Here is a 72,089-nt window from a genome sequence, read left to right as displayed (position 1 = left end):
GAGATCCCTCTAAAGTGTGTTCTCTCCATAGACAAGTCTTTGTCTTGGTGTTTATCCTTATAGTAGGGTCTCACACAATATCTGTCCTTTTGGAACGGACCTTACTGGCATTGTGCTCTCCAGTTCCACCCAGGCCATGAGGCACCTCGTGGTCCCATCGCTGTTTTTCAGTGAGGCGGAGTAGTCCGTTGTGTTTATGTACCCAAGTGTTATTGAGTGTTCGTTCCTCTGCTCATGGGACTTTGGACTGTTTCCAACTCTGCCTCTGTGAACAGCGCTGTGATGAATACAGAAGTACCTACGTCTATTCATGTTAGGGCTCTTCTTTTGCATTGTGATTATTCATTATTATTATTATTATTATTAATTAGGATTGAATACATTTAGCATATCATTCCATATGTCAGGTAGATTGTACAATTGCTGCCACAATCTGTTTCCAGACATTCTTCTTCTAGATGGACTCCTTGACATCGTCTCCCTTTTACACACCCCCACCACCAGCATTGTACCCCCCCCCCAAACTCTTATTCTACTTGCTGTCCCTATAGGATCATCAATTCTGGGTTGCATATATGGAAAAATGGAAAAGCGTATAACGCAACTTCAAGAGGGTGACTTCCAATGACATAACACCTCTGAAATACACCATAATAGGAGCAGAGAAAGACAATACAAACACAAAATAGCGAAAATGTTGGAAACCAGATGAAGTGCAGCTTGTATCATAGGCGGAACCTACTGAGAAACTTTCACTGTTCGGGTCAGATTCATGCCTTGGTTCTTCCATACTCAGCTCTTCCAAGCACTCTGTTTAGCGACCCCCTTCCTCCACACCTCAATTTTAGATAGGAGGTGTTCTTCAGTAGCTTGTTTCCTATGAAGCTTCACCAGTGAACCTTGGGCTCCCGCTGTCCTCCGTCGCCTTCTGCATATCGGATTCTCACAATTTAAGCTCTAATATTAATCCCTCCTTTGACTTGGAACTCGGGGCTCTTCCTACTTTAGGACATAAACCGGCATGTATGGAATTTTGATTCTCAGTTGGTTGAGGCAGCGCCATCTTGACACGTCTACTAGAGGGTGGGAGTGTTCCAGTCACTCCTGCGCGCTCCAGAATTTGTTGCTTCCTTTTGTTCTCAATTGGGTTGGCATTGCTGGCGTAAGGCGATAGCTCATCGTTGTTTTAATTTGTATCTCCCACATGGCTAAAGATCATGAGCACTTTTTCCATATGTTCGCTCGTCATTTGGATGTCACTTTTGGTGAACTGTCTGTTCTTGCCCTTTGTCCACTTTTTAATTGGATTATTCATTTTTTATTATTGAGTTATTGCCATTTTCTGTAGATTTTTTAGATCAGTCCCGTGTCTGTTATGTTGAAGCTACAGAAGACTTGCACAAAGAAAGCTACAGAATACTCCTACAGGGAGCCCAAAGAGACCTACATGCATGGACGAATATTCCATGTTCCTAAATAAGAAGCCTTAACATTGTGAAAATATCAACACCAACCAAAGCAATCTATAAATATACCACAATTCTAATCCAGATTGCAACTCCATTCTTTTAAGAAATGGAAACACTAATTACTCCCTTTATATGGAGAGGGAAGAAACCCAGGATAAGCAAACAACTTCTTAAAAAGAAAATCAAAATAGGAGGCCTTTCATTACCTATTACACAGCCACACTAGTCCAAACAACTTGGTACTTGGTACATAGACCAATGGAAGGGAATAGAAATTCCATAAATAAATCCATCCACCTAAAGACAACTGATCTTCCATAAAGTGTCAAAAAATTAAATGGGGGAATAGATAGTCTCTTCAGCAAGTGATGCTGGCAAATTGAATTTCCCTCTGCAGAGGCGTGAATAAGACCCACACCTCACCACATATACAAAAATGAACTCAAAGTGGACCAAAGACTTAACTGTAAATCCCAGAACTATAAAGATCGTCCATGAGAAAATTGGGACATGCTTAAAGTACCTATTTCAGTGCACAGACGTGCTATCAAACATATCAAAGGAAGCACACAGAGTGGAGGACAAAAATAGATGACTGGGACCTACTCAAAAATACTAAGACACGACGATAAACAGAAGACTTCATCTAAAGAGTAAAGGGAGAACCCATGGACTGGATATCCCCTTTGTGGACTAAGAAATACGCAAGATGCTTTACATATATTTTCTGGAATTCTTGCAGAGGAGGGATCAACAATGCTATTTCACAGTTGAATACACTAGGGAATTAAGCCAGTTTCCCAAGGTCATACGATTATTATAAATCCAGGTCTGTCTGGACTCACAGCTTGCAATTCTTCAGTGTAAAGAATCACATCATTTCTAAAGGTGCCTCCCAAAAAAACTACAGGCATGTGCCGAGTCTGAGAGAGATGGTGGCTGACTGTTTGGGATCTGACATTTTATTAAAAATCAACAGTGGGAACTGTTTTCATCTTCCTCCTTCATCTGAAGGAATCACAGAAGCCCATGTGAGTTGGGGGTGGTTTTGTTTTGCACACTGAAGCAGTTACTCATTGGTGGGGGGAGCATTTATTGCAAGCTGGATTTGGATCCACTGGGCTTTGTAAAACACAGGTGCTTATGTGCTGACTCAAGTTTGGGTTGGCAGAGTGAATGTTCAATATGGAGGATTACATCTTTAAAACACATGAAGAGTAAACTGAGAAGTACAATTCCCTGCAGAACAGAGAAGAAATAGTCTTTCTATTGGCGAGAAACGTCCCCAAATCGAGCCATTCATCTCCACTCCTAGGGTTACTGACTTAGACCACATTTGATCTCATTTCATAATCAATCACTCTCTTCTCATGACTCCCAGCTATCTACTTTGCCACCAGTCCCGCATCTAATCTAGTCCATCTACCACAGTTTCTAGAGTTCTGTCTTTAAACATAGCTTCATTGTGCCACTTGTCTGTTTACTTACCTCGGGGAATTCACATTGTCCAGAAGATCTAATGAACATTCTGTGAATTTTCTGTGAAAAATCTAATGAAAATCATAGTCAGAAAAAAAAATCATGGTCAGACCCTGGACCATGATTCCTACACTTGTTGCCCAAGAGTATCGCCTCATTAATTACCGTGTTTGTTTGTTTGTTGTAATATGAATATCCCCAGGTAAACAAGTGGCTATCTAGCCCAGAAGCAACAAAGCCCACATGGAAGAAGCACACCAGCCTGTGCGATCACGGGTGTCGAAGGGATCAGGTACCAGGTATCATCAGGACAAAAAAATCCATATCAATCATTGTGAATAAGGGGGAGAGCGGGGTGGAAACCCAAAGCCCATCTGTAGGCAATTGGACATCCCCTTATGGAAGGGTCATGGGGAGGAGATGAGCCAGTCAGGGTGCAGTATAGCAATGAAGAAACATACAACTTTCCTCTAGTTCCTAAATGCTTCCTCCCCCACCCCACTATCATGATCCCAATTCTACCTTACAAATCTGGCTAGACCAAAGGATGTACACTGGTACAGATAGGAACTGGAAACACAGGGAATCCAGGACGAATGATCCCTTCAGGACCAGTGGTGAGAGTGGTGATACCGGGAGGGCGGAGGGAGGGTGGGGTGGAAAGAGGGAACCGATTACAAGGATCTACATATAACCTCCTCCCTGGGGGACGGACAACGAAAAAGTGGGTAAAGGGAAACGTCAGACAGTGTAAGATATGGTAAAATAATAATTTATAAATTATCAAGGGTTCATGAGGTAGGGGAGAACAGGGAGGGAGGAGAAAATGAGGAGCTGATGCCACGGGCTTAAGTGGAGAGGAAATGTTTTGAGAATGATGAGGGCAATGAATGTACAAATGTGCTTTACACAATTGATGGATGTATGGCTTGTGGTAAGAGTTGTATGAGCCCCTAATAAAATGATTCTAAAAAATGGATATCCAAGTTTCATCCCTGGAGATCTTGATTCAGAAAATCTGAAGTAGGCCACAGGAATTTCCCTGTGTTACAGCTCCACATCTGACTGTAACATGAACCTAAGGGAAGAACCAGGCCCTGGACCATGATGGCCTGGGTTTCTGTCCACCCCTTTCCCAACAGCAGGTAACAGCAAGGGTTTGAAGAGTCGCCGTACTTAATGAATTAAGTTCTTACCGTGTCTTGGGTAATTTTCACAAATTATCTCATTCCACCCACACAGAACGTTCATGAGTTCCAACGCCCAGTTTCTTCATCTATAAATTGGCAATAAAAAATGGCCTGGCCTATGAGAACGCGTGGCCTTGTGGTGATGGCACAGGGCTGCGATCTGCAGTTAGCACTGTGGAATTACCAGCTGCTGCTCAGGAGAAAGACAAGGCTTTCTACTCCCAGAGAGAGTGACAGTCTCAGAAACTCACAGAGGCGGTTCTGCCCTGTCCTGTAGGGTCACTGTGAGTCGGCATCGACTCAATGGCAGTGAGTGAATATATTTTAGACAGTGATATGATAATAGCAATATCATCACGGCTCTAGAGCTAGGTGTTATGAGAAGCATTATGAAGGAGCGCGGGGAATGTGGTCGTGGATTCTAGCTGACGTTTTCCATGTGTCGGTGTCTGCGTGGAGTCTGCAAGCAGTTGTGTGATGCTACCACAACTTTAAATCATGCTGTCTTGATGATATAACCTCTTGCTTTAGAAAAAGGCGGGAAAAAAACCCTTTCCAGACCCCTTTCCTGCTCTGTGTTGCCCCCACCGGGTCCCTGGGGTTCTGGGAAGAGTTGCTGCCACTGGAGCGCCTAACAGTTTCTCTCCTGGCTGTAACCGTGGCACCAGCTCTGGAGGTCAGACTTGAATGGACACTCTCCAAACCTGGCCAAAGGCAGCTGTACCTCCGAGGTCCCCGCCCCACCGCCCGAGGATGCGGAAACCCAGCCAGGGTCCACGTCCAGCCAGGGAATCCAAAACCAAGCCAAAGTGCTCCCAGCATCAGACAGCGAGAGAAAAGTCAGACGGAATCACTAAGTTGTGTCCTTTTGGGAAATCTCAAGACCCTGAAAAGGATGAGGGGTTGGAGGGGAAAAGGATGGTCAGGAAGCCTGGTGGGGACAGAGCAGCAATGCACTTCGATGAAAGTCTACCTGGGTCTGCTTTGAGGCTCGGAATGGTAGCATGATAAGGTGGTCTGGAAAAGGTCACCGTACTGATTCCATCAGCCTTCTCTGAGGTGGGTCCCACTGGCCTGTATATGCGGATCCATACGCAGGCAAGGTCTTCTTTAGCCTGTGTGAGAGCTAGGGCTTCTCCCTGTACTCCTAGACCCGGTGTGCCTGGTCCAGGGCATACCCACACGCTGAAGGAATCAGAATGGCCAAAAGTCTGAAGTGTGTGGAATACACCTGTCTTTCCACAGAGCTTCCTTCTTCCGAAGACCGGGTCTGGCCTAGAGCAGTCCAGCAGAGTGCCTTGGGCTCACCCGGCCTCAGGCCTCACTCCTAAAGGACATTAGGGGTCTTGGCAACAGAGAGAGAGCTAGGAAGGGGAGCAGCTGGGGAGCCCAGCTCCAGCTCCAGTTCCTAAAGCATGTAGCCCAGACCCAGGGAGAAGCCCTGTCTGCAGAGAGCAGCTGTCATCATGGCCTGCCTCATGGCCTGCCCTCCCGCGGAGCCCCACCAGGGGCTCTCAGAAGCTGTCTCCAGTAGATGCTTGAGTCCCTCCTTTGTCCTCACAGGAGCCCCAGGAAGCCCAGACAGACATACGAATTAGAGCAGATGAAGGAGGAAGATGAGGAGCTAATGTTGAGCTGCAGGAAGATCTACTTTGGCAAACAAGTAAAAAAATAGAAAGCTGCCAGAGCTGCTCCCAGTCAGTTGAGATGAACATATTAGATAGGGCTGTTGGTGACCCAGGAGGGCGGTAAAAAGATTTAATAAGACGTAGATAACGTTGAGTGTGTTTTAACAACAAAAGGATGTATTTGGACTGCCTCCCCCGCGCCCCCGCTCTCTGGACCTAGCTTCCTCCACAGTGAACCCCCAAAGAAAATGAACGTGTGAGAGGTGGGTGCATCGAGGACAGCCCAGAAGCAAAATTAGAAGCAAATCCTGGGAGGCAGCAAGATCCCAGCTTTTTTTTTTTTTTTTTTTTAAACAAAATCTGCTCTCCAAATCTGGCTTCAAAAACACTGCTCTTTTTCTAAACTGGCAACAATTGCCACTGAAAACTGCGACAGTGTATCTCACACTTGTCCATCTGGGTTCCTCCTCAAGGAGGCAACCTGCTTGGAAACTGGTATTTCCATCCCTCCTTCCTCCCCACAGCTAAACCTTCCCCCGCAGACATCTTCGGCTTCTACTTACCGCTCTCCAGTGGTCCATCATGTTGCTGAGGAGGTCACAGGGCAATGAAAGGAAACTCAGGCAAGGGCAGCATTGCTTTCATGGTACAAGCGAAGGGCAGCATCCCTGCGAAAGACAAGAGCTAAGTACCGGGATGGACATTTTGTAGGCAATCGCCCTGGGCTGGCAGGGACAGATTAGTTGAGCGCTAGTGTGCTCCAATCTCATTTCTGTGATCAATGACTCTCTTCATCTGGTTTGCTGATACGGGAATCTCATCTCTCAAGCAAGGTGTCGCGTGTCAAATCATTTTTCTTGTTCTTCTACTGATGGGATGCTTGGCAGTCAGCATCCTTTTGCTGAAGGTGAGCTAAGGTGGAATGGAGAGCTTCCTTAATCTCTTCCCCTGCCCTTTCAGCGGCGCTTCAACCCTGGCAGGGCTGGGTGTGGATGGAGTTGTGTAGTTCAGCTACTCAGTGCCAACAGTGAGGGATCCAGTCAGCCTGACACATGGCGACCCCGGGCGGGGCGGAGTAGAAGTGCACTTCCCACAGGTTTGCAAGTCTGTGGCTTCTCGAGCCCATTCATTGCCCAGCCTTTCTTCCGAGTGCCTTTGGGAGTTTTGGAACCAGCAGTCGGAGACAGTGCTGCAGAAGTGAACTCAGACCTGGATAAAGTTCTGAGTCATGGACAAACTATTGAAAGTGCCAGAGAGTGCTGAAAGGACAAACAAGCCTGTCTTGGAAGAAGAATGGTGAGCGTGCTCTTTAGCTGCAAGGACCGCACAACTTTGTCTTAGATACTTTGGACATACTGTCAGGAGCAACCAGTACCTAGAGGGGTGCGGGCAAAAGGAAGGCCTTCAAGGAGCTGGATGGACACAGTGGCCACAACAACGGGCTCAGGCATCGGGACAATTGTGAGGGTGGCCCAGGACCGGGCAGTGTTTCCTTCTGGTGTGCAGAGGCTGGCAATGGGGCAGAGCCGACACAAGGGCAGCCAACCCCAACAATAGGCAAAATGCTGTTTGAGTGCTTGGTCCCTTCCTTCAGTTGAATTAAATCAACCCGGGACCACAGCTCTGGCTGCCCAATGGCCAGGACCGCCACTCCAGTTAGAAGTGACAGGGAGCACCCATTTATTTTACTTCCGGCCAGACTAGAGCGACACTTCTAGAACGTGTCAGATTAAATATATAAAGGGAAGGAGGGATGACTTTAAAAGTTTGTGGAAAAAATAGAGTTGGAAAGTAATGAGATTTTTCCATGAACAAATAGAGCTGGAAAGTGATGGGATTTTTCCATGAACAAATAGAGCTGGAAAGTGATGGGATTTTTCCATGCACTTTTTGAAGCCTCCTCCTGCAACAGGCACTGTGCTGGGTACTCTGTGTTTACTTCATGCAGTCGTCCTTGCAACCATCAGATGAGCTGCGTCTCATCATTCTTTTGAGGGGAAAATTTGAAGACACCGAGTGAATTTTGAACCCAGGTACCCAACCTGCAGAGTCCTCAAATGCTCACGATCCCAAAGATCCTCCAGACCTCTGACCACATACCCACCACCCAGGTTTCAGACCCTGGAAGCTTGAGAGTTAGAGGACAGTCTCACAAAATAACTGTCAACAACCCAACAGCAACCACATCTGCATTTACTAAAAGAAGCATCCCACCCACCCACTGGCATTAAGATGATTCTGACTCATAGAAATCCTACAGGACAGAGTTAGACTGCCCCCTATGAGTTTCCGAGGCTGTAAATCTTTACGGGAACCGAAAAGTTCATCTTTCTCCCTTTGATCAACTGGTAGATTCGAACTGCTGATGCTGATGCTAGCAGGCCAGTAGATAAACCACTAAGCCACCAGGGCTCTTATGGAGAAATAGACTCACATCTTACTCCAACATATTCAGCAAAGTGAGATGAAATTCTATATTTTGTTTTAAGCAAAATATCCATTCAGTGAATTTAAAGAGCATGTTATGGAAAATAGCAATGAAGACAGTAGAGAAAATGTTAAAAAAAATCTTTCAGTATTTTTTAAACTATGAAATAAGACAATTTTAAAATAGGCTAATTAAATCAGAATTGTAAAAAGTACAATATATAACTGGAGGTGATGGTATTGTTAAACTGACGGCCTCATCCAGTTGCATGTCTGTGAATGAATTAATAGAGCTACAATTTGAATAAGGGCTTAGGGACATTATATAAGTTAGCCATGAAGAATATGCTGGCACAAATGTCGACAGCTCATCCACCTATATTCTATAGCAATTTAGATTAAAAAAACAAATGCATGAAGTATCTTGCCAGGTGATTGCTAGGGTAGAAATGTCAAGTTCACATGTCACATGCAGAAAAACAAGTGTGGTTCTCAGGCAGACTTCGTAGCACATCGGATTACATATGGGAATGTTAACAGAAGAGTCACCAGTGGTGCCCCAGGAACAGATTTGAGAGAGCGAGCAGGTATGTGGTGGCACCATGGCTGAGCACTCTACTTCAAACTGGCAGTGTAAACCCACCCAGAAGCTCCATTGGAGATGGCCACTGGCTTCCATAAAGACGGTTGTCGCCGTTGTCGTGGCCAGGTGCCATCGGGTACCATGCAACTTACAGCCACCCTACGTCCCACAGAAGAGGTCAGAAGAGACTCTGAAATTGACTGTTGCACAAAGAGCAACTAAAGTGAGTGGAAGAAATTGTGACGTAGAGAAGCCGACTAGGAGAAGCGCAGCTCTGGAAGACAAAGTAAAGTATTAGAATAAAATCTGTGAAGGTTTGGAATTAGAAACACAAAGGAGAAAAGCATGCTTTGCATTTCTCAAGCTGAAAGAACCAAAGGAAACCATTCAAATCGCAAGTTGCGATATTGAAGGATTCCGTAGTCGAGTTAGCATCAGGACATTAACTGCAAAGTCAGTAGTTCAAATCCACAAACCATTCTAAAGGAGAAAGATGAGGCTATCTGCTCCTATAAAGATTTACAGAACCTCAAAAACCCAGTATTGGGTTTCTATAAATCAGAATTGACCGGATGGTAGTGGTTTGGGTTTGGTTCAGTTTTATTGGAAAATATTGAATGATGCAAGATGCATCAAAAGAAGATGGAAGGAATCCATAGTCACTGAAAATAATTGTCTGTCTTCAGCCAATCCAGGTAGTATATACCCAGGAAACAATAGTACTGTTGGCAGAAGTCCAAGCTGCACTGAAGGCATTCGTGGAAAAAAAAACAAGGAGCAAGGAAATTATGGAATGCTACTTGAGGTGTTTCAACAAGTGGGTGCAATGCTCGAAGTGCTCACTTGACTATGCCAAGACATTGACTGGAGAAGCTCCCCAGGTGTGACATTTTCAAAGAAAGGCGAACCAACAGGATATGGGAATTACCAAAGAACATCATTAGTAATATCACTGCAGATAACATTTGGGTGAGTATAATTCAAAAAGTGGTTTCCGCTATACATTGACAGGGAACTTCCAGAAAATCAGGCTGGATTCAAAAGGACATGTGGAATGAGGGATATTATTGCTAATGGCAGGTAGATCTTGGCTGAAAGCAGAGGACGCCAGAGAAATGTTGGCATATGTTTTATTGACTATGCCAAAATTCAGAACAAAATATTGATAACATTGCCAAGCATAGAAATTTAAGAATACTTATTTGTGCTCATGCATAATAAGAATTCCAAAACACTAAATTGTGTTTATGTGGAACTTGACCATGGACCAACAGGGAGTTATAGAATGAAGAGAAAAGGTGAATGTTAGGGTTGTATCCCTTCATTGTTCTTATTTAACCTGAGCAAATTATCGGAGAAACTGTACTGTATATCAGAAGGTCAGAGGAAGACTCGAACCTCCACTTATGACATGCAGATGCCAAACTCTGCTTGCTAAGAGTGAAGGGTACTGGAAGCACTTACTGATGGAAAGTAAAGACTGCAGACTTCAGTGTCCATAACTAGCACTTCAGGATAAAGAAAACAAACATATTCACAACTGGACCCATGAGCAGTATCATGACCAAAGGAGGAAAAGATTGAAATTGTCAAGGATTTCATTGTACTTGGATCCACAATCAGTGCTCATGGAAGCAGCAGTCAGGAAATCAAACAGTACATTGTATTGGGCAATCTGCTCCACCACAGACCTCAGTAAGGTGTTAAAAAGCAAAGATGGTGCTTTGCTTTTTAATACCTTACTGTGTGTTAAAAACTTTACTGGGTGTGTCTGTCCAAGTTATGATCGTTTCAGTCGCCTCCTATGCATGTGAAAGCTGGACCATGAACAGAAAAGAATGAAGAAGAATGATGTTGGTGAAGAAAACTGCATATACCACGAGCTGCTAGAAGAACCCGGTGGCTCAGTAGGTTACATGTTGGGCTGCTTACCCACAGGTCAGCCATTCAAATCCACCAACTGCTCTGGAGATGAGGAAGGAGGCTTTCTGCTCCCATAAAGATGGACAGTCTCAGAAATCCACAAGGGCAGTTCTACTCTGTCCTATAGGGTCACTATGAGTTGGAATCGACTCGATGGCAGTGAGTTTGCGTTTCAGTCAGAACAACTGCATCTGTCTTGGAAGCAGGACGGCAGAATGTTCCTTAGACGTGAGGACGGTGAAGCTTTAGCTCATGTGCTTTGAACATGTTTTCAAGAAGTGTCTGGACAAGGATGTCATGCTTGGTAAAGCAAAGGGTGAGCAAAAAAAGGAAAGCCTCAGTAAGACAGACTGACACAATGGACTCACACACAGGAAAAACCGTGAGGATAGGGCAGGCCTCAGAAGTACTTTGTTCTGTTATACACAGGGTCGCTCTGAGCCGGAACCAACTCAGCAGCACCTAGCAACAATAACAAATCACTTATTCTCACGATCTCTTTTCTATTGATTTGTTATGCTAAATACTTGGCAGACGTGCAATGGATGTAGAAATCTGTCCTGATGTTGCTAGCCAGAATTATTTCTAGCAATTACTTCTCTAAATCAGGCAGTACTCTCCAATAGCCTGTTTTTGGAGACAGAGGCAACATTCAAGAAAACAAATCAGATAAATATAGCAATTTCACGTGGTAAGGCCTATTTATTGTGAATGTTTAATCCCTTCAGTATCTTTGAAACGTCATGCAGAAATTTGATGGGGATAAACTTTAAAAGCACTACCAGCAAGGAGGATAATTAGAGTTTAATTGAAGTTCCCATTCGTGTAGTTCAACGCATTTGTAGCAGCAACAACAACAAATCACAGAGGTTAGACCACAGGAAGGAAAGAACTCACTATTTGGTCCTGTTATTTCATTAGCCAGATAGCGAAGGATAGGCTCAAAGAAGAGCACCCTAACTCCAGCCAAACACAGCTTCTTTAGCCTGCTCTCATCCTAATCTAAAGCCTGTCATTAGCTCGAGATGAGGTCCCCTATAAGGGCCAAGGTGATTTAACGTCCGCTGGTGGGTGGCGCAGCTGAAGGCAAAATTGACCACATAATGCGCGTTTGTGTTACTCCTCTCTGGCTGATGAGGTACAGAGACCCGTGAAGTTACAGGACCATACATCATTGTCCTTCGTGCTTTGTCTATGCCATCTCGTTCCCTAAGCGAGAGTGGCAGCGGATGTCTGAGCCACTGTCCAAAAACCCCGAACATTACATCCTCCGTGGGTTATTCACCAGGGACAATATTACAAATCAATTAGATCTATTCCATCACTGAAATTCAGTTACCTGGTTTCCAATACGTCTTCTGTCCTCAAAGAACGATGTATTTGCTATCATCTGGTTATTTGGCGGAAATTGGGTTGACCATGCCTGGAGGCTGTGTTTTCTGATTCTGAAGAATTCATCTGTTTTAGCAACTGAAACTTGCATTGCGGCCTCGGAGCCGAAGGGTCCTCTCTGTCTCTGCCCTGTGTGACACAGAGGGCCATGGCTTTTACTGCCTGCAGGAAAGCCCAGTCCTGCGACCCTAAGGTGCAGCTAAATTCGTAAAGAACTTACTAAAGCTTCTATGGGGCTTTGGGGAAGGTGGGCGGGATAACGTTGTAGAGGGAATGATGAACCTAACATGGATCAATCTGTCTTCATGCTATCTCCACACTGAAATTTACCACCTGACATTGGTTACTTTCTTATTCTAAGGGTTCTTTTTGGGTGCAAAAGACATATTAACCTTATATTTTATTCTCTGTGTCAGAGATTTCATAGACCTGGGACACGAGGCAAAATATAAATATGCTAAACTAGGAGGAACTGACGTATATGGCTGCAGACTCTAACCAAGTCTACACTGGTTCATTAGACGCTCAATTAATACCTAGGAAGACCTACTATGTATTAGAAGGAGTTCGAGGGGAGCAATGGTCAAGCTCTTTCAAGGCTAGCCGCTCTGCGGGAGACAAGGCCTGGGCATCTGCTGGTTAGGAAACCCAATGGGCCAGTCCTAGTCTGTCCGATAAGAGTCTGTACTGAGGCAATGGCACACAACAACAACACTCTGCACAAAGCACTTTACCGCTCACTGGGAATGAGAATTAGCAAAGAAACGTGTGCCCTGCCCCTAAGATTTTACAAACCTCAATGGAGTTGCCTAAACATGTCGTTTGATTGAGCCAAGAAGTCATTTACCAGGCGAGTGAAGAAATGTACCTCATTTCATGGTGTTGCCATCAGTGTTCTGTTGTCATGCTCTTGATCATAGGAAAATGAAACCAAGACCTCAATGAAATGTGTTCATACATATAATTAAGTTCAGTCTTAATTATACCTGGATCCGGTCAAATCTGACCAGAAAGGAGTATTCCAGGATTTTAAACATCATCATCTTCTCCTGACTCAGACACACAGCCTTCTAAAGAGGTAGGAGCTGTTAGCTTATTAGTTTCTCAATATCTGGGGTACATAATGTAGCTGGACCATTTATGAAGCTCTGAAGTACCCAGATGCACTTAAAATACTCTCATATTACATATTTTAATGTGGTCATCTGTAATATTCTGTCTCTCTCTCTCTCTCTCTGTCTCTCTCTCTCTCTCTCTCTCTCTCTCTCTCTCTCTCTCTCGGCACCTTTTATTCCATGTTTCATACTGAGGTGGACCTAGAGCCTTGTGCTTCAGAAGCAGGAATAATTCAATTTTAGTCCATTTGTTTAAAAATCAACCTTACAGTGGGGCGTCAGGAGTACTTAGCAATGCACGGGTTCCCATAGCAACCAGTGTTTTTTTGAGTCAAAGGGACACATACCCATTAACAGCATGTAGAACCGCATCACGCTCACTTGCTGCACTTTGTATATGAAGGTGTTCGGGGATTGGATAGTTCCTTCTGGATTCTGCCATTGTGTTCTACTGAGTGTAGGAAAGCAACGTGCCCTATGCCCGTATCTGAAGTCTGTAGTCCTGCTGGGGTCTGCCCTGGAAGGACAGCCCCTCTACATGGTGACAGAAAAAGATACTGATCACATCCAGGTGTGTCCACACGGGGGTGTGTCTCAGTGGGACTCCAGGCAGCTTCATGTTTATGAGGAGAGGCGAACACATGGTTTCAGGTGTGTGGCCCTTGGAAGACAGGAGCCAGGCAACAGTTGGGAACACAGGTGGCAAAGCCAGTCTACCAAACTCCCAAGCTGGAGATGGGAATAATCTAGTTTTATAAAAGGAAATGAAGCCAAATTCAAAACATAAGAACTGCATGAATAGGGTAAAGGGCAGAGAACAACAACCTGGTAGGTACCTGATATTAGCCCATATTAGCTCCACAGAGCTGATTTGGCTGAGAGGATATGCCCCAATGAGGCTGTGGAAGACAAGGGGTGAGATATCTCCCCAGTAGGGGGCATCAGTGGAGTCGCCCAGAGGGCCACAGGAACAGCTCTGCCTAGATTTCTCACTGCTCCAGGACACCACAGCCGGATTAAAGGGCCCAAAGGAGAGAAGCTCTAGGTAGAAAATCTCACTTTATGGGTTAAGAGTAAGTTGATACACCAGGAAGCTGAAAAAAAGTTTATATCAGTAAAAAATGCTGAGAGGAAAAGGGAAGGAAACCATAGATGTAGGTAGAGAAACCAGTAATGCAAAAAGAAAAAAGAAAGAAAGAAATCTAGCAGGTGCTATAGCCCCAGGCAGGTGTGATGGTAGGACCAGGGAGGTCAGCTAAAGCAAGAACCTCTGTTGGCTTTCAGATATAGTGCTTAACATTTTAAGACCACAGTTACTCCATCTATAAAATGAGTGTGTTAGGGCAAATAATCTCTTAAAAGTCGGTTTAGTTCAAGAAATGCTTTCTAAATAGCAAGCAACGAGTCTTGGGAACATTGAGATAGTTTTAGCATTCTGATTCCAAACCTGCTCGACTCTGCTTCGTTGTGTTCGCAAGCCTGTTCAATGTGGGTGCTCTTGAGCCACGTGTTAACTAAAGCCAGCAGTGAGTGAGAGGCCTGCCTCTTTGAGGCGGAACAGAGAGAGCTTGCATTGCACGGGAGTCATTTGACATTGGAAACATGAAAGAATACACCTCAACCTCTCCCGCCCTCCCTCCGACGCATTTACGTTGTATAGAGTAGGGGAGTGTGAGCCAGCAAATAGAAACGGAACACCTCCTATGGAGAAGGCATTTTCCTAAATACTTTCACATAAACAAACCCATTTCAGCCGCATTTTCTTTGTGTAATAGGTAGAAAATTGAGTTAGAGAGAAGCGAAGGGATTTTTCCAAGGGATTTTGATTTTAACTCCAGATAGGTTAAATCCAAGGCAAGGTTCACGTCTGCTACTCAACAGCGGCTAGCTCTGTAACATACTGGAGAAGCATGCTCAAGCAGTAACTAATTCACGACCCAAAAGCATTTGGCAGAAAGGTGCCAGTTGAGGTTGCCATCCTACAGGTGGATTTCTAAGGTTAAATGACATCTGATGGAATGGAAATCGGGAGAATAGGTTATTTACCATACACACTCGTGTATAAGCTGAGTTTTCCACGCATTTTAAAAATAGTTTCTGTGGCAAAAGTAGGTGCCTCGACTGATATTTGGGTCAGCTTATACTCGAGTATATATGGTATATCTATTAAATTCATTGCCATTGAGTTGATTCTGACTCACAGCAACTAGATAGATGATAGATAGATAGATAGATAGATAGATAGATAGATAGATAGATAGATAGATAGATAGATAGATAGATAGATAGATGATAGATAGATGTTATTGTTGTTAGTCACTGTTGAGTTGGTTATGATTCATAATGACCTTAAGCAAAACTAAATATTGCCACGTCCTGTGCCATCTTGGTGAGCATCGGTATGCCTGAGTCCATGTTTACAGCTACTGTGTCAGTTTGCCACCTTGAGGGTGTGGCTTGGGGGCCCTAGCCCTCGAGTTTATCAAAGAGGATGCTTTTTTCTAGAGATCGGTCTTTCCTCGTGACGTGTCCGAAGTAAGCCCGTTCAAGGGTCACCATCTGCGCTCCTGTGGAATATTCTGGTTGTATTTCTGCGTGTGACTGATATGAATTCATTTAAATGATTTACAAACGATGGATTTCAGTTAGAATTGGCTGAGCTTTGCTAGCTGAGCATGACAACCTTCATAGCTCATTCAAGAGGCATTCCAGGACTCTGGCAGGCTGCGAGGGATAAGGAGGAAAGCTGAGAGTGGTGAGATTTGAGGTTGGAAAAGTATATTTCGTGTTAGTGTCCAAGGAGTATGGCCAGTATCCCAAAGCATACAGTCCTATGGGGTCGGGGGATGGCATTTGGGTTTGCTCATGAAGCGTAAGTAAGTGGGAAATACAAGCCCACAGCATGTTAAATACATGAAGCTTGGGAGGTGCTAAGACGGCCATTTGGACTACAGCTTCTGGCAGGGTCTAGCCTTTTCGGAGACTAGGAAAAGGGAAGTGGAATCTGAAAGAAGTAACTTGAGGTTCAGATTAGAGTTCAAATCTCAGTGGGAAAAGTGGGAAGAGCATTAACAGGCTAACCCAGAAGTTAGGTTAAAATATGGCGGGGCTTCAGAACACGACTGAATCTCTAAAGGCAACAGGGAGCTTATCCAAGTGGGGTAGTTACACAATCTCCTGTCAACTTGGGGGCTTTAAGAGTGAAGGGGTGAGGTTTAGCCTGTCAATCAGGTCAGAGCTTGATGCCCTTATTTGGAGGTGCTACAGAGATAAATAGCTCACTGGAGGTTGGACAAACTCTCTCCGCCTTTGCCTTACTGTTGACAAGCCACGTCGATCCAAGCTGATGGCAGCCAGAGCCCTGGAGATGTGGCCACCGCCAAAGGCTCCACAGTAGAACCCGGTACTGGACCGCATCAGTACTCGACTGAATCGGAGTTCAACACGAAATGTCGAGAAAATTTTGCATCGGAGCTCAAACAAAACATCCAAATCTGCCCCGACGCATTTGGTTTTTGTAAACAAAAGCAGTTCATGTTTCGGTCACTCAGCCTTCATTGGCATTGTTAGTACAGCTTGTTCAAACCTTTTGTGGTTGTGTTCCAAGTGTTTTGCTATAATTTTCTTAGTTCTGTGGCTTTTTGTACTGTTTTTAGATTAAAAAAAACATGGGTCCTAAGAAAGAGTTGTTTGAAAAGAATGATCATGATAAGGAACTGGTTAACCGTGTTATCAACATTGTTGATGATAATTTAGTAAACCCTTTCAGAAATCAGTTAAGGAAACATCAAAAGCAAACCACATAAGACAGATTTTTCTCTTTTTTTTAGAGAAAGCCAGCCAGGTCCTAGTGAGAAAAGGCAAAGAAGGGGAAATCCTTCTGAAAAGCAGTTGTCAGTTGATTTTTATGGAAGGGGATTCCCCTTCCAAACAATGACACTCTCTCTCTATCCCTCGTGTCCACAGATCCAGATCCTCATCAGTCTCAAGGTATGGGCTATACTGTAGTTGTTTAAAACCTGTTTAATGTTGTGTTTCTTATTTAAATTATATTATCTAATTTTGTACTTATTTACTTTGAAATTTTGTGTAATGTATAAAAAGGCAAGGTTGGGGTAAAAACTTGGTGGTCAAGAATGGATTAATCCATTTTTAGTTATTTCTTATGGGGAAAAATTGATTCAGAACTTGACTGCATTGCATCTCAACGCTCCTTCTAGAAGGGATTCACGTCGAAGTCCGGGGTTCCACTGTCAAAGACTTGGCACCCACTGGTCTTTGTTCTGCATACTGCATTGTTGTGTGTGGCTGTGTGAGTCTGGAGAGAGATTGGTGGAGTCTGGAGAGAGATTGGTGGAGAGAGATTGGTAAGCAGACTTACGGCTAGTATCAGACTTGTGGACTTGATCTGGACTGGCCTGGGATGCTTTCTCAATATACAATTGCTCTTTGATATAAGCTCTCTCTTACATATATATGAGTGTCTCTGGAATTGTTTCTCTAGTCAACCCAGACTAATACACCAAGGCAGAGTGGGCTTAGGGTAGCAAGAGAAATTCCAGCCTCGCCCCCTAGGGATAAAGGTAATGATGAGGATTTCTAACATTTTCCACAACATTTGCTTAAATTTGGCTCAATAACTGAGCTGTCCTGAGCCTAGAAATAAACATTTTCAATATTAGCAGGCAGGCAAGAATTGGCCCATGACAGCGTGGCTTAATTTTTATTTGCTTTAATTTCATAATCACTTGATTAATTTCATAAACACATATGCATCTGTTTCGATGTATCTCAGGTGTGATGAAGTCTCCAAATAATTGTTCTCATGTTCTTTTGTCATTGTATACTCAATATTAATTGGATCATTATGAGGTCTTTATACATTTCATAAAATTATTACCATTGTAATGCACACTTAATAAAATTATAATGCTATTGTACAGACATGTTCTTGAATTGCTTTGCTAACATCATTGCCAAATGTAATGATGAAATAATAATAGTTATGTCTTTAGATTATGAAAATATGCTTGGTTTTCCCCGGAATGGCAATACAGAAATGTTCAACCAAAATATACCCTGGCATCCGATAGTGTTTCAATTGATTCTAAAGCTTTATAATACCATGTCAATGTATGCTCCATAGTGCATATTAACATCAACTCAATCCTGTGACTAAAACAATCCCCTTTTGTCCTTAAATTTAATTTTTTATGGCTTCCCCATAGCCTTACAATCAACTTCTGCATGGGGAAAAAAACAAACACTCTGAACAAGGAATTTTCTAGATATTTTAAAACATTCTTGGCCAAGTCCACTCTGTAGAAAATTGTGGATAAAATAGGTGAAAATATTACTTGCAATGTGCATTTTCTAAAATAAATAAATGTGTGTTAGTTTCCTGAAGCTGTTTGACTCTTTCCCTAAACGTTGAAAAGATTCACATCTGCAAACCAATAATTGGTACCTACCAGGGGGTTTTACTGCTTATCTCATCATTAATTGCACATCTCCTCTGTGATTAGAGGTGTGACTGTGCCTTCTTTTTCAATAAACTAACCAGAACCACAAAAGGCCAAGCAGGTGCTTCAGCATCTGATTACCCTCTGTACACAGACAAAGAGGTTCAAGAAGAAAGTGTTGGGTTTGTTTTAAGTGCATGGCCTAGAGCAATACATTTGACTCTTTGGTTGGCAGACTTGCTGACAGAAGTTCAGTTTCCTATAAATAGGACTTTCCTTCATCATCCTGCTCTGTGAGCTCATGCTGATCACTTCTGGGCTATTCTGATGAACACAACAACATCAGTCATCATAACCCCCTCATCAGTATCTGCCTCTGCATCTGCTTCTGGAGGAACTTCCTCTCTGCACCTAGCATCCTTTCTACCTCTTCAAAATGTCCATCATAGAGGGAGGGGAAGAAACTGGTTACTACCCTGTTTCCCCGAAAGTAAGACATCCCCGAAAACAAGACCTACTTACAGTTTTTGCCTCTCGCTGAAATATAAGGCATCCCCCCCTGAAAAATAAGACCTCCCCAAAAATAAGACCCCCGAAGCTAGTGTAACTCTGGACTCTGGACCATAGTGGCGAGTGCCGCCAGGCAGCTCACTGTAGGCCAAAGCGCAGCCGGAGCATGCAGGAAGTGAGAGGTCTCTTTTAATAAAACAATAAAAGTGTACCATGCTCTTCTTCATGGAAAAATAAGACATCCCCTGAAAATAAGACCTAGCGCATCTTTGAGAGGAAAAATTAATATAAGACATTGTGTTATTTTCAGGGAAACAGGTTAAAAAGAGTACATTGGAGTGATGACTATGGAAGATCAGATGATAAGCCTGACTGGAATGGTTAAAACCTTGTCAGTTGATTCCCCTCTGGTGCACGTTGGGCCTGATCTGGCTTTCAACATTTTCTGAAATTTTTTTGTTTGTTCATAGTAGGGTTTCTCTGAAATGTATTTGTCACTGGGGTGGCCCCCTTGCATTTTTGTGAGATGTTTTTCTGTTTTTCAGTATATGAAGCCCGTCACTGATGAACCTATAAGGACAGTAATTAGAATAAGGGCCTCTCGGGGACACTTGAGGGGGGGGGGTGTCGAGCAGAAAAGGAGCTGCTGCAAGGAGTTCAAGAAGGAAAAAATGTCTGAGACTGATTGTGGGGTTAGCAATTGTGCCATACTGCTTGATGTGATTGAGCTATGGACTAATATGATTTCTGTATTAGCTCCCAATAAAGTGGTTTTGGAGGGGGAAAGTGGCATAAATTCCGAAAAGCTCAACTGATACACTCCTGTGTTGAGGAATCTGACAGATATCCTCATCACAACCTACCTACCATATAAAGTGTTTTCAGTGGATACGTTGCAACACTTCATAAGCCCTTTTCTCCTATGATAGTGCTGGACGGCATTTATGGTACGTCAGCGCCATATTGGAGATGGGAAATAGAAAGCTAGACTGCGACAAGGTGTCTAGCTCCCATAGAAGCGGCATGGGGTGAGCAGAGAAGTTGGATGAATCCAGGTTCATCTTGAACAAGTGATTTTGCAACCCTGCATCGAGTTTCTCCATCTGAAAAAAAAAAAAAAGGACAGGAGTGATAGTGTCTGCCTTGCAGGGTAGTTGGAGGGTATTGCATATGTATACTATGCTTCTCGAAGTGTGTGGCTTTGCATAAAGTAGTCACTGTTCACTGTGTTATCTATTAGTACACTGGAGTTTACTTTGTCATAGGGAAGCAGAGTGCATCCTACAGAGCTAAACAGAGTACAGTAAAACTATTTTGTATCAGTCTGGGCAGACTAGGGAAACAAATCCGCAGAAACTTCTATATGTATGAGAGAGTTTCATATAAAGGGTAAGTGCACATTAAGAAAGCATCCCGACCCAGTGCTGCCCAAGCCCACAAGTCCAACATTAACCCATATGTTCGACACCGATCTATAAAGTCCTCCTCCATCTCACAAAACACATGCAATGATGCTGACTGCAGGAGGAAAGCCGAATCAGTGAGCATGTAAGCATCTCAGTGCTGGCAGGGGTCTCCACACGGCTGCTCCAGCACGCAGGGCTGCATCGGGGTAGGTCCATGTGGCTTATCCTCAGGGATGTCTCACAGGAAGTGAGCCTTGCCAGCTGAAGCAGGGAACTGACTAAGGCAGCTGCACCCTGGTCCGACCATCATAAAGCAAGAGACCCAAGAACTAAAAAGGCGAGGCTCACCACGCCATTTATCTCTCCACCCTTCAATTGATCTCACGTGTGTTCATTGGCCAAGTTGGCATAATATCTCATATATGAAGGGCTGAATAAAATTCTTTAGGTCCTCTGATGAGAAAGAGCATCATAACTTCATTTATAAATACCTCTGAGTCTTACTTAAGGTGGTGATCATGCCTGCCATGGAGGAGGGGATCTTACAAGAGGCAACTTCTGAGCTGGTCAGAGCTGGGAGGAAAGTGGGAGGTGAGTTCTGTAAAGTAGAGCATGAGCAGTCAGCATGAGCCAAGGCACCCGTGCGTATGGATGGCGTTTCTAAGATGAGTCAGTGAGGTGGAGAGAGCACAGGCCATGCTGCCAGCACTGAACACAACAGGATCAAACCTATGTTCTACAAAAATAACTCGGCGACTTCCTGGATGAAATACATCAAAGAGAAACTTGAAGCAGGGCGCTGGTTATGAAACTGCAATGGTGGCCTGGACTGGGACAGTGGTGATGCAATGGGGCTGCAAGGACAGCGTGAAGAGAGAGCGCTGAGATGGAGAATAGAAAGCACTTAGTGAACAGCTGGGTTGGGGAGAGGGGATTCAGGAATGATCCTGAAGTTTCCAGTGTGAAATAAGAAGGAAAGCATGGAAGAAGCAAATGTGAGAAAAACAAGAGAATGAATGCAGAGATACAAATCTCATTTGTGGTACCTGCAAGAACGCCCAAGTGAACAGCAGGAAGAGAAACTCCAAAGTTCAGGATTAAACACATCCAGCGTGGTGGGGGAAGGGAGTCGAGAGCGAAATAAGGGGGAATAACTCCTAGTAAAACCCTCCTTGCCTGTTTCGCCCAGCTGGTTCTGGGAAACAGAATCAGAAGTGGGCAGGTGTCTTTCCTGTATAGCCCCTTCTTTACCAGCAATCCTTTCAAAGAACCACTGTCTTGCCTTGCTAGCTCTTTCTATTGTTTTTCTATAAAATACTCAACCACTGAAAGGAAGATTGGCAACTTGAACCCGCCAGCAGCTCTGCAGGGGAAAGACGTGGTGGTAAGCGGGGTTCTATAAAAGTGAGCCCCTTGAAAGCTGGGTCACTAAGAACAGACTCGATGGCAGTGGGTTTGGTTGGGCACACAGACAAAGCTGTTCTCCCACTGCTGTTCATCTGCCTGTGCTTTCACTGTGTCCCTTTTCTGTCCTCCATTCAACATATATGTACGGATTAAACATGTACAGTAAGTCCTCTACTGTTCTGCAGTGAGGGAATTAGAAAACAAACAAGCCCATTCCAACTCATTGTAAGCCTATAGGCCGCCCCTGTGGCTTTCTGCGGCTGTAAATCTACAGGAATAGACAGCATCGTTTTCTCCTGCAGAGCAGCTGGTGGTTTCAAACCGCTGATCTTGTGGTTAGCGGCCCAACGCGGAATCCACCAAGTCACCGAGACTCCAGCAACAGAGAAATGAAAGGGACAAAACCCTGCCATCTTGGAGCTTATGTTATGTTTTAGTACAGGGATAGCCAATAAATAGAATTAGTAAAAATAAATATAATTTCAAGTAAATAAGTGCAAGGAAGAAAAAGAATGTCGGAAAGGGGCTAGAGCACTATGAAGGGAGGAGGGGAAGGAACTGTTTGAAATCAGGAGACTGTGATGAAAGACGGCATCTCTGAAGAGGTGATGTCTTGAATGGAGACTTAAAGTGATAAATGGAACCAAGTGAAGCCATGGAGGAAGAGTGTCGCAGGCAGAGGGAAGAGCTGGCATGAAGACCTTGAAGTGAGAACCAGTTTGGCATGATTGACAGAAAACAAGGCAACAAGCTTAACTAGAAGAGACCCAGTAGTCACAGGGGACAGTAGTCTCCAGGGACTGACATAATAAATTACCACAAAGTTGGATGACTTAACAGACACTTACTATCTCACAGTTCTGGAGGCTGAAAGTCTGAAATCCAGGACTTTTCAGCATCTCTGAAACCCCTAGGGAAAGATCCTTTCTTATTGCCTCTGGCTTCTTGTAAATGCCTTCTCCCACCCCACCCGCTTGTCTCTCTCTCTCTCTCTCTCTCTCTCACACACACACACACACACACACACACACACACACACACACACACTTCCTTGGTTGTGGCAGCATAACTCCATTCTCTGCCTCCACGTTCCGATGGTCATCTTCCCTCTGTGTCTGTTTCTCTGAGTCTCTTCCTAAAGGACACCGCTCCTCTAAGATTAGGGCCCACCCATCTGAACTTGACTGCATCTGCAAAGACTCCATTTCTAACATGGGTGCATTCACTAGGTCAGCATACCTTTTGGGAAGACACAGTTCAACCTACAATCCAGACTGTTTTGTGACATTTCTGGTACTACTGTCTTATATTGGGAATTAGTACTTTGTAAAGAGAAAGAAAAGAAATCGTGGATTTATATCTCCGCTTCTCAATTCTGTTGAGAACAAATCCATGCTCAAACTTCACTCCTCCATAACACCTAGAAGTGTCTTGCTAGAATGTAGTCGGTGCTTTTTCTCCATCCGCGTCTTCATACTTGCACATTATTGGTGATCTCCATGCCTGCCATGTCCCATTCTCAAACACATCTGGGTTATGCTTGAATGCAGCTTACCACCTGGCAAGGAACAGAGGAACTATTTCTAGTGTTGCTGTGGTCACTAGGAAACCCAACTAGCCCATTAAAAAGTCCCCCAGAAGCCCAAACCCCAAGGCTTCCCTCTGTGGCTTGTAAATATGAAGGTTTCTAATTTGCTCTAGAGTGAAAGACTGAAATAAGGGGAAATTCTGCATGTGGTTGGAGAAACTGTTGGCTTTGCCACAATTCTACAGTTAAATATTATAATAATATTATTATTATCCCACAGGGGCGTCGTGGGGATGACTGAGACATTTTCGAATCCCTTTGAGCTACTCAGTTGGGGGGTACTAAATAAACGGTATGTGTTTCTTCTGAAGTGCCTGTTTTGACATTGATTTGTTTTGATGGGTTCTGACGCCCAACAGTGCCAGAATGTGCCCACCAACTCATTGCCCGTAGACAATAGCGGAGCCATCAGAAGGTAGTGTTTTTCAGTGGAAATAAGTATGAATTGGAGAGAATTAGTCAGCAATCAAAAGCAAATAGGCTGCTGTTAGAAGTCTAGTGTTTATTAAGCACTCACGGTGATCAACAGAAGAGTTTCACAGTGCGATACAGTCACGCTCCCACTGGGTTTGGAAGTGGTCCAAGGTCTTAAGCACTGCTCTACCACTCGCTGTCTCTGTGTGTGTTTGGAGGAATCGCTAAACTTCTCTGGGCCTCCAACATGAAGGAAGGCCTTTTCGAAGAAGCTCGTCAATGGAGTCTTCCAGACAAGGTAAATTCATGAACCAAAAAGAAATTGTCCTTCTGGAAGGACCGAGACTTCACAGAAGGGAGAAGCGTGTGACCATCCATCATAGGCTAGTCCTCTGCTCTGGCCCTCCTGGCTGTTGATTAATATTAATTTCAGTCCTAATTCCCGCAAAGGGAGGAAAATCTATCACTTTCCAAGTAAGATATAGAGGTGCATGAAGTATTTGGTCTATAAAAATAGGGTTTTTGCCTTTCTGTTCACCATCTTGACAGCAGGCAGTTTGTCTGATTCTTAGATTTAAATCTATATGTATCTATGTAATGGTGTGGCTGCCACATGAAAACCCATTCTGGAGTTTTGAATCTCTATGGCTTGATTTAAAAAAATCAGTAGATTTAATGGCCTGCAGTGTTTTTCGGTTTATTTTTTACCATCTTTCAATATAGAAAACTACCTGTACGGTTTGTCACTGAGTTGAAGGTGAAGTGGAAGGTGGTGAACAGGTAAAACACATAGGTGCTTTTGTTCCCAAAGAGGCAGAGTGGAAGTCCTGTGGAATAAGTGAGTAATATATATATTGTGTACTCAATTTCCCCTTTTTCCCCTTCCCAGGAATCTCTAAGGTCCGAGACTCAGAAAGAAGAAATGCTTACACTCCAGGACAGATATAAATACAAAGAACCACTTGTTGGGGGATTCAATTAAACAAACGTATGACCTACTATTTATCAGGTGAGCTTTGGTAGTTCAAAGTCAGCAGTTTGAACCCACCAGTAGCTCGGCGGGAGAAAGATGAGGTTTTCTAATCCTGTAAAGATTTACAGTCTTAGAAAGCCAACGGGCAGTTTTACTCTGTCTCGAGGGGTCACTATGAATTGAAATCAGCTTGCTGGCAGTGAGTTTGGGCCCTTCCTGTTCTTAGTTGCTATGGAGTTGATCCTGGCTCACGGCGGACCCATGCAGTCTTGAAGGCTGTGACTCCAGGGAGGCAGAACACTAAGCTAGTCTTTTGAGGTGTCTCCGGGTGGGTTTGAACCACCAACCTTTCGGATAGTGTTTGAGCACCCAAGGTGGTACCAGTCATTGCAAGGAATCGAAATTGGGTGAGACCTAATCTCTGCCCTAGAAAGTCTATTGGTTGAGAATAACAATGGGCAGAAATGACCACTAATAAATCTTTGAGTCAAATGGTTGACTAAGGGAGCTGTCTAGACCAAAGTTCCTCTTTTGTGGATGATTTGAATGAGACAATAGGAAACACATTTTTAAGCCAAAGTTCTCAAAATCGGAATTGCTAAAATGTCTCAAAACAGCAATTGTGTTCAAAGAGACCACAATTTGGAGAAACGGTTACATTCTAAGTTCAAGTTATTCTCTCCAGGCCCAAACCAAGTAACAGAGGTACAAGTTGGAGGACTGATGTTCCTCCAGGTTAAGGAGCGTGGCAAATCCCTGCCGGAGAGCATCACTGGAGCCTGAGGTAGAGAATCTAGTACAGGTCCAGCTCCCCACCCCACCTCATGGCAGATTTACTCCGTTACAGTTGCACTTTCTAACCACCCAGCTGATGGTCAGCTGGCACTGTAGAGTGGATGTTTGACCCATAGCAACCCCATTTGACAAAATAGACCTGCCCCCCAAGGGTTTTATAAGTCGCCATCATTATGGGAGGAGTCCTAGTGGCTACGTGGCACACCACTGGTCTGTTAACTGATAGGTGGCGGTTTATCTGCCTCTCCATGGGAGAAATATTTGGTACTCTGCTTCCCTAAAGACGACAGCCTTCAACCCCCTACAGAGCAGTTCTACTCTGGCCTATGGTGCTCCCTATGAGTTGAAATTGACTGGATGGTAATAGGTTTGGGTTTTGTTGTTTAATCTGGGTTTTTTTTTGTTGTTTTGTTTTAGTTACTCTTTAAAGGAGCAGATCACCAGATCTTTCTCCGGAGTGGTTACCTGCCCACCCTTCCATGAACCAGCTTCCAGAGCTTCACGCAGCCTCGGTGCTAAAGCGGGTTGCACGTTGGGCTAATAACCGCAAGGCAGAAGTCTGGAAACCACCAGCTGCACCACTGGAAAAAGACAAGGCTTTCAACACCTGTCAAGAACCACAGGGACTGGGGCAGCTCTACCCTGTCCTAGAGGGGCACTAGGAATCGGAATTGACTGGATGGCAGTGAGGTTTCTTTAAGAGAGGTTAGCCGGCTCCTTCCACAGAGATTCAAGATGGGAGGATTTCCCTTTCCCCTTCCTCCTCCTTTCCCACGGATTGGACATCTCGCTGTACTTCCCAAGGCCAGGATACGATCTGCAATCCCAGTTAGAGACTTGGTCTTTCATTCTTCCTAATAACTAAAACCTCCGCTGGACAGAAGTTCTTGTGAACTCTTCACACCAGAAACAAGGTCCCTCGACGTCTTTCATGACCGATTTTCTACAGACTCCAAGGGCGGAAACCCATCCACATCCATTCCTCAATTTGGCTTCTGGTCCCAGCGGGAGGTAAATTGTTGAGCGACCTCAGGAGGCTGGCTCGGGCTCGCCTCTGCCTCCCGGGGCGCCCACCTGGCGGCTGGGCTTCATCCCGCTCCCTCCCACCCTCCGTCCGGGCCTGGCTCGGCCTCGGCGCCCGGCTGCCCGCGTGGGGGTCCCCGCGACGGGGACGCGGCCGGGTTCCCCGAGGGCCGGCTGGGCCGCGCGGGTTGGGGCCCTGGGACCGCGGGGGCGCTGAGGCGGGCAGGCCTCGGGCGAGGGGGCGCGCGCGCGCGCGGGGCAGGGCCGGCGGGTGGGGCGCGGGGCGCGCGCCCGCGCGGTGGGCGGGAATCCGGAGGGGACGCCGTGGGGCGGGCGGGCGCGCGCCCGCGGGAGGGGGCGGGGGAGTGAGGAGGAGCGCTGAGGCGGCGTCTCGCGGCGGGCAGTCGGCGGCGGGCCGCGCCAGACGCAGACAGAGCCTCGCGGCGGCGGCGGCGGCGGCGGCGGCGGCAGCAACAGGCGGCGGGCTGGGCTCCGGGGCGGGGAGCGCGAGGGGGAGCGACGCGGGCCCGCAGCGGCCGCTTCCCCGCCGCATGGACGAGCACCTCGACCTGCTGCGCTCGCCGCCGCCGCCGCCCTCCGCCCGCCCGCGCGCCCACCCTCCGCAGCAGCCCGCGAGCGGCGGCGGCGGCGCCCCCCCGGTGCCGAGCCCCGGCCCCCCGGAGCCCGCCGCCGGCCCCGAGCTGCCGCCAGACATGACCGTGGTGCCCGGGGACCACCTGCTGGAGCCGGAGGCGGCCGACGGCGGCGCGGGCCCGCCTCAGGGCGGCGGGGGCTGCGAGCGCTACGAGCCGCTGCCGGCCGCCGGCGAGCCGGACTGCTGCGGGGAGCGCGTGGTCATCAACATCTCGGGGCTGCGCTTCGAGACGCAGCTCAAGACCCTGTGCCAGTTCCCGGAGACGCTGCTCGGCGACCCCAAGCGGCGCATGCGGTACTTCGACCCGCTCCGCAACGAGTACTTCTTCGACCGCAACCGGCCCAGCTTCGACGCCATCCTCTACTACTACCAGTCCGGGGGCCGCATCCGCCGCCCGGTCAACGTGCCCATCGACATCTTCTCCGAGGAGATCCGCTTCTACCAGCTGGGCGAGGAGGCCATGGAGAAGTTCCGCGAGGACGAGGGCTTCCTGCGCGAGGAGGAGCGGCCCCTGCCCCGCCGCGACTTCCAGCGCCAGGTGTGGCTGCTCTTCGAGTACCCGGAGAGCTCGGGCCCCGCGCGGGGCATCGCCATCGTGTCCGTGCTCGTCATCCTCATCTCCATCGTCATCTTCTGCCTGGAGACGCTGCCCGAGTTCCGCGACGAGAAGGACTACCCCGCGTCGCCGCCGTCGTCGCCGGACCTGGCCGAGGCGCCCCGCAACGGCACGGCGGCGGGCGCGCCCGCGGGCGCCTCCAGCTTCTCGGACCCCTTCTTCGTGGTGGAGACCCTGTGCATCATCTGGTTCTCCTTCGAGCTGCTGGTGCGCTTCTTCGCCTGCCCCAGCAAAGCCACGTTCTCCCGAAACATCATGAACCTGATCGACATCGTGGCCATCATCCCTTACTTCATCACTCTGGGCACGGAGCTGGCCGAGCGGCAAGGCAACGGACAGCAGGCCATGTCCCTGGCCATCCTGCGGGTCATCCGCCTGGTGAGGGTCTTCCGCATCTTCAAGCTCTCGCGCCACTCCAAGGGGCTGCAGATCCTGGGGCAGACGCTGAAGGCCTCCATGCGGGAGCTGGGGCTGCTCATCTTCTTCCTCTTCATCGGGGTCATCCTCTTCTCCAGCGCCGTCTACTTCGCCGAGGCCGACGACCCCACTTCGGGGTTTAGCAGCATCCCGGACGCCTTCTGGTGGGCAGTGGTCACCATGACGACCGTCGGCTACGGGGACATGCACCCAGTGACCATAGGGGGCAAGATTGTGGGGTCCCTCTGTGCCATCGCCGGCGTCCTGACCATTGCTTTGCCAGTCCCCGTGATCGTCTCCAACTTCAACTACTTCTACCACCGCGAGACCGAGGGGGAAGAGCAAGCCCAGTACATGCACGTGGGCAGTTGCCAGCACCTCTCCTCTTCGGCCGAGGAGCTCCGCAAGGCCCGGAGTAACTCCACTCTGAGCAAGTCGGAGTATATGGTGATCGAGGAGGGGGGCATGAACCATAGCGCCTTCCCCCAGACCCCCTTCAAGACGGGCAACTCCACGGCCCCCGCCACCACGAACAATAACCCCAACTCCTGTGTCAACATCAAGAAGATATTCACGGATGTGTAACATGTGAGCCAAGGGACATGCTGTGGCCGGTAGTGTGTGGAATGTGCCCCCTCGGTCGTGTTTTCTGCATCTCCAGACCATTCATCACGGACAGAGCACTGGGAAGTGGAGCGCGCATGCCATTCTCCTTCTGACCGCTTCAGACTGAAACGGGTGTCTGTTTGCAAGTGGCCTGCGTCCTCTCTGCACTCCTCGCCCTCCCCCACGCCCCCTCTTAATAGTGAGAACGACAAACTTGTCGCTTTAAACTTGGCTTCTTGTACACTCCCTTTTTAAGAACAACAACAACAAACAAAAAAGCACATCCTGGGGGGGAACTGAAACTAGAGAGCAGTTAGAGTGAGTAACGGTTTAACCTCAAAGGTGGTTTCCCCTTACTGAGTAACGCAGGCAGATTCTGCACGATGCTTCAGCGGGGTGGACCCTCCCAGATCCTGTGTTGAATGTTTAGCTCAAGGACCTCCCGGGTGGCTATGTGGATGGAAAGTGGAATTAGACCAATTGACTTGTAAACCCCACCACAAGTTTATTTGATCTAGTTGAACCTTCCTCCTTCCGGAATATGAAGCGTTTCTGCAACTTTGAGCAAAGGGGAATGCCCCAGGTGTCTGATCTGACTAATTAGTTTCACTCTTTTTTTGACTTGTTAATAAGCCTTTCAAAAGTATTAGATTAACAGCTAATTCTCATGCAGAAGTTCCGTGCATGTTACCCAGCCAACACTTATCAAAAGTCTAGAAGCAGATGTTTTCAGTGCTGCTGAGAGAGAAAACATTTCTAATGCTTCTGAGGGATAAGCTTCTGCAGTATCACACGAAGATTAAAAGTGGCAGACACCCCTTCCAGCGGAAGTTACTAATTCGGACCTGACTGATGCAGTTCCCATAGCAACCCACGTTTCCTGGGAAACCCGAAAAAGGTTGTCATGGCATCTCCTGCTCTCTAGCCCTACCCCCAGTCCCTGCCGTTTCCACAGTAACCTTTCCAGAGGGTTCTTACAAGGTTTCATAAGGAAAGTCACTGTTTGAGTAAACCGCACAAATAAAGTTAAGCCTGAAAATCCGAGGAGGTGAAATGAGTCACGAATTGAATTTTTTTTTTTTACTGCCAAAAAATCATTGATGTCATCCCATGAGGACTGAATCAAGAAGGAAGAGGATCGTGGAATGCTAGCTATCACCCACAAAAAGGCATGGTTTGAATGAAATGCCAGTTATTAGGCAATAATTTTAAAAGAAGCTTCTCTACAGTTTGCTTTCACTTTCTCCCGGGCGTTTCAAGCCAACAAAGGAAGGTAAAAGGCGAACGTTCAAGTGGTTTGTATGTTAGCAAATGAGAGATTCAATCAGGGCACCTGAAGCCTGACCTCCAGGGACCTTCAGACTTCCTCTTAAAAAAAATACTCAAGAGCCCACAACTTTGCAAGCATCATATCACTGATAAGACTTGAAATCTACAAAGGATGCAAGTTTTTAACTGAGGGAATCGCAGACAATCAATAAAAAGGAGGGACGGGAAGTCATCAAACCTGGGGGAATTCCGGCAAGTTTCAGCCATATGCCAGGGGTTGCCAGAAGACAGACAGCATCAGGTGAGCACTGTGATCCAGTCTGCTGTGAGCACTGCCTTTGTACAGGGAGTCAGAGAAATGTCATCCAGTCTAAGCTGAGGGTCCTTGCGAAACCAGTAGTTTTATGCTAATCACGTGCTTGGCACCTTATTAAAAGATCAATCACATCTTTTCTATTCGGATTTTCATGTTACTAACTGCTCTTTGATCCCTTTGTAATTACTTATTACAAACTGGGGGTGATGGGAAGCATTGCTCTTCAGAATAACCTTCACCTGTGCTGAGCTTGAATGTAATTCCATTTCTTTTGCTAACCCACTTGGCTTCTGAACAACCTGTTTCCACTCAAGAAAAGTAAAAGCCAGGACCTACTGCTATGAGACGACTGGTCCAATTTTAATGTGCATCCTTGTTTGGTAGTACAGGGTGGTACAGTTCTTTGAAACAAAAAAGTGAAAAGGGCAATAAGGACTTTTTAAAAATCACTTTTAGATCCATTATCTATGATTGCTCTTTAGTTTTATATTACTTACTGCCAGTTTTCTATTTTTATAGCTCATAAAATATTTTCAGGAAGTCAGAAGCAAAACTATTTTGCTCTTGATGCATTTAGAAAGTGAAAATTGCAGATGGAGACGATCAGAGGAAAAGACTGAGAGAACACACAGGAAACCTAGATCTCCTGTCACAGCCTCGCTGTTCTTACCTGTGGGCATCTAAATACCACTCCAGCTGCCTTCCTTTGCTTTTTTTTTTTTTTTTTTGCAGTTACCTTTCACTTTGATCTACATTTGAGTCAAACTTAAGATATTCTTAGTGATCAGAAATTATTTTTAAAGCCCATTTTGGTAATATGTTAGACACACTATAGAAATCACAGGAAAAATATGCTTTCAACCTGTTTCTAAAAGATGCTGGCTTAAAGAACTAATTTCAATAAGAATTGTATTCATAGTTATTGAGTTGATGTAGAAACCCTGATAAGTTCTATAAGTAAATTATGGTTTTGCCATAGTTTTTAGCATTGTGTGCTGCTTATGAAATAAGTCGTACAAAAGGACATTACTATAATAATACAGAAAAATTATGACTGTTGAGTCACAGCGTGGAGGCAGTATAATTGCTTATAGGTTATAGATGCTGACTTTTGATAAAATCCTCATGCCTAACACAGAATGTAACACACTGTGTGTGTTCAGTATTGTTCTCGCAATAATACTTTTTACAGGTTCGGTAATGAAGTGTGGTCCAAAGGGAAGCTCTGCAGCCATATTGCCGCCATGGTGCGACTCTCTGCTGTATGACCCTGAGGAAATTGCCTCACCTCTCTGAGCCTCTGGTTCCTTATTTGTAAAATGAGGATAATAAATCGGGTTGTTGTGAGTATGAAATGTTAATACAAGAGGACCTTTCAGGAGAAATAATTATGTGACAGGCATCAGTGATGAGTTTGCTAAAAGATGACATGATCTTGAGCTCATTGTACAGGAACATTGCGTAATTCATGCAGACTTTTGGGAATGATATCTGACACATGAATAATCAGTATACCTGTTCTCTTTCTATCCAAACAATCATAAATACCACTTACTGAGGGCCAGTCAGGTTTTGGACCCTTCTCTATTCTGCAGAGTAGGTGGTGTTTGCCTCTTTGTAGGAGAGTTAAAAAAAAATGATGCTTAAAGTTAAGTGATATCACTGACCCCACAGCTAGCAAGAGGCCCAGATCATTCTGGTTCCAGAATTCATGCTCCTTTTATTGGGCCATTGAAAGAGGCCGAGAAAATCCTTTAAAGATGTTTCTGTGCTTGGCTTCAGCCCATCTTATTGATGAATTGGGGTAAAAAATTACTCCCCTTAAGCTTATTCCATTCGAGTTGCTCTTTAATAATCAGATATTATTAACAAGAAGGAACAAATAGAAGATTTTAATCAGGCACAGAAATTGAATTTCCTAGTATTGAAAGGTTTTCCTATAGGATTGATTCATCTGGGTTTAATCTTATATTCATAAAATACAATCAGGCACAGTATTAAGCCCTGCCAGCCCAACAGATAGGTTTTTCAGTTTTAAGATTAATTTCCCATTTTCATGTATTTTAATCTCCAATAGATAATACGATGACACAAATTACTACTGTTTTTTTATCTTCTTATACTTTGCTTAGGTTACTGAAGAGTCATGCCAGAAAACAGTGTAAACATTGTGACTCCGTCTTACTTTAGAAGGGAGGAATTACTTAGAACAAAAGGATTGAGAGCAGGAGGAGATTTCTAGTTCATTTAAATTTGTGACATTATCGTTGTACCCAGCCACTCTATGAATCTAAGAATCCCTGCTCTAAAGCACATTAGAATATAATTTTGCCCCACATAATAGCTGTCGGTACTCGTTTAGGAAATGAAAATGGATAGTGATTTGGGTTTAGAGCAAAAGGCTGATGACTCTACAGTTTACACAGGCTAGTTAGCTCTGCCTGGCCACCGACTTCACAATTGAATTGCATGTCTTGAGTATTGGCAAGGTGCACAGATGTCAGTGCACAGCAAGACAGTCAGGTGAGGAGGTGTGACTAGGTCCACGCATATCCATCAGTACCTCTGAGGAAAATGCACATATTCTACAGTTACTGAATCTAGAGATAACTATGAAAGCTAACCTTGCTATTATTTTATTTTGTTCATGGCATTTAAAACTAATTGTAAACTGTTGTTGTTGTACCAGATTTAAATACCTAGCATCTACAGAAACAACTACAAATGCCTATACATAAAAGAAACCATGTAAGTCATGTCTAACGTTTTAAGGTTAAAATTTCAAGGTTGAAGTTTTATATGCACCGTATAAAGCAATTTCGAGTGCTGGCTTACATAATATTTGCTATGTACCTCTAGCATAGAACATACCCAAGTAATTGTTTTGCTGGTAATATATAAATTTAGCTTACATAAAATATACCCAAACTTTATTCCTTTGACAACAATAACTCTTCATTTTTTGGCTTTTATATGTTTTAAAATGTCAACATTCTCTACAACAGTTCTTAGTCCTTCCACCCCTCAGCTGTGACTAGAAGTGATAACCCCTCCCACCAAGAAATGCAAAGCAGCCCACGTGTCCTTCAGTCTGAACACTTAATAGAAACACTGCGAGATAGAGCTGAGAAAATGAAGAAGTAGGAAAAGGAAATTTAGGATTGCATGTCAGGGTGTGTGTGGGGGATCTTTTCTGTTTCATCTTTGGCCTTTCCAGCGAAGGAGGAAGGAACTCTTGGTTTGATACTTCTGATGCCCCACATTTTGAGGTGGTGTTTTTATATGTTAGTGAAATCACTTGTTTATACAACCTTTGAGAGAGGGCAAGTCAGGTGAGGCAGGAAGAAGAGGAAGAATGCCATGCAGAGAGCCCCAACCTTCCTCTAATGTGGCTCTGCTCCTGCGTTCCGGGCAGACAATGGCCATTGCTGTGGAGCACAGGAAAATAGGCTACTCATGCTCAGCTTGCAATGGTAATTCAGATGAGTCAGACTGGTTATAAAGTGTACAGATGTTTGCTTTCATTTTTAATGATGCTGTGAACGGATTTTCTCTTTGAAATTGTTACAAAAAATGTTTACCCCCCCCCAAAAAAGGATTTTTTCCCCTGCTTTTTGGTACTAGACTTTTTTCTGTACATTTAAAATGCCATCAGTCATCAAGATACATTAAAGGAGAGGAGACCTGGGGAGGAGGGTCTGCTTCTGCTCATCATGTTCTTGGGAGCCATTTTGTCATTCTTGGCACCTGAGTAGGACAGAACAGGAACTCTGCTCTGAGAAAAGAGATCTTGAGACTGTGGTTGATAAGTATGTAAATGAATGAAACAGTGAGGTTTCATCATATCTGAAACCAGTGTTACCAAGAAATCTGTACGCTCAGGGTTCTGCCTGCAGATACAGGGATCGCTAGCTCACCCCTCCATGTGGGGGAGGTCAGGGGGAGCAGAAGCCCTTCCCTTTCTGTGACCCACCCTCACCTCCATAACAGTAGCACAAGGACTCTTGGGAATCTTTGTTGAGATCTCTACTACGTTTTTAGAATGAAATTTAGGACTGTACCTATGTGTTACATAGCAGTCAATACTGTTATGTCATTTTTTTCAGCTGCCTTAATGGGAATTCCCTCTAAATCCTGAGGCTCTATTTTTACATACTTAAACATATTTATTAAATTTAAACATGTGATTTAATTTGGGAGTGAAGTCATTGGTGAAGCAATTTATATGTGTATACATATGTATATGAATAAAGGAACCTGGGTGTTGTAGTGGTTATGCATTGCCCACTTACTACAAGGTCAGCAGTTTGAAACCACCAGCAGCTCTGTGGGAGGGAGAGGAGGCTTTCTTATCCAGTGAAGTTTACGGTCTTGGAAATTCACAGGGGTAGTTCTACCTTGTTCTATAGGGTTGCCATGAGTCAGAATCAACTGGGTGGCAGTAAGTTTTGGAGTTGGATGTATATGTATGTTGTTGTGATTATTGTTAGCTGTCATCAAGTAGGTTTCAAGTCACTGGGACCCTTTTGTCAGCCTGCACCATCCTCACACTTGTTAGGTTTGAGAGCATTGTTGTAACCAATGTCTATACGTGTGCGTGCTCATATACTATAAATATTATATGTATATGTACACACATAGCCCTATGTATGTATGCACACATACGTATTCACAAATTTTCTGAATTTGTAATGTATTTTCTATAGATCTAAATGATCTAATTATTTTTCTGAAACAGTGAATTTCCAATTTTATATGTACAGTATAAACATGTGCATATTACCGTATATACTTGTGTATAAGTCGAGTTTTCAGCACATTTTTAGTGCAGGTTTTGTGGTAAAATTAGGTGCCTCTTCTCATATTCGAGTTGGCTTATACTCGAGTATATACGGTTTTTTTTTTAACAATCTTGCTTAAGAGACAAATAATTGCCTCGTGTTTTCAGTGTATTTAGTGATTAAATACTAGACACATAGGTATAATAAATAAGTTTGGGCCTCTAACCTCCTAGATATTTCTAACACAGTTCACTTCCCCTCATCCCTGCCACCATCACTCTTAACACATGCTCTGTCTTCCGTGCCCTGGATAAATGCAAGGCTCTTTCCCTTCACCTCCTCACCCTTCCTGGGGCCACTCCGACCCATTTCCCACCTGGTAGCCAGAATGATCTTTTTGAAACTCAGCCCTGATTATATCGCCTACCCCTACTTAAAATGCTCTTAGACTTTCTCTTGTTTTATGAGAGAGATCCAAAGGCTTAGCACCGCCTTCCTGGCCCAGGTGGTCTGGTTCAACCCTCATACACAGAATTCACCTGTACCTTTGCTCTCCTTGCATTCTGTTGTATTCCTGCCCGTTTGGGTCTTCTTGCAGTTACAGGCTAAGCTGCTTTTCCACTGTAAATAATGAGGATCTTGGTCAATGATAACATTGTCTGTCCTCTCCTCCTCTCTTCACCCAGTTAATTTCTATCTTTACTCAACACTTCCTCCAAGATTCTCTCATGACTACTCTGGTTGGTCAGTATCCCTATCAGAGTACACAGTTCATTCAAATGTAAGATGGTTTTGTGTTTACAAACTACCCTGGTAGCACTATGGGTTAGACATCGGCTGCTAAATTCAAGGTCAGTGGATTAAGCCATCACAGCTCCTCAGGAGAATGATGAGGCTGTCTGCTTCCATAAAAATTTATAGCCTCAAAAAATCCTTTAAAGGATTGCTATGAGTTGACCTCAATTATATGTACCACTTAAAAAAGAAAAACTTAAAACATGTAAGTGTAAGATACCAGGGACTTAAAGGTACATTCCTATTTCATAGATGCTCAAATCTAAAACACACATGTATGTAGGTATGTATCTACCTTAAAATTAATGAAATATGATGATCCCCAGGGAATGAACAAAATCTGTTCCTGTGTCTGAGAATTTGTAAGTTGGACCAGGTACATAAGGTCCTTGTTTAGCCTTATTTTCATTCTAGAGAACCATGGCGATGCAGTGGTTAAGACACGTGGCTGCCAACCCAAAATGCAGTGGTCCAAATCTATCAGCTGCTCTGCGGGAGAAAGATGGAGCTGGCAGTCTGTTTCCATAAAGAGTTACAGCATGGAGAGGGAAGTTCTTGGTCCCACAGGGCCTCGGTGAATTGGAATCCACCGACAACAGTGGGTTGGATTTTGGCCCTATACAAGAAACTGTTGAAGCTGTTTCAGTGGTTTAAGAGCTGTGTGTGCAGCAAATGAAGGGGATGGTGATTGTGTTGTGAGCAGGGTTTGGTTGAATTACTTCAAAGTGAGGGGAAATGTTTAAAAACAAAACAGTAAGGGTCAGGTAGGAGTTGTCCAGAAGTGTGTATTCATAACTGCCTGTATAGTAATTAATCTTGACAGCTGTAATGTTGAAAAACTTCATTGTGAATTAGGTGGTTTACATTTTGCACAATCAATTTTGTATTTAAAAACTTGAACTACTTATCAAGCCTCCAAGTAGCTTTCTCTGCCTCATCTTTGATTTTTCTTTTCCCTCTTGTAGAACACTGTCTTCCCTTTCACCCAAGTTAGCACCTGTCTACCCTCTAGCCTACTGCTTCCCTGCCCCCATAACCATCAGAGTTTGCTTTTGGTTGAAAAGCTTTATATTGATCTTTCCTTTATAACAGTGGTCTCATACAATATTTGACCTTTTGTAATTGACTAACTTCACTGTAGCAATAAGTTTTAATTCATTTGTGTAATATAATTAATGTCCATCCTTTCCATAGAGTACGGACTGTGGGTCTCATTTTATTCACCATTGAACTCCTGCCCATTCTCTCCTGAATCTGCCATAAACAGGCTTTCATGCTTACCCCTGCATCATAACTGCCTCTGTCAAGGTCACCAGTGACCTTGTGCAGTAACACTCCATGGTTATTTCTCACTTCTTTTTTCCTGTGACCTATTAGTAGCCTTGCTCGCTGTTGAATTATTTCCCTCTCCTGGCCAGACTTTCTTCATTTGGTTTCCAGGATACCACCCTCTTCTGAGTTTCTTCCTACCTCTCTGGCCTCTTCTTCTCAATCTCCATTACCTTCTTATATCCCTGGGTCTTAATGGCAGTAAGCCCCAGGAACCGTGACTCAGTCTTTTTTTAATATCCAAATTCAGTCCTTTGGTGATCTCATTCATTTTCACAGCTTTAGGTGCTTATATGGAAATTTATACTCTTGTCTGGAATTACCTTCTGAATTCAAGAATCCAATTTCTGTCTATTTAATATCTCAACTTACATATCTCATGGACATCTCAGGCTTCATATATCCAAAACTCAGCCACACGCACACATACCCATCAAACCTGCCCATTTCCCGTGGTCATGTACTGGCAACTTCAGGTTTCCGGTTATTCAAGGTAAGATCCTTACCTTGAATTGTCCTTGATTACTTTCTTCCTCTCCTCTCCTACTTCCTATCCAGTCAAATTACTGACAAGTCCGTGGATTCTACTTTGAAAATATGTCCTGCATCTGACCACTTTTTACCAGTTCTGCCTCTGCTGCTTAGTTCGGCACAATCAGTGCCCGCATCGGGAGTTTCGTAACTGTGTCGTTGACTTATGATGGAATTCCGTTCTGACGACTCTGTGGTAAGTCAGTTCTGATGTAAGCTGAATTCCTCCTTTATTTGTTTATTTGTTTATTTGGTTTTCACTAGTACTACTTTTTTATTAATGGTATCTTTGTAAATCTGATCTTTGAACATCTGTAACTAAAACTCTGAGGGATGATGGGATTGGCATATTTCATAATGCAACATTGTACGTAGTGTATATGTCAGTAATCATAAGACATATAAAACCAACCGAAACAGACTGTCATTAAGAGCAGTCCGTCGTCATTAGAATATGTCATAAGTTGGGGCTAACTGAACTCTTGTGACTTGTCCCCACGCGTCCAGCCTTTCCTGTGCTTGAGTCTATTCTCCATATAACAGTCAGCGGGTTCCTTTTAAAACCCTTGTTGCTTCTTTGTGCGAAACACTCCGTTGGCTTCTCCGTGGCACGTGGAGGGCACAGTTACCTGGGAGTCTCCCTAACCTGCCGCTGCTGCTAGGTGCCTTCCAGATGATTTTCCACTCGTGGCAACCCCGTCAAGTTGGCTGAATCGCAGTCTTTACAGAAGCACATTACATTGCTAGGTCTTTTCCCACTGAGCTGCTGTGTGGCTTTGAACTGCTGACCTTTTGTTTTAGTATCCAGGTGATTAATCATTGTGCCATCGAGATTCCCCTTTTTTCCTTTTTTTAACTCTTTTTTTCCCACTTTTTTTTAATTGATCATTGTATTGGGGAGGGTGCTTACAAACCTTATGACAATCCATCATTTAATTGTATTAGGCACACTTGTGCATATGTTGCCATCAACATTTCTAAAACATTTTCTTTCTACTTGAGCCCTTGGTATCAGCTCCTCTTCCCCTGCCCCCTCACCCTCGTGAATCCTTGATCAATTATATATTATTGTTGTTATTTCGTGTTTCACCCTGTCTTTTGTCTCCCTTTACCCACATTTCTGTTATTTGTCCCCTGGGCGGTGGGCTATATATCCAGCCTTGAGATGAGTTCCCCCAGTTTTCCCCTTCGCTCCCACCCTGGCCATCCCCCTACCATGACATGGCTACTCCCCTACTGTTCCTGAGGGTTACCTGTTCTGAATTCCATGTGTCGAGAGACTCCTTTTCTACTTCATCTCGCCGACTCCCCCTTGGCCCCCTTCTGCCCCTTCCAGGCGTCCTTGGTCTTCTTCAGGCACATCAGGATGCTCTCATCTCAGTCTTTACTCCTGCTGCTGCCCTGTCTGGAATGCTCTCGCATCAGATGTCTACATGGTTTACTCCATCCCCTCCTTCAGGGGGTCACCTTCGCAGTGTGCCTTCCCTACGGACTCTCTCAAAACTGCTCACAGCCCTCCCGGTGCCCTCTCTCGGCAGTATTTCCCCTCTGTCACATATGAGAAGACTTCAAACCGTTCGTGGAAAAGTGGAACTAAAGTACAATTTTCCCACCAAAGTCCCTTGCATTAGATTATTTATCTTGATTATTGTCTGTCTCCCCTTCCATAACAAGGTTTTTTATTTGATTGGTTCATTGTGATGTGCTTTCCCAAGTCCTGGAAAGGGAAGAGAGAAAAGGAATGGCCTTCCAGTTTGATCTGTTTATAAGCAAAACATTTATGTTGTGCCTCTGGCGCTCATTTTCTTCACTCTGAGGCGTATACTCTTCACTATATGCTTTTGGATAAAATTCTTTGTCATCAGTTCCCTGGAGAAGGTTTCTCTTTCAAAGACAAGCCACAGCAGCTTTCCTACAAGACTGCTGGTGTTTTCGAACTCTTCACCATGTGGATCACAGCCCAGAGCTTAACCACTACACCACCAGGCCTCTCAACTTTCTCCACACCCCTCATGAATTTCCTCTCTCGCTGGATTTCTGGCACATCAGGCCGCGGATGACTTGGCTGCTGCCAATGCGCATCACAGTGACAGTCTTTTTACCACAGTCCCCGTGCCAATGTGGGTGCCTAAGATGACCGATGGCAATCAGACGACTTTACTAGCTTTCTCCTTTCATGAATTAGTGTCTTCCAATAAGTAAGTCCATAGAAGACAGAGATCATGTCTCTCTTCAGAGGAATTGATGTTTGGGCTTTTTAAAGAAAGAACATAAAATAGAGAATTTAAATAAGTGAATTTTTTTCTTTTGTTTTTTTCATGATTTTCTGGCTTGGGGCTGGAATTATGACATTGTCTATTTTTAAAGACTGGCTTTTTTAAGTTGTTCTATTATAATCTATGACAGTCAAGATACAAGGCATTTAAGAGGATGTTCCAGGGGCCCTTCCATTTTCTATTTGCCCCATGTGTTGTTATCTGCCTCTTAAAGCTTAAAACAAAAGCCACACCCACTGTCATGAAATCCCTTCCAACGCAGTCACCCTGTGTAAGGTTTCTGAGGTGCTGTAATTCTTCACAGGACCTGATGGCCCCTTTCCTTCATCTCCACAGCCAGCAGTGGCAGGTCAAGTCCTTTCTCTGACCCTTCAACCACACAAAGGTACAGCTCTCTCACCAGAGCCAGGGACGGTTCTCTAGTCCTAAGGCCTCATGTGACTAGATAGGACCAGCCCAACTACTCCAGGATCATCTCCCCATCTCATGATGCTTAATTTTAGTTTACTTTAACTTTGTGCTGTGAACTGGGTGAAGGTTTACAGATCACATCAGTTTTTCACTCAGTTCACACACATTTTGTTTCATGTCATTGATTGCAATCCCCACAATGTGCCCTCACTGATCCCACTTCCTCCCTGTGTTCCCCGTGTCCATTTTTCCAACTTTTCTAACCCTTTCTGCCTTCTGAACTTTGTCCTTGAGCAAGTGCTGCTGTTTTGATCTCAAATCGTTGATTATTCTAAGGAGTGCATCTTCACTAATGTCATTCGTCCACTATATAGCCCTGTCTGTTGTTTGCCTGAAAATTGAGTTTGGTTCCTTGTCTGGAGGTTGACCAAGGGCCATAGTCTTGGGGTCCCACCATTCTCTTTCCAACCAGTAAACCTAGTCAATTTTATGATTTAATTTTTTATTAATTGGGATTTAATACATATAACATATGTATTTCAATCCCATCAAGTAGAATTGTACAGTTGTTACCACAATCCGTTTCCAACCATTCTTTTTCCACATGGACTTTTAACATCACCCCCATCCACCACCAGTGTACCCCCTCCCCCTGAGCCCCTTGTTTTACTTGCTGTCCCTATAGGTTCATCAATCCTGAGTTTCATATACCAAAAAATGGAAAAGCGAATAGCACAGCTTTGGGTGTGTTAAGAGGGTGACGTCCACTGACAACTCCCGTGAGATACCTCTATTCTGTTCTCTCCAGGACTTTCTAATGCGATCCCTACCAGAGTGATGCCCTTCCATTTTAATCACCTCTGCAAGTCTTTCATGTTCACAGATCCCAGGGTATAGGAAATGGACATTTCTGCCTTCTACAAACCATAAGCCTTGCCCCTCCAATTTCAGTTTTAAAATATTCTTGGTTACATTCTGAGATGATCATTTAAAAGGCATACTTCATTATTTTGTCTCCTAATAAAACAGAATCTGGGAAATTTAGACAATCAGTTTTCAAATATCTTAAAAGACACATATAGCATTTAAGGGGGCAGAAATGTCCTTGTCCTGTGACCATGCTCAGGGTCTCCAAAAAGTTTGTGATCATTTTCTATTATCTTTTAATTCAATTGTTACGTGAATTTTTTGAAGTGACCACCTCCGCACCATGGACATCTCTCTCTATATTTATGTAAAATGTGCTTCTGTATGCGTGAATGGCTTAAAGGAATAGACATGGTTGGTTTTTAAGTCTTAACTAGTTTAAATATATAATGTCTTGTAAGCATTTCTTCTGTATAAAACATCTGAACATCCATTCTTACCTAAGTAAACTCAGGTGAAGAAGAATTTGCTGCTCTGGGTCATTCTAGGTTCATTAGCCTTCAGATGTAAGGCAAGTCCAAAATCCACAGGTCAGGCAACCGGTTAAAAATCACTCGTGTTCTAGATTGGTAGCTCAGAAGGTGGGATAAGCCCAACCACTATTTGTGTGTGTGTGTGTGTGTGTGTGTGTGTGGGGAGGTGGTGGGGTCAGACTCTTGGTTAAGTATGATTGTTGTCCTAGTTGTGATGTAGTAAAAGCATACATAACTGTGTAGCGTCCATATTGTAAAGGAGCAGCAGATTTGAAAGCTACTTGTAATGACAAGATACACTCTAGGTATGACCTCTGTGGCCTGGAGAGGAGTCCCATAGTACTCATTTTGAGATTGTCTCCTCTGTCTGTCCCCCCTCCCTGTGACAAGGCTTGGGATTTCTGCTGGCTTTAAACATGACTTCTCTTCTTACAGTACGAGGCAGACTAGAAATGGAACAGACTCTTGGAAATACATTAAGAAAATGAATACGGGCATTTCTTGAAAAGTGAAGGGTCACTCAGAAGCCTTCCTGAAGGATAAACACAGCATTTCCTATTTTTTTTAAACCAGTTCATTTAGACTAAATGTCGAGGTCGTTATTAACAAGAAACAAATTGGTCCACAACTTTGGCATATCTTGAACTTTTCCTACCTTATAAGTTAATTCAGTCTGTGGTTAATGCATTTAGGTACTTAAATTTTTAATGCCAACTCTACAGATTCATTCGGACTAAACGGAAGGGTCAGCGGTGATGAGAAACAAAATGGCTCGTGGCTTTGGCGTGTTCTCGAGTTTTCCGTACATATACATTAACAGCAGTCAATATGTGGTTAATGCTGTAGGTAATTAAATTGCTTAAACATGCCAAGATAATAATGTTGTTGTTTTTTTTCTTTAAAGAAAAATCTCAAAAGTTGTATTATGGTCAGAAAGCCTACAGCTAAAAAAGAAGAGCGGGATGTACAATGAGCCATTGTGTCTCCTCTGTCCCCGCAGATTGCTGAAGAGCCCCAGCAAGGAACTGTAGAGCAGCCCTGACCAGTGGGATGCTCCTGTTTAATTGCCTCGATCCAGATGCACTGGCAGTTACATCACTGATGGGTGGTGGTGAGCTGTCTCTGCCTGCACACTTGTGTGTTTTTGTTTCAGTTGACATTAACACGTCTCTTACAAATGCTTTATATATCGGAAACAGCGTGGAAGCCAGAAGATTCTCCTCAAATTGTGTGCAATCTAAAAGCTATTAATCAAGTAAATTTAGGGTATCACGTCAACCTTCTGACATTATAGCAAAGTCTAATATCCAAAAACTTAAAATTTAGTGCTGCTGATAAAGTCTAAATATTTTTTATAACAAGCCAATCATGACTGCTTTCTTTTTCCCTAGTTAACCTCTGGACTGTGTTTAATTGTGAGATAAACCAATGTTGTAGTCTATATTCTGGGTCATGTGGAACTTTATTTGTGCAGGTATGTTTTGTACCAAAGGCTCTCAGACATAAATTAGCTGATTTACACATAAAGAAGTGAAATCTACACTGTGCCCAGATGAAGGTGTGAAAGACAGACTTGCCTAAAAGAAATGTGCCTTGCTTGATTCAACATTCTTTATTATTATTATTATTCAAAATGGTAAAATTGCAAATTAGTCTTAGTAGGTAGGTTTTAGCTGAAGTGAATTGTACAAAAAACAGATTTGGCACTCATTACATGCTTCAGTTCTTTATCTTAACTAGAATTTCAGCTTGTCGTCACCCTGTTCAGCTGTTCACGGACACTGCCCTTGTGCAGTTGCATTTCCGTGGGATGTTAGTGTGTTGATAGGAAGCACCCTTTTCATGTATAGAGTGTCTCATCTACTGTGTGAGCATTCCCTTCAACTTCTACATGTAATGAGTTTTCTGTATCAGCTTCTATTTTTATATTCTGTTGGAAATAGATATCTCTTTCAATACACAAAGTAAAGTTTGAGTCAGAAAAGAGGTTGAGAAGGTCATGAAGGATGGTTTCCCATTTGGGGGCATTTCACTTCTGTGCCATTATTAATGTATTTACTGTGACATTTCAGCAGAATGGTAGCTATTTGTATATTATTTAATAAGCCTTAGAGAAAGTCAAACTGTGAACACTTAGTATAAAGGAAAAACAAGACTTTTTTTACTTCTATGCTTTATTTTCTAACACATAAACACATGAACAAATGCATAAATAAATTAGCTCCTGTTACACAAATGCACAACAAGGCTGCGTCATAGAAAGAGCACCTCCAGAATCTCAACTCTTAAGGAAATGCTTTGGCGCAATGCCGAGATCACAGGACTCTTTGATGCCCGTTACGAGGAAATACAGGTGACGCATTTCATTGTTAAATATGTGTGTGTGAGTTTACACATGTGTGTCTATATGTATGTATACATGTGTGTATAGTTCTTGTAAACTTTATTGAAATTGCTTGAACAATTTCATAACCCTGGGGGAAAATGTTTGCTATCTTAGATGAAAGCATCAGATGTAGGCAATTGGGGAAACAAATATAACTGAAACAATTATATTATCCCCTAGCAGTGAAAGCGATGGATGGGAGATCACCAAGTTACTCGTTTTGCACAATCCTCTGGTCAAACTTTAAGACCAGATCACTTAAGGGGAAAAGGGAAGGGAAGGGGTGACGGTCACAACAGACAGAGAGGTGTGAACCTCAGGTCGGGATGATTTGCCCATCCCCTGGCTTCATGTAGTCAAGGCACTAACTGGCCCAGAGCATGGCCACAGTCCAGGGATCGCCATCAGCTCTCGGGATGACTGAAACCAGTGGAACAACTGCTGTGGGACGTCGTAGACATTTCTGTGTTTTAGTAAGGGTTTCCAGTAGAGCCAAAAGAACCACCTGCATAAAACACCAGTGATACTCCTTCATACGTTGCCATGTATTTATTTTCACAGACTGCAATTCCAAATAAGGACAAAATCTGGACTTCCAGGATAAACACAAACCCAGAATTGTACCAGGTGAATAAATGGTCATATCAAAGATGGCTCACATGGTGGGCAGTAAAAAAGGAGTCCTGGCAGCATTCTGAGCCGCTCCCTACCACTGGGAGCCTAGAGAAATGACTTACCAGTGCTAGCTTCAGTGTCATGGTGTGAAATAGGTCTACCGAAGCCTTCCCAGCCGTCATGTCCTCAGCATACACATTTGAAAAATGCTTTGAAGAAGACTTAAGCGCTCAGGCTTTCTTAAACTCGTTTCTGAAGGAAAGGATGCATTGAAATAAGCCCTGAAAGTGCCATAAATGTGTCATTTTTCTAGTTGATTGTGAAAACAGGGGATAAGGATCTCTTTCCCTCTTATAAGGATCATCACTGGTCTATGATGGGCCAGGAAAAAGTGGAAAAATCACCCTGAAACATGGGAATAACCGAGTGAATAGCAGAAAGGGCATGTTACTTAAATTTACCTAGAGGTTAAGGTGATTTGAAACTTTTATGTGGCATTCTAAGACAGTGGCAGAACTTGACTGTGTATGATAGTTGCCTGGGGAGGGTTGGGAAGGATGGGGGCATTTGTCTGTCTCTTCACTCTTTAGCCAAGGAGCAGTTCATTCGCGAGCTGTGCTTTCACACTGGCTCGGCCGGGAACCTTCCTGTGTCCTTGGCAAGTCCCTGTAACCTCCTGCAGCCCCAGGAACCTGACCAGCAGTGGGAAGAACGTACATGTGCAAAGTCGTCTCCATCTTTGGAAACTCTAACACTTTCAGATCTTCATTCTGCTGCATCCACAAGTACATGCTGCTCCGGCCCTCGTATGTGTCTCCTCTAGGGAGGGCGCATATCCCCAAGATGTATAAAGAGATTAGCTACTGGCAATTTTGAAAATTCAAGTATTGATATTTCTGATATTGCTAAGTGATCCCAGCACAGTATAAAAGCAAAAATCAGGTATTAAAAATATAATCACTTTTAATTTGACCATAGTATAGTTATTATGGTTTATCATTTCATCTTGGAGTGTGGAGTTATGTAACTGAAGAAAAAAAAAGAAAATGCTGTTCAAATTAGTCTTCTATTTAAATTTGGCTAAATAAACAACCAACAAGAATCAACTGTAGTTGATGAATAAGGTGCATTTTATCACATTAAAAACGAATGCCATTTGATCCCAGAAGCAATGATTATAATTTAAAATAATATTCACAAACTTGTGAAATTTTGTGAAGACCAGTGAGACCTGATATGAGCCATAATGTAGTGAATTTTGCTCAGGAGTGAAAACCAAAATCCAGGGAGAGCCCACGCTCGTTACGTTTGGCTTTAGTGAACAGTCGGCAAGGGAAGCCTTTGTCCTCCATCCGAAGTAAGTGCCAGGTGACTAGTCCCGTTGAAAAGCAGACGTTTGTTATGGTTGCGTATTTTTGGTGGACAGAGATTAGGCAAGAAGGATGCCGAAATGTGGACCCAGAGAAATTGTCAACATGATGGCAGTCCATTTGAATAATGCAGAACTATTTTGTCACACTAAAGTGATTTGTCCCAAGGACTAGTCTTCCATCATTTCCACTCAGAAAGGGGGGCAGTCTTTCAGGGCCTCTTATCATCATAGGGAATGTATATTTTGACTGGTGAAGCAAATCACTGGAACATTTAGCTGGTAAGTTTGTTTCTGTGAATAGGAATTTTCAGTTTTGGTGTAGTTCAGTCTTTTTTGTATTGCTGTCTGTGGTTTTTGTGAGACGTGATTTCATCCCTTTTTTTAAGTTGGTGAAATTTCCTATTGGTGATGCTGTGTTAGTATTGTATCTTGACAATAATTTGTGAACTGATCATACTAAAACTTGTAGTATCTCTCCCAGTGAGTTGTTTCCATCCTGTGGTCTCTTAATACTGGGTGTGTGGCAGGGGTGGGGGGTGGATGGGGGGGGCGGGGGAGGCTAAATACTTCGTTTACTTAAAATTAACTGTCAAAGTGATTTTCCCTAACTGCCATAAAACTGTAATGACTATAAGCCAAATGAGGACATTCTCTTTTAAAACTTTAAGGATGCTGTATAGACCATTTTTGTAGCTGCCACATAAATTGGTATCTTCTCTGTTTAAAAGCTCCTACAAGGGAAAGCAAACTAATGGTGCATGTAGTGCTTCAATGCAATATGCTAAATAGTATCATAAGAATACATCTTTGAAATCTTACAGTAATTACACAAAGGTCAGAAGAACAAATACAAGACCGCCATTTTCCCCATATATTTATACCCTCATATTTTTCAAAGATCATGAATTAGCAATTCTACATGCAATTTGGAGAGGACAGAACCAAGATTTAGAAAGAGCATGTAACTTGCTCAAGGTAACATGGTCAGTAAGTGGCTCTAAATCTCACCTTCTTTGCACCCTGCCCCCCCCCCCCCCGTCATGTTCTCTTTTGATCCTCTCACTGTAAATATCTTCTAAAAATAGACTGAAATCTAACTGCAAATGAAACCTTGGAAAACTTCAAATTCTAGCCCTTCCACTGGATGATATGCAACCATTTTCCACTGAAAATATTCAGTCCACACATCCTGCCCACGGACACTAAATTCATAGGATGTCAAAATGCTAGACTCCAAGACAGGCTTCCTTGCTCATCCTCTTTGTTTGCCTTTCCTAAAACTCCACCATAAGCGACTGGTTTCTGAACAGTCGAAAGAAGCAATAATCAGCCCACCCAATGGCAGCCAGTCTGATTAGGAGAAAAAATAAGGTCAAGCCCCCATACTCTTCAGCCTGTTGCTTTTCATTACATGTCTCCTATGATTCGGGAGGGCAGGAAAGGGAGGGCAATAATCTATTTTACTTTAAAAAAAACAACAACGACGACACCTCAGTATACCCTCTATTAAACAAGAGAGTGGCCGGGATGGCACAGTGGTTAAGTGCACAGTCAGGTGGTTCCATCCCACCAAGCACTCGATGGGAGGACAGTGAGGCAGTCTATTTCAGTAGAGATTGGAGTTCACTGTAAATATCTGTCCTGGAGAGCCTCTGTGAGTCGGAATCATTCAATGGCAGGAGTGCGGTTCCTCTTCCAGACTCTGTTATTGAAAAGGAATTGGTTATCAAGCACATCAGTAGTATTAATCTTTAGCCATAGTTCACATATAGGGTAAATCTTTAGCCACATATTTTAAATGATCTTTTTAAGGCTTTTCCCAGAAAAAAAAAAAAAAGAATTAAGACTGCTCTGTCTGAATGTGGCAAACACTCATTGTTAACCCATGACTCATAGCACTTTTGTTCTTTTCTCACCCCCTAGACAGACACCATTACTGCTTTCCCTTGTAAGCCAGCCGTTCCGCGATACATTCTGTACTTTTAATGGCTAGCAATGCAGTGTTATGTGAATATATGTAAATGGAACATATGCTATATTGTATCCGAATTTGAAATTTTCTAACCCTGTTTATTTTCTCCTCATCAAAAAGACAAGTAAAGCAAATATTATTTTGTATGGACTGAAGTGATCATCATTCTTACACAATGATAATAACTGATAACAGAATTCTGAACCTAATATTAAAAATCAACCTTATATTTTATATTTTTTCTATATCTTTCTTCTTTTGACATGAATTATGTTAATTTGCCACATTATAAATGCAAGCTCTTCTACCATGTTATCTAATATTGTTTTCATAATAATTTTGGGCCTTCTGTTACGTGACTATCAATTAAGTACCTGTGAACTTGGAATATGTGATATATTTTTTTAAAGTTTTCATTGGACTTAAAGTGTTTTCATTGCAAATGTTATAAGCAGAAGTCAATAAAATATCCCCCCTCAAAATACTGTTAGTCATATTAATAGTTTCAAATGATTTATTTCTTTTTCCTCCTTATTTTTGTAATGCAAGGGGAAACATGAAGAGTGGGCTATTGTCAGCAGCTCAAGCATCAGCTCCCTTTGGATCTGCTCTGCAGACTGTCAGGTGTCCTCCCACTTGGCTACAGGGCATTTGACCTAACTAGCTAGTAGAATGGCACCATTCTCCAGTTTCTCTCTCTCTCTCTCTCTCTCTCTCTCTCTCTCTCTCTCTCTCTCTCTCTCTCTCTCTCTCTCTCTCTCTCTCTCTCTCTCTCTCTTTCTCTTTCATTTCTCCCTGTCTTACACTATTGGGTCCCAGAGAAGTCCCAAAGAAGGAAACGTTTATTTGTACCAGGTCTGAACCTTCATTTTTGTGCCTCTGACATAACAGAAAATAATAACCAAGCAGTCATGCCCGATTTCATTCACAACCGAGCCTCTGTGGTGTGCACTGCCCCGGTCAGGGCGCGTTGAGGGTGATCGTGAAGGTGAATGGGAAAGTGACCTTGCTCTCAGACTTCCAGAAAGGGGCATACACACTCACGCAGAATCGAAATGTGTAGGCTAGGATTCTCGTTGTTTAGATCCAGAGTAATCAAATGTTAAATAAAAGCATCTCGTTTTCCACATGTGCACTATACGTAGGTCCAACGTATTTCCTACCAAGCCAAACTACCGACTGGCCTTTATATACCCATTGTTCTAATTTTGTACTGAGAAATGTTGGTCCTGATTTTTGTTTCTTCTCCCTAATCGCAGCTACTTACTCAAATGTGTTTGTAGTTTGGAATGTCAACAAATGCTCCATCACCAAAGCAGAGGCCCTCTCACTTGGCTCCATCTGGAATTTTACTTGGTCTTGGAAAACAGAAAATGCAGATTTAGACATGTGGTGATTATCACAGAAAAGACCCAAACCTTTTTTATTTCTTTCCTTTGGAGCCTCCGTTTTATATAAGAAATAACTATTTCTAAGCTTGCTGGTCAGGTCATTTTAGGGAGATTCCATAGGTCAAAATGTGTAGGTATTTTGTTTTAAGGGACCAAATTGAAGTCATTTGTTCACATTTATAGGGTGAATTAAAAGATGCTGGAAGTCTCCCAGGTATTACAAGATACCCTCTTTGAATCATGACTTTATCCCATCAAATTTGTTGGACTTCAACAAAAACATGAGACTGCAATGAGAAGCTGAGCGTGTCTGGCTCCCCTCCCCTCCCCTCTCCTCCCCTCCCCTCATGGCCTTAGGGATGAGCCAATCTCCCGCTCATTTTCCTGTGCTGCCTTTTCTCTATTAAGACTGATGAATAGTATGCTTTTCTCTCCCTCAGGCCTACCACTTATAGGTCCCATAATTCACAGCCCTAACTGGTTACCTTGTTGTGTTTAAATCACACACGCACACACAATCTTAGTTCCTTCCACGTGATACCTGACTGCTTGAGTCTGGGAAGAGGAGTCTTTGTCTGAGCATAGGAAAAGTCAAAAGACCTAAAACCTTTGGTGACAACATTGTCTTTTTTACAATTAAGGTCAATAAAACCATCCCTTTGGAAATGATGGCACCAGACAAGGAACAAAAGAAAGAACCCAGAAACCGAATTTCAAAACACGTCCTTGACAAGAAAATGAATGTGTGTGTGTTGGGGGGCGGGGGGAGCAGTCCCTCACCAGTGCCTGGTCTGAATGCTTATCGATAAAGATGAAGCCCACAAGTTGGTGCATAGGCCCACTCTCAACCTGTGCGTGTCCCTTAAGAGTAGCTAACAACTGTCACCGTTTTGTTTACACCTGTTATGGAAGCCATGATGCGGCTGTTTCCCGATGGCTGGACTCCAAGTAGTCGTAGTCTCAGACCACATCATGGAAGTTGACCAGTGGGTCTAAACTTGACACATACAAGTGTCTTCAGGATTCATTGACCTGAGGAACTCTGCAGAGGAAACTGCCGCTGTCGTCTCTAACTTGAGGAGGGCCATAACTAGGAGACGAAGGAGGTGACATTTGTGTCAATGCAAATGTTTGAAGCAGAGTTACTTTTGGCTACAATATCTGGAAGGAATGTGTGAAACTGTTTGAACCGCTTTTTTTGTGTCGTAAATACTTAAACTATTTAAGTTTAAATAAGCTTCTCTCTCGGCACTTTCTAAGCATGGACTACTCCGCACTGTCCAGCAGGCCAAAGTCTCGGCATGTGGAGTCCCAAGATGGAACTTAGAGCACAGTCCTCCAGGGGAGTGTCCCGAGTGTGTGTATCCTTAGAGAAGATCCGACGGGGCACATGCTGAGGCAGCGGAGGCTCTCACATTATATGATGCATAGATTAAAGGGGCCTTACTTCTGTGCTGTGCTTTCCAGCAAAAAGAAGGTAGGGTAGGTAATACTATCACCCGTGTTTTAAAATTACAAAGCCACCAGCACAGTTAAGCAGTTTGCCTAAGGTCATGTGGTAGTGAGTTCTGGAAAGGGGCCCAAATTGACGGTCTTCTGACTTATAATCCAGGGGTCTGCACAGCCACATCCTCTCCTCTTCCCATCTCAAATTCTGGCTTCCTGGGAAGTGAGGCAACTCCCAAGAAGGTGTTAGCAGTATCTCAAAGCAGAGCACCCACCCTCTGCTGCTTCCAACCTGGCAACCCGAGGACCACACAGAATGCTCCAAGATGTGATGCCTTGAAGCCATAAAGTGAAGCCCTAGAGAAAGGACAACCCAGCACTTGGCTCCCCTCCTACTCCATCCCTCAATTCCTCTTTTCATTCAAAACAATATGTATCGAGTATCTCTTGGTTGCCATTTCTGCCCTCAGAATTCAGTGGAAAAGTCCCTATCTCTGGAACTCCGGGGTCCATCCATTTCAACCTCCTCTTCCTCCATCCAGTTCAACCTCCTCTGAACTTGACTTCATCAAAGATTACCAGCTGTGACCATATATCAGCATCTTGCCACCTGGAAATTCTGATCGGAACATAATACCGTTAGTTCCACGCTTTCCTTTCCATTCAAAACCAAGCTTTAAAGAGGAAGCCGTCTCTTCCTTGCCCCTTCTTCCTTTGCCAGTCTGTGATGTTGTCACCCTCTGGAACCGCTCTGTCTCCCTCTCGTCACTGACATGGTCACGGCTCCCAGTTACCTTGTCACACTTCCATTCTCATCTTGCCCAGTCTATACAGAATTTGCCACTGTTGGTCCCTCTCTCCTCCTTGTCTTTTGTGACACCATTCCCCTCTCCCCCTTCTCTCTCCTTCTGTGCCTCCTCCATCATTCCCACCCCCTTCATTCTCATTTCACTTCGCAAATGTTCCTGCTGCTGCTCGGGATTCTGCTCTGGCCGCGCACGATTTCTCAGCAGGTACATGCTCCCTGGATGACCTTATGCAGAACTTTAGATTTCACCACTTCCTCGGGTCTTTATCTCCAGCCCAGATCTACATCCTGAGGCCTACTCTTACCGTGCTCCACATGTCAGTCTTTGTCCTGGGCAATCGTTTGCTGCCTGGTCACATTCCACTCTTAGAGGGCCTGCCAGACACAGGGTAGCAGGGACAACCCAGAAAGCACAGTGGTCACTAACCCAGCCTGAGCCGATTAGATTCTGTCTCCTTGGAATCTGAAATTGAGACTTGGAAGCAGGGACGTAGAAGTAATTAGGCAAAGATCATTTCAATTATACGGAGTTGAGCCAAGAGCCCATCAGGACAACCCATGTTCGGGTGAAATGATAACCTCGTAGAGAAGCCCAGTGAAGAATGAACGAGAAGTGAAGCAGAACAAGAACATTGCCTCAGAGAAAGTTGGGAAGTAGCTGCACAACTTGGGGAGGTCTGCCGCTACTCCATGCACTGGGTTCACTGGCGCTGTTCGATAGCCTTCCAATACACCATGGTTGTGTTCACCAGGTTTCGGCGGTTTTCTGATCCATGCGCTCGATCATTGTGGTACTCATCTCCTGGCTTTTCATCTCTTGACTGGCCGTACCTCAAACCCATCAAGTCAAACACAGAGATATTAATGTCCTCCCCTCGACACTCAACCCAACCACTTCTCCTAAGGCCCCTGTTTAGAAATCGGGGAATCATCCAGACTCCTACTCTTACTTCCACCTCACACTTGACAGCCAATCATGTTTGATTGTCATTTTTGCAGTCTACTTTTTTAATGGCTAACTCCTCAACAAAATCACAGAAAATGAATCTCTTCTCTTTATTAAATATGTGTGTTCCTGTGAAGACATTTGCTCCTGTTATGTGGGGCTTGACATTCTAATATTCATAGAGCAGGCTAGTAGATTTTATGCTGCTACTTTTTCTTGTTTTTAAGACTGATTTCCCCCCCCCCCCCCATCATAGTTTGGGTGAAAGTTTACAGAGCAAATTATTTTTCTCAGACAATAAATTATGGATCCATCTTCTTCACTCCTTCTAGCTCTGAATGGTTTCCGCTGTTATTTGTAATCTCTTGCCTATATTACTGCAATTATTTTCTCAACTTTCCACACTACAGTCAAAATGGCCTATCTAAACCAGGGGTCCTTAAACTATGGCCCGCGGGCCACATGCAGCCTGCTGAGGACATTTTTCCAGCCTGCTGGGTGTTTTTGCCCTGTTTGGTTTTTTTCACTTCAAAATAAGATACGTGCAGTGTGCATAGGGATTTGTTCATAGTTTAATTTAAAAAAAACAACTATAGTCCGGCCCTCCAACAAGTCTGAAGGACAGTGAACTGGCCCCCTGTTTTAAAAGTGTGAGGACCCCTGCTCTAAACCCTACATCTGTTAACTGTCCTGGCTAAAATAACTTCAGTGTCTCCTCACAACTGTTGGGATACAGCTCAAACTTGTTAGCATCCACAACGCTTCATGATCAATCTCTGGTCTACCTTCCAAACCCTATCCCTTTCCTACATTGACTGCAACGTTGACTGCTAAGCCTGGGCTTTCTACTCCAACGTTGACTGCTAAGCCTGGGCTTTCTACTCCAACGTTGACTGCTAAGCCTGGGCTTTCTACTCCAACGTTGACTGCTAAGCCTGGGCTTTCTACTCCAACATTGACTGCTAAGCCTGGGCTTTCTACTCCAGGAGAGCTTCGCAGCTGATTATCTTTCAAGACTTGCTTCAGGTGGCATCCTTTCCAGGAAGCCTTTAGGTATACACCTTCTGATGGACTCTAATAGCCTCCTGAGAAAACCTCTCAAAATAGTGTGTCTAGCGAGCCCTTGCAGTAAAATGTTTACATGCTCAGGTGCTAACTCACCAGTGGTGTCATGGAGGAAAAGACCTGGTGAGCCGCGCCCATAAAGGTGGGCAGCCTGGGGCGACAGCCTAGAGGGGCACTGTGAGGTGGTATCAACTTGATGGCAAACCAAACATGTTTTTCCTTCCTTACAAGACTGTGGGAGCGCTGGTGGCATGGTGGTTATTCATGGGGCTGAAAACCTCAAGGTCAGAAGTTTGAAACCACCTGCTGCCCCGGGGAAGAACGGTGAAGCTGTCTGCTCATGTGAAGAGTTCTGGTCTTGGAAACTCACAAGGCCAGTTCTACCTTGTCTCACCGGGCCCCTGTGAGCCGGCGTGGACTTCAGGGCAGTGAGTTTGGTGTGTTGGTGTGCCCACGTGTGGGCACTTTGAGAGCTAAATCGGTGTCCTAGTGGCCATTTATTGTATTCACCATGCCTGGTCTCTAGTGTGTGCTCAATAAACATTAATGGCATAAATAAGACACGGAGAAGACATACTTATGCCCTCAAAGGCTTCAGAGCGATAGTAGAAAACAGGAAATTATGTAATTAAGGCATGGTGGAAAGTTCTACCTCATGATACTATGAGAATGAAGGAAGGGAACAGTGCTGTCCCCCGATACCCCAATCTTTAGAACCCGGTAACAGTAGATTTGTAGAGTAACTGCACTCTGAAGAAACAAGATTACTACAGTGGAAAATTTTATCAGACATTTCAAATTATTTCAGCGCTTCAAAATCTTTTGTATTCAAAAGAGCCCCAAATATGTCTGTCTCTTGGAAGTCTTCCCTCTTAATTTTGAAACACATGAGTAGTGTTGATGAAATTAATGTGTGTTTCAAGTCAGCCACACGTACCTCATCCTGTGTCTGTCTTAGAAGAGCCGTTTGTTATCCCAGGAACACGCGGGCTTCTTATTGTAAGCTTTTGACTTAGAAACAGGAAATCAGATTTTATCTCAAGTGCTATTTTAACCTCATCATTTAAATGTTTCCAGTAGCTTCTAGACTTCATCCGAGGGCGACCTCAATCTCCAAACCTTTGAAGTATCCCACTTGGACAAGAAGCGTTTAAACTGTACAGGACTGATCCGTTGATGTCACGATAAGACCCCAGCCAAAAGGACTCCTAGGTCAAAATGTGTGCACGGTCTCTCACATTCTTGTGGAATATACTGGAAATTAGCCTGCATGAGGACCCAGGCAGAGTCCCTGGGCGGTCCAAATGGGTAATTCATTTGATTGCCCACTGCAGTGTGGATGGTTCATGTCCCCCCAGACGTGCTGTCGAGCAACTTCTGAGGAGCCAGTCACGGAAAGCCCCACGGAGCACAGCAGGCCCACTCGGACACCCCTACGCTGCCTTGAGTCAGAATCAAGCTCTCTGGGGACTGTTTTAAGGTCACAGGCACTGAATTTTAGGCCTTTCCAGGAATCACTGACTAACTTAGAGGGAGATTTCGTGGTTGAGACTGCGAAACAAACTCAACAAACATGAGCGTGGCTTCTCTTAGGTGCAATGCTAGAGAAAGAATACAGAGCAGGGGGAGAAAACCACCAGCTAACTCTAAAGGCTGCAAATGGTCTCAGCCCATACTATTCATTGCGTCTCCTCCAGGTCTGTTTGAGAGGAATTTATCATGCTGGCAAGTAAGATATAATTAATGCAACTTGATGTTGGTGATTTATTCAGTGACAAATTATAAGGCTGCTACTGTAACAGGCTCCCACAAGCGAAGAAAGAACAAAGCCCTTCTGATGTAAGGCAGGGTGATGATAGCCATTCTGAGATAAAACTCATTTCATCTTTTCCCAATTGTTATCTGCCAACTGAGGAGTCTTTAGCACCAAATCCTGTGGTGCAGTTTCCATTTGAGAAGTCTAGAAGACCCCCTATGCTGCAGAAGAACTACACTTTGAGATGTAGACTTCTGCCCACCTCTGCCATCTTCTCCCATGTCCCAGCTCCCAAACGAGTTGCTGGTTGAGTGAATAAGCACCCACAAGAGCTAAGGACGGGGCCATTAAGAGAGCAATTGCCTCGCAATCGGCATCTCAATCCGCGTGCCCCTATGCAAGATTATGCAACCCTTGGTTAATACCCTAGTTGAAATGGCACCGTTTCTGCAGTCTGGCAGCTACAATACTGCCTTGGAAGAAGGGAGCAGAGTCTAAACCCCATTGGGATTTAGACCTTCCTAAATGAAATCAGCATAGAAGCCCCACCATGCATGTTTGATTAACACCACATCTAGTCGTTAATTTAAAGAGGAAGTACACATTCACTTTTCCTTCTCTAATTTCACGTTTTCTTCTCCATTTGGCCTGTTCCTCCAAAGAAGTTCACAACCTCTGGGATCCTTGAGCCATACTACTGGTAATTGTGAGTCACCAGCTGATTCATCTTATAAAGTAGCTAAACCTCTCATCTTGTAACTGGGCTCTCTAACTCCTCTCCTGGAAATCCGAAAGGGAGTTTGCAGCTGTCACATGTCACCAGTGTTGTTGGTGGTTAACAAAGAGAGAGAAAGGCAAGAATATTGGTTTTGCTTTTTTTAAAAAAATGTATTTTGTTTGTTTCTGAATGGGGGTATTTTGTTTATTATCACAAAGTTTAGATTGGAGTAAGAGACTGCCAGAGACATATAGTAGGAAAGCAATGCTTTTAAGCAGGAGTTGAAATGTCAAGTTAATGCTTTAATCATTATGTCTTCTTTTGGCTCCATTTCTCTTGCATTTGGGTCCAACAATCGTCTCATCCAAATATCCTGAATAAACACTGCAAAGAAAAAAAGGGAAGGGGTTAAAAAAACAAACAAGAAAAACCCCGCTAACATTCAGGGAAATGATGAGCTTTATTGCTCCTGAAAATGCTTTAAGAACCAGCATAATTATGCTTGACTTTTTAAAACAAGACTTTTTTAAGTGCGTATAATGCATTCTGGGACCTCCGAGGTTTCCAGCATAAAGTCAGACAATTACATGTGACATCCAAACAGGCCTCGGCCGAGAAAGAGGCTTCGAGCTCCCACTTGCCAGCCAGGCTTCCTCTCATGCCCTCCATGTGGCTGGCAGCTGAGCCAGGAGCATCAGCATCAACTGGGAGTCTTTTCTCAGGACCACCTGCCCTCACACGGATTCCAACCCTGAGCCTCCCCGCCTTGTCAAAGTACAGCTGTGCTTTTTATTAGTAAAGACTTTTATTGGGGGCTCTTACATCTCTTATCCCAATCCACACATTCATCCAGTGTGTCAAGCACATTTGTACATGTGCTGGCATCATCAGTTTCTTTTTAAATCATGTTATTGGGGCTCGTACAATTCTTACCACAATCCATCCATCCATTGTGTCAAGCACATTTGTACATTTGTTGCCATCATCATTCTCAAAACATTTTCTTTCTACTTGAGCCCTTAATATCAACTCCTCATTTACCCCCTTCCTCCCCGCTTTCCCTTCCCTCATGAACCCTTGATAATTTATAAATTATTTTGTCATATCTTACGCTATCTGACATCTCCCTTCACCCACTTTTCTGTTGTCCATCCCCCAGGGAGGAGGTTATATGTAGATCCTTGTAATCGGTTCCCCTTTTCTACCCCACCTTCCCTGCACCTTCAGGTATCACCACTCTCACCACTGGTCCTGAAGGGGTCATCTGTTCTGGATTCCCTGTATTTCCAGTTCCTATCTGTATCAATGTACATCCTCTGATCTAGCCAGATTTGTGCAGTAGAATTGGGGTTATGATAGTGGGGGGGAGGAAGCATTTAGGAACTAGAGGAATGTTGTATGTTTCACCGTTGCTATCCTGCACACTGCCTGGCTCATCTCCTCCCCACTACCCTTCTGTAAGGGGTGTCCAGTTGCCTACAGATGAGAGTTGTGTCTCCACTCTGCACTCACCCTCATTTACAATGATATGAGTTTTTGTTCTGTGATGCCTGATACCCGATCCCTTTGACACCTCGTGATCGCACAGGCTGGTGTGCCTCTTCCATGTGGGCTTTATTGCTTCTGAGCTAGATGGCTGCTTGTTTATCTTCAAGATTTTAAGACCCCCCCAGATGCTATATCTTTTGATAGCCGGGCACCATCAGCTTTCTTCACCACATTTGCTTATGCACACATTTGTCTTCTGCGATAGTGTTGGGAAGGTGTGCATCTTGGTATGCCAATTTAATAGAACAAAGTGTTCTTGCATTGAGTAAGTACTTGAGTGGAGGTCTAATGTCTATCTTCTGCCTTAATACTAAACCTATAAATATATGCACGTAGATCTATTTCGCCACCATCCTATATAAATATATTTACATATGTACATGCCTGCATTTAGACCTCTATAAATACTTTTGTCTCCTAGTTCTTTCCTCTATTTCCTTTTAATTTCCTCTTGTCCCACTATCATGCTCAGCCTTCATTTGGGTTTCAGTAATTTCTCTCGGTTACATTGCCCTTGCTGAATCCCTACCAGGCCTCTCACACCCTCCTTGCCACTAATTTTGGATCACTTGTTGCCCCCCTGTCCCTGGGTTTGTCAGCACCACCTCCTTACCCCCACCTCCCCCTCTCCCATGACCCCCAGAACCATCGGTCCCGTTGTTTTCTCCTCCAGATTGTTCATCCAGCCTGTCTTAGAGATAGATCTGCAGGAATAGTAATATGCACCAAAAACAAGGCATAGCAAGACAAAGTGACAAAAGAGAACACAATGATGACAACAAAAAAGAAAACCAATGACCCATAAAAGAATAAATTAGTTTAAAAAAATTTTTTTAAGAAGGAAAAACCTGTAAATAGATCGAGGTCTGATTTTTGATCTCTAGGCTTGGCCTTCAGTCCGGTCCGATGGGGTGCCACGCTCTGGCCCCAGAGTCTGTCCTTTGCGCTCCCTCAGGAGCCCCTGCTCTGCTCCCACGGTTGCTCTGCCGTGCACCTTTAGTGTTTGCCTCAGTGTCATGGGGCCAGTCTGAGCCAATCTCAACACTGAGCCTCCAGTGTTGTCCCCCACAGGGCCCTGGGTCAGCGAGAGTCATCATGTCTCATAGTGGGATCAGCTATATGGTCCACTCTATGCATTGGCTGTTCAGAGCGGGGATATCGTCCTCAAGGCTTGGTGGGCCAGGCTGTGCTCCACTCTCTCTTCCTCCCCCTTCATTTGCTCCCATGTGCTCTGATCAGACATGCCCCTCTCCCCGAGCTGCAGCTTCAGTCCTGTCCTCTAAAGTAAATTCTTCTAGGGGGAGGAGCAGATGTCCACGTAGCTGGTATGGGGGCTGAGCCCTCAAGCCCCTCCACTGGCTCCCCACTCCTTGCCGGCACACTGCATTTGTCTGGCACTGGCTTTATATCTGGTCCCTCTTTCCCTGTGGACACACAAACAATATCCTCCCCTTGGGTGGGTCAGTGCCCTATTCCCCCGCCACACATCCTTTTTTCTTTCCCTTTCCTCCCCACCCGCTTTGTTTTAGTTGGCTACCATATGTACCCCTAGATTTTCCCTGGCCCCTGACATACTACCTGACCTCACCCCTGGAATGTGTATATACAGTAGCTTTTCCCCTGTGCCCCTTTTGTAGTTTTCTTTTTTTTTATTATAAACTTACCTCAGCAGACTCATACTGTACTTGTCCTTTTGTGCTTGGCTTACTTCACTTACCATAATTTCCTCCAGTTCTTCCCATGCGGCGATGTGCTTCATGTGTTCATCACTGCTTTTTAGCGATGCGTAGTACTCCATTGTATGTATGTACCACAGTTTTTTAATCTGTTGATGGAAATTTGGGGGTTCCCAACTCCTTGCAATTGTGAACTGTGCCACAATGAACATTGGAGCACAGATATCTGGCTGTGGTTTGTTTCTTGCCTCTTCTGGGTATATGCCCAGTAGGGGGATTGCTGGGTGGTATGGTAGCTCAATTTCCATCTGTTTCAGAAATCGCCAAATCGATTTCCATCGTGGCTCTACATACCCACAGATCCACCAGCAGTGGATGAGAGTTCCTGTCTCCCCACAGCCCCTCCAACACTTGTTGCTTTCTGACTTTTTGAATTGAACTACCTTTGAGAGTGTTGGGTGGTACCTCATAGTTGTTTTAATTTGCATTTCTCCTATGGCTAATGATTGGGAACATTTTCTCATATGTTTGTTGGCCATTCGGATTTCAGACTCTGTGAAACTTCTGTTCAGGTTCTTTGTCCACCTCCTCAGTCGGACGTTAGTTTTTCTCTTATTGTAAGCTTGCAAAGTATTGTAGATCTTAGTAATAAGGCCATTGTCTGTTGTGCCATTGCTAAAGATGTTTTCCCAGTCAGTGGACTCTCTTATTACTCTCTTGGTGAATTATTTCGATGTACACAGATGTCTTATCTTCAGTATATCCCACTTGTCTATTTGTGACTCCTCTGTGTTTGTGTCCTTCCCTATTTCTGATAGCCCATTTATTCCTGAGCTGTGCTTTTTATAGCGAGGTTTTTGGAAGTAGATCACCAGCCCTTTCCTTTGAGGCATCAGTGTGCACTGACCATCTGCCCCACCCAGAGGCCCCAGGAGCTAGTTAGAAGGGACAAGAGAAGACTCCACTTCAGGCCTATTGAATTGGAATCTGATCTTTAGGAAGCACCCCGGGCGGTTTGTCTGCAAAGTGCAGCTTCAGCTGCAGTGATAGGAAATTGGTGCTGTGTCAACGCCCTTGCAGACTCTTCCCACCCACATGCCATCAGTGGGTAGCCCGGGTCCGTCTCCAAATTCGACATAAAGTAAAATAGCCCACCTCACCACTATGTACATTCGTTTTCATCAAGTACCAAAACAAGGTGATATATATATATATATATATATATATATATTTAGGTTTGGATCCTACATCTCAATCTAGTTTGTTTCATTTAATAAACATTGATCTCTACCAATCCCCTCCACCCGGTCTCTCTCTCCACAAACGGGTGTAAGGCCTGGGCAAAGCCCCAGGTGTGGCTGGCTGCCGGTTCCCATTACAAACGTATAGTCTCTCAAAGTTTCTGTAGCGTCACCGTGGAGCAGAACTGACCGACAGCACCAGGTTTTCATGACTGGGTAAGGCATTAAGCCATGACCACAGATACAGACCTGCTGGGGCTCAGGCACTGTTCTGAGCGGGGCTGGGGCGGGTCCATTCGGTTGGACCCCTTGCTGAGTCTGTGAGTAAATGGAATCAGAACCTACATTTAGATCAGAGTGCCACAAGATCCTTCTAGGGATTCTTGTTACCATGCAGTCTGATCCAGGTGCATTCTCAGCGAGGCGACGGAATCAGAAAGAACTAGTTCAATGCCACCCCCCACCCACTTTGAAAGCTTCTATTATTAGCACCCCCATTTTGGAGAAGAAGAAATGGAAACCAAGAGTGGTTCAGAAACTTGACTCAAAGTCATGAGACGAGACAGTGGCAGAGCTGAGTCGGTTCTAGTCACCAGCCCTCCCCGCCCCCCTCACACACAACCACACACACACACACACACACAACCACACACCCGGGCATGGTGTCTCTGCCAAGCAGAGGAAGGAGAGGGCCTCAGAGGCTCCCTCCGAGTGGTCTCATCTTTATTCCGCACCGCCTTCCAGCCAACCTTCATCTGACACATCGCCCACCAAGACTCGGACATCCCTACTTCATGCAGATCAACCCTAAGAGTCCAGTTCCCTCTGGTGATGAGATCAAGGGCAGAAGGCCTCCCTTCTCCCCTCACCCTCCATCCCCACCCCAGCATGCCCAGCTGCGTGGGCAGATTCTGCAAGGCTGGGTTGGGCCCTCAGCCTGGTTCCCCCTGTGGGCAGGCAGCCTTTCCCCTGCCTGCTAGCAAAGCCCCATTTGAGTCATTAGTATTCCGGTCAGACAGGAAGCTTCCTTTGCAGGGCTGTGGCGGAGGGGGATTGCAGCTCCGTGCACTATAAATAGTGGTTTTATTAAAATGTACAGAAAGCGGTGAGAAATGGAAGAAGAGGTTGGGGGAGGGGTTGCCATGGCAACTCAACCATCCCTCAATCCTCAGAGTGGGGAAGACCAGGGAATAGTAAATAAAGAAGGAAAAGTGGAGGAAGTCGCAGTGGCACGTGATCGCGACGCAGTGAGACAGCTTGGGGAGAGGCCTTTCAAAATGAGTGACACGCAGGGTGGCAGAGGGGGCACCTCACGGGGGAACACCCATCCAGAGCAAAACACCTGGCTCAGCCACAAAGGCCTCCCAACTGGGTGCCTCTCAGCAAATGACTTTTGGGTAAATGAAAATCCCGTACAAGATTGTCTTACAAAGAAGCAAGGGTTCTCCCAGCATCCTCCTGGAAACGGCCCCCACCCCAGCCCCCAGCTCTCTGCATATACATTTTCGGTATTGGCCCTGGGATCCCTATCCTTCACACCAGGATTGTTGCTTGACCCCGGACAGATTAAGAAAGAGGAGGTCCTACCAGCACCCGCCCACTCACCCACCTCAGCAGTATGGGACCACTACCGGAGTCCTTGATACCTGCTGGGCGCGCCTTGGCACTGTTTGAAAGTCAGGGCATTACAGCTCCTGCCAGCACGGGCTCGCCAAATGAACACTGGTGATCCACGCAAAGCTCGGTCTGTCTTCGTCACCCATGCGGCTAACTTTGGGTGCGTTTGGGGGGGGAGGGGCGGTGAGTAGGGTTTCTGCGTGTGTGTGTGTGTGTGTGTGTGAGAAAGAGAGAGCTGCTCGCATGTCACATCCCCACCAGCAGCTCTCTACATAGGTAGTAACGCTGGACATGAGCCAGGAACCACCCAAAGGCCACGTGAAGGACTTTGTAAATACCTGGGATGGTGGTGGAGGCTAGTAGCAGAGGTTGGGGGTCATTTCTCAAGGAGGCTGCAGCTCCCCGACCCGTCAGCCTACTCTGACAGGGAAGGGAGTGAAGGATGTGAGGAGAGAGAAGCAGGCTAGGATTAAAAGCTGGCCCCAGAGCAGCCACAGAGGACTTGGCCAGCTAAGCAGGCCACAATGGGTGCATCCCGGACGGCCTAGTCTCTCCTGAGGCCTCCCCACCATACGGACGTCTGGGTGGGCCTCACCAGAGAGGGCAAGCCAGTAGATGAGGGTGCACGAAGCTGACAACCAGTGCACCGGAGAGAAGCCATGCGCTCGCCACCTCCACATCCCAGGAGGCGCTGCTGGGGAGTGCTCCCTGAACCCTCAGAGGCAAAGGCTGAGCCAACGAAAAGACACAAGTCCCCAATCTGTGGAGCATGCTGCCTCCTTGCCTACAATACCATTCTGCTGTCTCACTGCCACCGAGTCCACGCCGACTCATAGCGCCCCCCGTGGGTGTCGGAGGCTGTAACCGGGTATGGGAGTAGAAAGCCCAGTTTTTCCCCCATGGAGATGCTGGTAGTTTCAAACGGCTGACCATTCGAACCACAACTCAACATGTAACCACTACACCCCCAGGACTTGTGTGACTATGTTGCAGGTGGCTTCAAAAAGGACTTTAGATATACCATCCCTTCCGTGTGGCCCGTCTGTGAGGAACTATCCAATTATCTTGCCGGTGGGTTTGGGGTCTCCATTTTGTCAATGCTCCTCTATGTCAATTTACTTGCTTGTTTTTGAACTTCTGATACCTATTCCCATGCACACATGATCATCAAACAGGCTGGTGCGCTTCTTCCACAGATAGCACTGATGAAACATCGAGTTCTTTAATAGCCTCGCACCCCATTTCTCTTAAATGGTCTTAGTTTTACCTCGTTGATCTTGTTAGACCTACATATGTTTATTTTATAATTAAGATTGTTTGATGCATGAAATCCAACACAGATAAATCCTTCAGAAATAGTAATGAGAATATTGATTCCTGGAGGATACAGGAAGGGGGGGAGGATGGGGAACTGATAGCAATGATGACTGTATCACCCCAGAAGTGTAGGTGAATACACTGGATGGTGTAAGATATGGCAAAAAAAAATAATAATAATAATAAGGGTTCCGGGGTGGGGGGTACATTGGGGAGGGAGGGGGTAAAGGGAGCTGATATCTGAGACTTATGTAAGAGAGAAAATGTTTTAAAACTGATGGTAGCAGCAATTGTACAATTATGCTTGATCCAATTGAATTATGGATTGTTATAATATCTGTAAGAGCACCCAATAAAATGATTTAAAAAAAAGACTTTAGATGAACTCACATGTGGCCAATCCAGCATTTATCATGAAGGGAAACTAGAACAGGCAACTCTATTCAGCACTCTATGTTCCATCAAGCAAATATTTGTACATTACCTCGTTTGATTTCCATGGTGAGTCATGAAAGTATTACGCCATCATCACAGATAAGAGAAAATAGACATTTGTGTCGAATACACCCAGCATTCTTCAGGTTTCCCGAGGTGGGAAGGAAGGAAGCTGCAGTCATTGCTCAGGGTAAGGTAACAGATGGCACGTCAAGATGAGCGAATCTGTGGCTCTGGGCTGTGTGTTTGCAGCCCTGCTTTAGGGTTGACAATGGCCACCAACATTCACAACCAAACACTGAGCGGCCATGATTGGGAGGGCTCCCTCTACTTAAGTTCATGGGGCAGGAGTGCCGTGGAAGCTACTTCTATCTGTCATAAGATGCTCTCTCCTCGTTACATTCTCATCTCTACCTACACACACCAAGACATTCAGACATGCCCTTCTCTGGATCCCAACACTCTCCTTTCACTTCCCTTTTCGCTCTGGTTTGGTTACATACAATCTTTCACTTCTACATCAGCTGCGTTTCTCTATCCCAGGAACGTGTTGGAGCATCTATCCCGCTATGTCCTAGAGCCCCTCCCCACACCAAGCTGCTCCCTCCAAGACTATGCCAATGGATAGCCAAGAAAAGCTTGTAGCAGTAATGGCTACCATGGACTGAGCCCCTACTTGCCATGCGCAGGGCACTGGGACCATATGTTTGTGCATCATCTCATTCAGGCCTTTAAATAACTCAACTCTCCCGGGAGGTACAACCATCCCGCTATAAAGCCAAGAGAGGTGAGAGTCAGGTCTCTGTGACTCGCAGAAAAGCCCAATGTCAGTAGCTGGTGTGGGTCTGGAAAATCGGTCTCTGCCTGTCCAATTTTAAATACTTTTGATACTTTCTCATTTGCTTTCCTTAGGATAAATGTTTTACAAATTCCATATGTAATCCTTGTTCCATATTGGGCTTGTAGTTGGGTAAGTCTGTGCTACAACACTCGTCTCTGTTTTCTCGTGAACCATGTAAACATGGCCCTCCACACTCTCTGTTTTTGCCTCTAGCATCAATCTCTCAGCATCCTAGTTTCAAGCGATCACCCAGCCTCCGCCCCCACCCCCACCCTGTCTCTTGCCCCATCTTAATTCCATCCACTAGGAAGACAGAAAGGACTGAATGCGCTCAGTAGATCCCCGCTTCCTTTAATTCTCCAAAGCCTCTGTAATTCTCTAAAGCCTTTTTCTTAATCCTGTGAACCACCTCTTTCTTGTGCTACCATAATTTCTCAATCTCCTTCTTCCCCCCTTTTCTTAAAAATTCTGCTTTTCATACAAAACCTTTTGTAAAAATCCAATATTCAACTCCTCCTCCAGTTGATTCCAACACATAGGAATCCTACAGAGGGGTTCCAGGGCTGTAAATCTCCATGGGGCAGACAGCGGCATCTCTCACCTGCGGAGCTGCAGGTGGTTTTGAACTGTCGATCTTGCAGTTAGCAGTCCAAAGTTTACCCGGCAGCACCAATATGGTAGCATGGCACCAGCCCAGAATTCTATGCAGATGGCTCTCAGAGGCCACGGACAGCCAACAAGCAGCTCTGCCTCTGATGTCGCCCTCGTGACTTCTCCATGTGTTTGACTTGGGTGCCACCAAACTGCCCGCTCCCCCTCATGAGTATTCATTCCTCTTTGGTCTTTTCCCCGGCTCCTCCTCTCTGCCTTTCTCCGCAATGCCGCCCTCTACACCTCAGCCCTTAGCCTCTCCCTAGGCCACCGCATCCATTCCTATCGCCATGGTCCCCTTGTGGATAGCTCCCCAGGTCATAGCTCTAGCCTTCCCTTCCCTCTTTAGCCCCCCTTTCCTGCCAGGCATGATGGTTGGGATGACTCATGGGCACCTGCCAGCCAGCCTGCCAGCCTGCCAGCTCGCTCTCTCTCCCACAGAGCCAGCGTCTTCTAACATCTCTACTTCTAGCAGATACCACCATGTCTTTAGTCATTCACTCTATTCTACTCCTTAAAAAAAGGAAAAAAGATTCTACTTCCAACATCTCTGATCACTGCCCTGTTCAGAAAGCCTTCGGTGGCTCTTTGTTGGTGAGAGTGTCCACTCTCATCCTGCCTTTGCTTCCAGACCCGCCATCAGGGGTCCAAACGGGATTTTACTCCATTGTCCATTCACGAGAGCCTGGAGAACAGCACAGAAGCATCTCAAGCAGTCATGCTAGGAAGTATGCACAACCCTCACACCCAATATTTCATTTAGACTCAATGTCCCAGATCCAAGCCAAGAATTACGAAGACATGGCTGGGGGTGAAAACTGGGCAGCTACCGAGGCCCAGTGCAAGGCTGAATGAGGGGCCATCTTTCAGGGGCAGGTGGCTGAGAAAACAGAGACTGCAGAGATTCTCTGAAGAGACGGGTTAGGTCAAGCAGGAAGCCAGTCAGAGCCCTGATGTTGGTGTAAGTCACACTGCGAGTCGGGGCTTTGCCTAAGGACTGCAGGAGGGCAAGCCAGGCCCAGCATCACCTCCTGCTCCTTGGGCCTCTGCAGACCGGCTGGAAGGCAGACGTGCACCATAGAACTTTACATGGGGCTGAGGCACATGGACAGGTGAGTGATGGAGGCTCTCTGCATGCAGGGAGAGCTGGGCGTTCAGGCCCCAGAGGAGTCCAGAGGGAAGGAAGGAAGGGAGGGTACAAGGTGGGGGAGAAGCAGTGGGGATTAGATCCAGGCTGTGCATGAACCAGCTCCCTCAGTCCTTGCTCCCATGGCACTGTGGCCTCTGTCCTTTGACCCCAGCAGGCTGACTTCCTGTGGTCTCCAGATCTGGGGAGCCCTCCTTCTCTCTTCTGAATTTCTGCCAGGCATGGGCCCTTTCCATTGTGTATGTCTGGGCTCATGGCTTGTAAACTCCCGGCCTTCTCTCCTCTGAGAGCCCCCTGCTCTTTATTCAGCATGAGGTAGATTTTGCCACCAGGGGGGCTCAGGAAATACAAGGCAGCTTCGAACGGTTTGTGGAAATTCTGAAGTCAAAGATCACACAATTTCCCATGATTTTCCCCCCAAGCCCCCTTCTCCGTGTAGCCTTAGGAGGCCGACGCAAATCCCTTGTTCAATCACTGTGGCTCCAGCAGAGAACTTCTCAGGACCCACTGAGAACCACCCCCAGAGTCTGTCTGGACTCAGACAACCAGAAGGACACCCAACTGGGCTCCACAAGGGGCAGGTCTCTAGCCCAGGCAGGACCTGAAGTGGCAACAGATGGGTGTGGGTTTGGCTGGCTGGGGGTGGCTTCCCAGTTTCCATGGCAGCTACACTGGGAGGAAACCCTCCCTGCAGCAGAGGAGGAAGTGGCAGAGGGCTGGCATCCCCCACCAGCCTCTGGGCTTGCCCCAGTCTCCCAAGGGGGTGCAAGTGACTCATGATGACACCTTCTTTCTGATTCCCCAAGTTTCCTTCCAGATTAAATCTGATTCGAATGACCCTCCAGGGCAGCCCTAAACCAGCACTGTGACACAGTCATTGGGGAGGGTTCAAGGTGAACCAACGGATGGCCCCTTTGTTTCCAGAGTCTTGGTGGATATCCCCTCTCTGCAGTCTCTGGCCACTGAAAGGCACACAGTCTTTGCAGGGCAACTCTTGGTGAGGACCCTCACGGCTTTGCAGGACTACCCTGCCCACTGAGCTGTCACCCGGTGGCTGTGAGCCATGCGTGCCTGTGGCATCCCTCTCTCCGTGAGCGCTCTAGCACAAGTGCTACTGTAACTGTTTGCATTTTTTGGATGGGGAAACTGTGGCTTAGAGATGTTGGATGAGGTATTCGAGTTCACAACCTTTTAAAATGTGATAAAGCCAAGACTTAGACCCTGGGGTCTTGACTAGAACAAGGTTGTAAACTAAAACGCTCAGAGGCACCAGGTGACCTTTCTCTCTGTGGTGCAAGAGTCAGACATCAGAGGGACAGGAAGCAGCACCTGCGATGAGCTAGTGGGGAGGGGCGGGGGGCAGCGGCAATGCATTGCTTTATTCAGAGGGGGCAGCCACTCCCCAAGTTCCACTTACTGCTTGAGAATGTATGACCCCAAGTGATTGGATGCTCTCGAGACTAGAAGGATGATGAACTTGGAAGTGCGCCCTCTTAAACTGTGTCGACGAGGAGGGCACATTGTTCCAAATCACAAGGCAGGCTAACCCTGGGGGGGGGTGTCCCTAACTGCATCTGAGAACAAGGCACTGACAGTGGTCCATTGTGGCTCTGCTCTACAGCCCAAAGGCCTCGCCCGGGAACTACTGTGCTCAAATTAACCAGCAGTTCTGCTTCTAGAGCAATGTCTTTCTGCTTCCTCTGGCCTCGGCCTGCCATCTGGAGCAACAGGGAGTCCGGGATACGATTCCCTGTTTCTTCTCCAGACTAAACAACCTTCCAACATTCCCCTTTTGGCTTGGTTTGCTGTACCTTTGCCATCTGGCCTTGCCATTCCAGGAACATTGCAGACACGCTCTCACCTGCTCACATGACTCCCCATATCTACTGCTTGGAAGGAAGCCTGACCTTCCAGCATTGGTGTGTGGCATGCGGAGCCAGGCAGGCTCCCTGCCCTGCCAGGACTCATCCAAGAATGGAACTCAAAGTGGCCTGGCTTCAGCTAAGGATTTGCATGAGAAGAGATCCTGAACCCTGTCCCCAGTGGGGAACTTCTCAGTCTCTCCCGATTGGTGCACGCTGTGATGGATGGAGAGGGACATGTCCAGCCACACACACTGCCCCTGATAGGGTCCTGAGCCAGCACCACAGCCCCTACGTACAGGAGCTGCTCTGGGGTTAGCCCTTTCACACCTGTGGCAGTCAGGTCCACCCCTGGCTAATCTGCCTGTCAGAGAAGAGGGCCTTGGCCACCAAGACGCCATCTCCCTTAGTTTGAGGCACCCTTCACCCTCCTTTCCAGGGTGCCCTTCCCAATATTTGGGGCAGCTTTCTCAGATTCACCACAGTCTCAAATTCACCCCCTTTGCTGATCCCTATCACGCCCACCCCCACCAAAAAAAGTACCCAGTGCCAACGCCTGGCTCTAGCCACATGTGAGCCAGGCAGAAAGGGCGGTGCATCCAACGTGAGCCCCCAGAGGTCAGAGAATTCATCCATGGCTGAGCCCAAAACCGCCCTACTCCAAAGCTGTGGGCTTTGCCATCTGCCACAAAGCGGCGAGGCTTTCCGTTGCAGGGCCACCCTCCCACTTCCCCTGTGAAACGGGGAGATGCAAACTGGGGAGCCGCTGTGGAAACTGAGCGGAGTACCGAGGTCTGTCTTCTGCTCTCAGGCGGCCCTGGACCTGAGGCTGGACCCGAGCAGAGCGCAGCAGCTGGGCTTTCCCTTGAGCGGTGGCTCACAGATGTCCCTTCTCTGGCACTGCGTCTCAGAGAGGCCCCAGCTGGGCAGGTTTCCTGGTTGGCTCAGTGATCCCTCACAGCTGCCAGGCCCACCAGGAGGGACTGCAGCTGGTGCTGGGCAGCGGAGAACAGGTTTGGCTTTGCTCCTTGGCTGACGGACCTGTCTCTTCCACTCGGCTGACCTCAGGGTGTAATTCATAACCAAGGTTACTTTGGGGCACCCCAGCCCTGGGCCCCATCCGACCACTTCAGTAAAGTCAGGAAGATTAGAGGGGAGGACGGAAAGGGCAGACGCACATCAGCTTGTCATTCTGTGTGTGTTGGGGGTCTGGAAACTGCTGGGCTGCCCCGCCCCCCAGGTGTTCAGACGTTAACCTGGACATCGGCATGCCACAGAACACAGCCACAGGGTGCACGGGCTGAGGCTGGTGGATCAGAAGACTACAGGGACGGCGGAATGCCTCCAGCTTGCAGACCAAGCTTGGAGTGAACCAAAACAGCCCACGGCCGTCCCTCGGAGGTGGGAAAAGCAAGCGGTACACAGACAAGGTTCTTTCCTCTGCTGTGGTGGCTTCCCCGAAGGGTGTTCTCGCAAGGTCAGGCCTAGATCCAACCGGCAGCTCGAGAAATGACGGGCCCTTCCTGGAGCTACCCGCCCATTCTTTGACCATGGCCTAAATGAAGCCTCCTGGGAATGACTGGAGAACTTGGGGGGCAGGGTGTGTGGGAGGCTGGAGAGCTCGACTGGTGGGTTAGAACAAAGCAGCTGTTGCCACCAAGCTGATTCCAATCATGGCACACTGGGGAACTGCTCCTGAGGCGTTTCTTGGTTGTCACCTTTGTAACAGTGGGTCACCAGTCTCTTACTTCCGAGGCACTGCCGGGTGGGTTCGAACTGTCAACCTTTAAGCTAGTAGTCAAGCACGAATCAGGGCCGGTGCTCTGTAAGGCTGCCTCTGCATACACACACACACACACACACACACACACGACCCTCTTTCTCCTTAGACCCATCATTGACCAGTGACTAACAGGAGCTAATGAGGGGAAGAGAAATCTTTTTTTTTTAAATTTAGCAGACATTTTAATTTTGAAATATACATAACCTCCATATATGTTTGCATTTCAATTTTTGCAAGATGGATATATCTATTTGAGAAGAACCCAGATCAGAATATGCAAACTCACCCCCCCCCCCACCAATTCACCTGCTTGTCAGCAGAAGGCCTGCCATTGCCCTCCCCACTGAGGTGGAAGAGAACAGCAGCGGGTCATTGCTAACAAAGAGTCACGTGACCGGGTCACCCAGAACCTGATCCCCAGGGAGGTCTGACCACAAAAGGAAGGGCTGTGGGGCCACAAAGAAGAAGGAGCCCTCACCTGGGGCAGGTGGGCAGGACCTGGAGGCCAGAGGTGAGGAGCTTGGAGAGCAAGATGAGGCAGGGACTGGTGTGGCCACGCACAGAGGGCCTCTTGTTGGGGGAGTGAGCGTGAGGGGAGGCATCTTGAGATCCCCACAGGGCACTGTGAGCCGTCACAAAAAGCAGGGAAGGGGGCGGCTGGGGTCTCCATGAGGGAACTGGAGTGAACAGGAGCCCTGCTGAGGGCGAGGCGTCCCTGGGGCCAAAGCAGGTATCTGGGAGTTGGCAATGAAAAAAAAAGTGATTTCTTCCCCAAAGCATTAACGATGACTTCCAAGCAGAAGGTCACAGTCAATGGGGCAGGAACTGAGTCTCCTCCTTTCCCAAGCTTCAGAAACCCTGCAAGCTTCTTCACTGGTTTTAGCTAGCTCAGGTCCCCCTGCAGGTGTGGTCTTTGTGCTGCCATCTGGTGGTGGCATCTGAGAATAGCAAGTGTCCAGGGAGGGGCAGCTTGCAGGGAGGGGAGGGGTGGAGTTTTCGTGGGTGGAGTGGTGGTGACACTGGGGCCCTCAAACCCTTACTCCTTCTAAAGGTGCATTTCTCTGCATGTTGGGCTGCCCTTCGGCAATAACCCCAGAATAACTCACGGTCCTCAGAGTTGATCCCTGCTCATGCTGTTGTTAGGTGTGCTCGGCCCTGTGCACAACAGAACAAAACACTGCACGGTCCTCGCCATCCTCACCGTGGTTCCTCTGCCTGCGCCCATGGATGCAGCCACTGGGTCAACCCAGTCCCTGGAGGGCCTTCCTCTGTTTTTGCCGCCCCTCCACTTTACCAAACATGATGTCCTT

General features: G+C 45.5%; 1 protein-coding gene across 1 annotated transcript; it reads left to right on the top strand.

Moving 5' to 3' along the window:
• Window positions 1–27,335: 27,335 nt before the first annotated feature.
• On the top strand, window positions 27,336–44,278 carry KCNA3 (potassium voltage-gated channel subfamily A member 3). The gene is made up of 2 exons (XM_075540301.1): window positions 27,336–30,648; window positions 43,187–44,278. Exon 1 carries the CDS (start codon window positions 27,336–27,338, stop codon window positions 29,055–29,057), a length of 1,722 nt encoding a protein of 573 aa, XP_075396416.1. The 3' UTR covers window positions 29,058–30,648; window positions 43,187–44,278.
• The last annotated feature ends 27,811 nt before the right edge of the window (window positions 44,279–72,089 follow it).

Source organism: Tenrec ecaudatus, chromosome 1 (assembly GCF_050624435.1).
Source record: "Tenrec ecaudatus isolate mTenEca1 chromosome 1, mTenEca1.hap1, whole genome shotgun sequence".
In the NCBI taxonomy this organism is placed as follows: domain Eukaryota; kingdom Metazoa; phylum Chordata; class Mammalia; order Afrosoricida; family Tenrecidae; genus Tenrec; species Tenrec ecaudatus.
The sequence above is the reverse complement of the archived record's forward strand: the minus strand, read 5'-3'. Positions and strand labels throughout refer to the sequence as shown.

Excerpts from the sequence above, each read along its gene's own strand:
- KCNA3 (XM_075540301.1), top strand. The coding sequence starts at position 27,336 with ATGGACGAGCACCTCGACCTGCTGCGCTCGCCGCCGCCGCCGCCCTCC.